Raw genomic sequence first — 58,924 nt, forward strand, 5'->3', positions numbered from 1 at the left:
TCTCTGTGCCCCTGTGAAGTTTATCTGACCAGTGTGCAGGGCTGCCGAGGTCCCTGGATGAGACAGGCATTGCGCAGGAAGCCCCGGGCTTGATGCTGGGTAGGGTGTGGGAAGGAGTGTGGGGGGCGGAAGGAAGCTGGACCTGGCCCTGCCTCCACTCTCACCCTCAGCCAGGCCCTGCCAAGGCTTCCTCCCCCAGGAAGACCTCCTCGGTTCCCCCTCTGCATTGAGGTATGGCTTGCTCCTTCTTCCTCCATCTCTTCTGGAGTTTAAGCTCCCTTCTGACTTTCCCCTCTGACAAAGGGGTTGGATAGAAAAGTGAGAAGTCTCAAATTCTGTAATCCCGAGAGCCCATTCCTCTCCAGACCCCGCTAATACACAGTGTGGACAGAACGTGTCCAGTCAGGTTCCAGGACAATTTCTGATACAGGATGTGTGGAGAAAATGGGTTACTTAAAGCGCAAAATGATGAGGATTTCTCCTGTGGGGTCCAGAGCTTAGCTGCAAGTCCTTCCAGTGTCTGGATCCCAAAGAGGGAGGCTTCATGCTGGGGACAAGGGCTGATGTCGGGGATCAGAGAGGCTTCTCTATGTTGAGGTCCAGAGTCGAGCATGCCACGGAGCAGCCACCCCTGGAAATGGGATCTTTCAACCCAAGAGACCCTCAAAAGCCTTGGGACAGAGAAGTCCTTTTTTGAGGTCCTGTTATTCACTGCCCCCCAGTCATGAGTGAATCTAAAGGGAGGCCTGTGGGGCTCAGCTAATGAGCTCCCTTTGTTCTGGCCAGAGTTTGGGAATCCCAGGGAGCGGGGAGGAGGTTCTACTCCCAGGTTCTCAAGGTAACCAGAACGACACGTGGGCCCCAGAGCTGGGGACAGCGCTCCCTGTCCAGGCACTTCATTGAGAGCTACTGGGGCTCTAGTGTGGTTTCTGGCTCCTCTGAGGGTGCCCCTGGCATAGGAAGTTGTCTAGGGGCACACTGAGCCCCGGGTGGAACAGGCATCCTGACCTTGGGATCCAGGTTTGTCCTTCAGTGTTCCAACAGCTGCCTGACACCATGGGTGGGCATTTGTGTGTTTTTCTGGGGAGAAGGCCCGCACCTTTAGTCTGTGCTTCAGTACCTCCCATGCCCCTAAAAAAGGCTCTATGCTGGGCTTACGCCTGTAATCTCAACACTTTGGGAGGCTGAGGCAGGCGGATCACAAGGTCAGGAGATCGAGACCGCCCTGGCCATGGTGAAACCCTGTCTCCACTAAAAATACAAAAATTAGCTGGGCGTGGTGGTGTGCGCCTGTATTCCCAGCTACTCAAGAGGCTGAGGCAGGAGAATGGCGTGAACCTGGGAGGTGAAGTTGCAGTGAGCCAAGATTGCGCCACTGCACTCTAGCGTGGCAACAAGCGAGACTCCGTCTCAAAAAAAAAAAAAAAAAAAAAGAAAAAGAAAAAGAAAAGAAAAGGAAAAAAAAAGGCTCTAGAAGCTCTGGCGCAGTACAAGGCGGCTCTGCCTGGAAGTGTGGTTTCATATTTTGTTGGTTTGCCAGGTTTAGCTGCAGAGAATGCAACTTCTCCCCACTTCGGAGACCGCGGCTTGGTGACCTGGGGTTTGTGCTTTGTGTCTTCATTGCTGAGCTCCTTGTGCAGTTGCTTGTTTTGCTAGAGATTATAGCATTTCTTTCGTCTTCCCAGCTCCTGCAGTGAGGTGAGGATGCCTCTGTTCTGAGGCGCCTCGGGTAGGGTGCTGGGGCTTGTTTGATTCATAGTTGGATCTGAACTGAATCCGTTATATAGAGAAGAAAGCTGAGTCCCCCCACAACGTCAAGTGACTGACACAGGCCCACATAGCTGGTCCAGACTTAAGGTTCTGGATCGCGGGTCCCTTCATCCTGTTATTCCCCAACCTTCCCTGTTGCTGTTGCAACAACAGAAGGGGCCAGAGAGGGTTAATTCTAGTACTTTTCATGCAGCAGCCGTGTAACCTACTGCACACTGCCACCCTACAAGCATGGGTTCTTGTCCATGCATTACAGCTGTGGCCCAGAGTGGATGGTTCTGTTGTCTGACCCCAGAGTCCCTGAGTGTCCCACAAAACTATCCTGTTCCTTTGGAGTTTCCTGATCTCTTTTTGAATCACCACAGGCTTCTTTGACTCCAGGAACAGCCCATTCATGTCAACCAAAATTCTAAATTCAGTACCTCAGAAGTATGACCAGCCGAACAGATCTGATACTAAGTCCCACTGGCACCCTACTTTTAGTGGACAAAAAGGCCTCACAGGCTTCGTCTCTCCCAGGAATTTGAGGAGTTCAGAGATGAGGAGAGGGGATTGGACACAGCAAAGCCTGGCCTGGCAGAGAGGGGGGGTGGGCGAGCCTCACCTTGGGAAGGTGTTTCTTTCTCCTTATGGCCGTGGTCCTTTTTGATGTTAGATGCTTTTGTTTCCCAGGTGTATGGGGACCTGGGACCTGTGGGTTTTGGAGTGCTTGTCATGACTAGGCCCAGCTTTGGGGACAGGGTGGGGACGACTACTCCCAGGTTCTCAAGAGGAAAAAACTTCTGTACATTTCAGAAATGCAATAGATGTGTTATCAGCTCTACGCACTGCAAAATGCAAGTTCCTTTCCTATTTGATCTGACAGTGAAAAAATTCACAGATGTTTTATTGGAAGGTTAGAAAATAAAAAAGAACCCTTTCTCAGTCCAAGTAGTCTGTCCCCCATCACCTTGGCATGTCTGCAGCTGTGCTGGGCTTGGGCTTGTGCGTGGATGGGGAGACAAGACTCAGAGTGGAGCAGGGGGAGGCTCGGAGGCCTTTGCTTTGCAGCCCCACCCGCAGGCTCAGCAGGGTGGGCCCCTGTGCTAACACTCACCCCCACCCTGCCCCTCAGTTCTTGTTTCCATCTACCTTCGTCCCTCTCACCAGTCCCAACGCAGAGGGCCAGGTTTTCTTTAGTTTTCTTAACTACCTCTTTTTTTCTGGTTAGGAAAAATAATACTTATTTACTACCTCTTGTACCGTTTGGAAATACATAAAATATGTAGAAAAAGAATTAAATCTGGCTGGACGTGGTGGTTTCTGCCTGTAATCCCAGCACTTTGGGAGGCCGAGGCAGGCAGTTCACCTGGCTGTTGGTCAGGAGTTCGAGACCAGCCTGGCCAACATAACGAAACCATGTCTCTCCTAAAAATACAAAAATTAGCTGGGCGTGGTGGCATGTGACTATAGTCCCAACTACTCAGGAGGCTGAGGCAGGAGAATTGCTTGAACCCAGGAGATGGAGGTTGCAGTGAGCCGAGATCACACCATTGCACTCCAGCCTGGGTGACAGAGCGAGACTCTGTCTCAAGAAAGAAAAAAAATTAAATCAGCTCAGAATCCCACAAGGCAGAGGTCTTCCCAGTAACCACCAGCTGCAGAGGCTGTGTGCCTCAGTTGTGTGCCAGCTGATGACCTCCTCAGCACAACCAGTTAAACCTTTATTTATTTCAGCTTTTCCCTATCTTTATAAAGCTTTTTCCCCCTTCACTGTGAAGATAGCATGCTCATTGGAGACAATTTGGAAAGCACAGAAAGATATTTTCATGCTTCTTTAAGCAAAGAGAGGAAATTTATTCCCATCTCCCCAAGGTGACTGCCATCAGCAGTTTGGAGTGGCTCCTGGTCTTTGTGGACTTTTGAAAAAGCACATGTTGTCCGGGCGCAGTGGCTCATGCCTGTAATCCCAGCACTTTGGGAGGCCGAGGCGGGCGGATCACAAGGTTAGGAGATCGAGACCATCTTGGCCAGCATGGTGAAACCCCGTCTCTACTAAAGACACAAAAATTAGCTGGTCGCAGTGGCATGCACCTGTAGTCCCAGCTACTCTGGAGGCTGAGGCAGGAGAATCACTTGAACCCGGGAGGCGGAGGCTGCAGTGAACCAAGATCACACCACTGCACTCCAGCCTGGGCAATAGAGCAAGACTCTGGCTCAAAAAAAAAAAAAAGTATATTTTTTCCAGTTGAGAGCATGTTCTATAGAGGATTCCGGGTCCTGGTTTGTCCCGCAACAACAGAGTAACATAAGCATTTCCCATGTTAATACAAACAGCAGCCCTCACGTATGTTCTGGGCTCATGTGCACAGACTCTGCCCAGCACTGTGCAGGCACCATCTTGCTCAGTTCTTGAGAAACCTTATGAAGCAGGTGTTGTTATTAATTTTGCAGACAAGGAAGCTGAGCTGACCTCATCTAAGGTCTGAGAGCCAGTGAGCAACAGGGGATTGGCGTCGAAGGCTCAGCCAGCTTAGATCGCTGCTCTTAATCACTAGGTTATCTCTCCTGTGAATTTTTAATGACCTTTCTAGTTTTGTATAAAACCAGAAAATGACCATTGTTAAAAATTCAGAAATTACTGAACAGCATAAAGAATATTCAGAATCCTATCAGCCAGTGATATTTATTCTGGCAATTGGCAGTTTCTTGTGCATAGTCTTCATATTTTTATAGTTGATGTTATCCTAACCATTCAGTTTCGAATGTGGTGTTTTTAAAATTTATTTTTGTAAGTATTTCCCAAGTCATTAGTTCCTCTTGGCAAAACATAATGTTTATTGATGGTTTGTCCGTCCATTGAGTGGTCGGTCTTGATGGGTGTAATCACTTCCCCGAGGCTGCGCTTTCAGGCTGTGGCTCTCTGAAATTATAAATAATTTAGGTATCAATACGTTTCTGCACAAAACAGTTTGTGTATTTCTGACAATTTCTTTTTTTTTTTTGAGATGGAGTCTTGCTGTGTTGCCCAGGCTGGAGTGCAGTGGCACGGTCTCAGCTCACTGCAAGCTCTGCCTCCCGGGTTCATGCCATTCTCCTGCCTCAGCCTCCCTGGTAGCTGGGACTACAGGCGCCCGCCACCACGCCCAGCTAATTTTTTTTTGTATTTTTAGTAGAGACGGGGTTTCACCATGTTGGCCAGGAAGGTCTCCATCTCCTGACCTCGTGATCCGCCCACCTCAGCCTCCCAAAGTGCTGGGATTACACGTGTGAGCTACCGCGCCCGGCATATTTCTGACAATTTCTTTAGGCTGCACATATTCCCAGGAACTGAATTGCTGGGTTGAGGGTTTTTACAGTTCTTAACTTATATTGCCAAATTATTTTCCACATGGTCCGTAACTCTTTACTCTTCAATTAGTAATACCCTGTTTACTCCTAACCAGATGAATATGTGACCTTGTTTTAGTTTGCATTCCTTTTATTTCTAATGAAGCTGAATTTCTAAATGTGTTTATTGGTCACTGGTGTGTCTAAAGCAGTGCTTTCCAATCAAGCTTTCTGAGATGATAGAAATGGCCTGTATCTTCCTGTTTAATAGGGTCCACGTGGCCTATATCTGCCTGTCCAGCAGCAACCAGCCAAATGCGTCCATTGAGTACTTGAAATATGGCTAGTTAACTGAGTAAAATTTAAATTTAATTTTATTTAAATTTAGACTTAATTTACCTAAGGTTTTAATTTAAACCTAAGATTTTAATTTAATTTACCTAAGATTTTAATTTAAATCCTAAATTAATTTAAATTTAAATAGCCACATGTGGCTAGTGGCTACTATATTGGATAGCACACTCCTAAGCCTTTCCCCAGTTAGGCATTTGGGTCTCAGTGGGTGATTTATATTGATTTGTGTGAGCTCTTTATTTATGATGGCTACTAATCTTTTTTACATTTGTTGCAAAGATTTTACCCCACTTGCTATTTGACCTTTTTCATTCAGGTTGTTTACAGGGTATCAAAACGTTAGGTAGCCAAATCTAGTGATCTTTTTTTTGTGGTTTCTCCCATAGCTTTAGGGTTAGAAAGTCCTCCCCCACACAGAGGTTTGATAAATACTGTCATCAACTTTTTTCAAGTCTTTCTGTGATTTTTTTTTCCTTTAGCTCTTTAATCCACCCAGAGTTAATTTTGCTCTGTGCTATGAGGTACGGTGTGTCTTAGTCACCTCTCTGCTTGGTGTAGAATATGTACCGAGTATATTTTATCTTAGATGGGACACTTAGGTGCTCTGCTGTTTGGGTTTGGGTGGGTGGTAGGTAAGCAGGATGAAATTAAATAGTAAGTAAAATACTACTACTTAAAATATTGATCTGTTTTTAAATTTTGTTGTTTATGAAGACTTTAACGACAAAAGAAAATGACTCTGATACAGTGTTGTTTTCAAAGAGAGATGCAAAATCACACCTACAATGTAATATGAACCATGTTTATAAATGCAATGAAAATATTGGAAGAAATATTCCAAAATATTAATGGTAATTGTCTCTGGGGGGTTGGTATTTTTTTTCCTGCTTCTTAACAATTCTGTACTTCCCCAGTTGACTACAGTAGTTTTGATGATCTGAAATATTATTAAATACAGCATTTGGAGAAACAATGCATGATCACTCGCTACTTCTAACTCCCCACAGCCGTCATCCACCAAGTCTGCAATTTGCACAGCCACGCTCTGTGCTTAGGGCAGGCGAGTTGGCAGGGAAGGGTCCTCCCTAGCTTTCAGTTCAGGCTGGGGCTGGAATTCCTTTGTAGTCACTCACAGCATGTGAGTTTCTTGGGCAAGTGATATAACTCAGGACTGTTTCCTCATTCCTAAAATAAACATTGTAACAGCTTTGCACAGGGCCAGTGAGGATATTTCCTTGTTAATTATATAGGGGTGCACACACACACACAGTATATGTATGTGCAAAACTGCAGATATCATCAAAACGCATTCAAAGAGCACCGATGTACATTTATTTTATTTTATCTTATTTCTTGCTTTTCCCATTATTGAAATATGTGAAGGATATATTTAATTTTTTTTCAATTTGACCAACATACATTTTTAAACAGCAATGTTCCATCTTCCTATCACTCCCACCGGCCCCACTCCTCAGCTGTAACCACCACTAAAAATTTGGTCTGAATCTTTATTTATTTATTTGTTTTACAAAATGGAAATGGGATAATATTATACTGATTACTATATAATTATTTCTTTTTTCCACTTTCCAATAAATTGTGTGTGACTTTCCATGTCGATACAGGCAGATTTATGTCATTCTCTTTAATATCTGCACAGCCATCCATAACATGAATGTGCAATAGTTTTTTTTTTTGAGATGGGGGTCTTGCTATGTTGCCCAAGCTGGGCTCAAACTCCTGGCCTCAAGCAATCCTCCCACTTCAGCCTCCCAAGTAGCTGGGACTACCATGATTTATTTTATCATTCTTTATCATTCATCAGCAATTTGTCTGCCTGTTACAAGGAGAGCATAGCAAACATGTCTTTAGGCACCTGTGTTTAGTATCTTATAGGATGGATTTCCAGACATGATGCTGCTGCATGGATATCAACGTTTAAAAATATTGAAAGATAATGCTCAAGTGGTTCTTTTAAGAAAGCTGAACCATTGACATTATTACTGTCAAGGAAGAAAAGCTTTGATTACCTTCTATGTCCTCAATTCTGAATGTTACCAATATTTTTTGACTTTTACTAATATGGTAGGTATAAAATACCATTTGAGTTTTAAATTTTTATTACTTTAATTAGTAGAGAGATTGAACACTTTTTAAATATGTTTTGCATCCACAAAACATTTGCGTTTCTTCATTGGTTATCTATTCATATTCTTTACCTGTTTTGGTGGGGGTTGTCAGTCCTTTCCTGGTTGATTTGTAGGTGCTCTTTATATATAATGGCTATTAATCCTTAGTCTGTTGCATGTGTTGAAAATATTTTCTCCCAGACTGTCATTTGTTTTCTACTATTTATTTTTATGATATCTTCCACTATTCACACGTTTTAAATTTTCACGGGGTCCAAATTCTTTCTCTTCATGATTTTTAGTCTTTATACCATGCGAGAAAGACATTTTCCACATTCAAGTTATAAAAAATTTTTCCCCTATATTTTCTTCTAGTGTCTTTTTTTTATTACACAGTAATCTTTAATCCAATTGTACTTTATTTTTGAGCAGGTGTGAGATGTGACTTGTTTTAATTATTTAAAATTACCTCTAAAGTTTTTTATTTTTCAGTTTGTTTTCCCCAAGAGAACAGCTGCTTCAACATCACTTTTTGAAAATTCCAGGTTTCCTTCCACGGCTTAGGATTAACACTACATCACTGAATTTTAAAATAAATGAGATGAATTTCCTTTTCTGAATTCTGTCTTCTTTTCCATTAATTAATCTGTTCCTAAAATGATATACCCAGTTTTAAATTGTGTAAATCTTTAGATTGAACTATAATCTTATTATGGGGAAGGACATTATTCGTCTGCTTCTAACACTTCTTAGCTATCTTTCTTCATTTTCAAATAAATTTGTCAGATCTCCCCAACTCCCCCCAATCCCATTAGATTTAAAGTTCAGTGAATTTCTGGATTGATTTGAAGGAGAATAAACATGTTTACAATATTGAGCCTTTCCACCAAGGATCTGATATTAGACTAAATACAGTTTATTCTCTTGGGTTAAATTTCCCCATTGGTAAAGAGAGGAGGTTGGATTCGATTTGAAGTTTCCTTCAGGCTCTATGATGAAAATCAACAATAACAGCAACAATGATGACAGCAGTCATTATCAGGCCTAAAGCCAGGCTGGACACGAGGGGAGAAAGCTATGGAAGACATAATCCCCATTCCCCAGGAGTTTTTCATCCAGACAGAAGATGTAGCATGTACAAGAAATTTTGACCCAAATGCTCAGTTAATGTGTTGCAGATTCATGGGCAGAAGTAGATTTTTTAAAAAGAAAAAACCATTAATAAACGGCTGGAGGAAGCTGCAGCTGTCAATCTGGCCAAAAACATTGTTGAGAATGCTTTGTACACGGAAACTTTTTTCACTATTTTTAGTGAAATAAAAATATGAAAAAAGGGAAATAAATTTAGTAAAAATAAAAATAACAATGGTGCCTGTATCTAAAAATTCCTAGCCCACCTCACATCTTATTTTAGTGGTTTTCTATTTTTATTTTGTATTTTTATTTTTCTATGAGACAGAATCTTGCTCTGTCACCCAGGCTGGAGTCCAGTAGCGCAATCATGGTTCACTGCAATCTCTGCTTCCTGGGTTCAAGTGATTCTCCTGCCTCAGCCTCCCGAGTAGCTGGGATTACGGGTATGCGCCACTACGCCTGGCTAATTTTTGTATTTTTAGTAGAGACGGGGTTTCACCATGTTGCACAGGCTGGTCTTAAACTCCTGGCCTCAAGTGAACCACCCTCCTCGGCCTCCCAAAGTGCTGGGATTACAGGCGTGACCCACTGCGCCCAGCCTGCCTTTCTATTTTTAGTAACCAGCTAGTTTGGCTGAGTGTTTGCCTCTGACACAGTAAGAATGTGTCCAGGCTTGGACTCAGAGCTTCTCAGGATCAGATGAAACCTTGGAGACCAAACTCTATCGTGCAGATCAGGAAAATGAGTCCCAGAGAGGGGAAGGGACTTCCCCAAGGTCACACAGCAAATTAGAGGCGGGAGGACTCCTAAAGACGCTGTGGGTGCCTTGTGGTTTATCCTGTTTCCCTCCTGGCCTCTGGAATTTGGGGCACTATTCTTCTCTGTCAGGGACAATTGCAACCCTGGCCGCCCCAACTCCCAGATGGGTAGCGTGAGGGTCAATGGAGGGTCTGGTGGGTGGGGGGTGGGGACTGTGCCCCAGTAGAGCAAGCTGCTACCACTTCCTGCTGATTCAGCCCTCTTGGGAAGCCCTGACTTTTATCACCAAAACTCCCCATGGTGCACCGTACATGAGGCCTGGGGCCCTGGCTTCGGATCTCGGATTGGATTCTGACCTGAGCCTGAGCAAGTCTCCTCTCTCTGGGCCTGCAGAAAGAGGACACCTGAGCATATGGCTTCCATGTCTTCCTACCAGGGTTCCCGCCCACTGGAGCCAGCTGAGCTGTTTTGTGGTGTCTGCCAGGGGTTGGGTCTGCAGCTCTGTGTGTCCATCCTGGTGGTCTGGGTGTGACCGCAGTCCGAGTGTGTGTGATGGAAGGTGATGGTTTGGCAGTGGTGACTGAAGTGGGCTCCAGGGTCACGGCAGAAGATCAGGGAGGAGGGGCACAATGGCCTCACACTCACGCTCACTGTGAAGCCGTCTTGATGCACCGAGAGGCCCATCTCCCAGAAGCTCCCAGCCCCCGGCATCTGGCCACATGCACAGGGGGCCAAGCTGTGCCCAAAGAGAGCTAAGTCTCCCAAGTGACTCAGTCTAACAGAAGTCCTTGACTGGTGTCCTCATCTGGCAGTTGGGGAGCTGGCTGAGAATGGGACTTGGGCCTTATGATCTGAACTCCTGTGGACTCGCCCTCACCCTCTAAAGGCAGGAGACTGAAGCCCAGCAATATTGTCATCACCTCCCTCTGGTGAGACTGCCCCAGGTGGACCCCACTTCTTCCCAGAAGCTGACTCCCCCTTCCTCTGCACGATGAGGAGGAGTCCTCTGGCTTGTCTAGTAACTAGGCCTCAGGCATTCCCGGCTCAGTCTTTCCCTCTTCTCTCTCTTTAAAGATAGCTTCTTTGTTCGGAACACAGCTGCACCTCCACCCGCTGAGAAGCCCAGCTCACAACGAAGACATTTCTTTCCAAAGTAGTAACGTAGGTCATCTTTGTGGATGGCTCGTTCATTCATTCATCCCTTCACTTAATAAGCGAGTACTAAGCACCTGGCCTGGGCTGGGCACCCTGAGTACAAAGTGGGTAGAACACAGTCCACCTCATGGATCTGGATTCTACCTGGAAGCATGGCTTTCCTTTGCTGGTGGCTGTAAGGGGTTTGGTAAGGGGTTTCCTCCAGGCTGTTGGGGACCTGCCCAAACGTTCCTTAAAGAGCAATGGGATCCTATCTGGAGGCCCTGCCATGGGTGTGGCCCTGGAGACCCGCAGGGGAATCCATGGGTCGAGGCCACCTGCTGGCTCTTGCTTCAGACCCTGTCCCCTAAAGCAGGACCAGCTCCATCCCCACAAGGCCCACTGGGCATGTCCCACCCACAGGCCTCTTCTGCCTGTGATCACCGGCTTTTGGTCAATGGCAGCGACAGTGCGGCTGAGCCCTGGTCACCGTGAGGGCCACACTGCCCTGTCAGTCAGGGTGGCCCCCTGAGTCACGTTCTCATTTGCTGAAGGAGCCTCTAGTCCTCACCTCGGGTGGGTGTCTCTCCTCCCCCAGAGCCGCCACCACCACCAGCTCTGCAGGAAGTGGTTCTTTTCTCTCTGTTTCTCCCCCCTCAGTCACACACAGAGGCTTGGCTGGAGGTGTCAGGCCCTTAGCTTCGGAGGCTTAGAGGCTGCCATCAATGGGCAGGTGCTAGATCTGGCTGGAGAGAGGGCCCTGGTGGGCCTGGCCCCTCGGGGAAGTCTTTGGAGCATTTAATTTGTTTTTCTAAAATGCATGCACCTTTACTATTTTATTTTCTAAAAATATTGATATATGCTAGTTGTAAAATTATTCATAGTGGAACAGGAATTAAAAGAGATTAAAAACTGTGTAATCAAAAACTCAGTTGTATGTAAGAAAACCCAGTTCTCCTTGGGAAGAGAAAGGGCTAGAGTCCTTTAAAATTAACTGCCTGTTTTTCTTTCTGTGGCTAGTGAGCCTTATCTCTCCCTTTCCCAGGCATTGTGAAGACGCTGTTTCTCTAGCTGTGCAGCTGCAAGGTCACTAGGCAGGTAAACTCAAGTCGTAGAACATGTTGTTCCTTAAAAAGTAAGAAATGATGTAATGCATGTCTCAACTGAATGACTGTCTTTGTTTCTCACTTCTGTAATATGCTTCCCTCTGCACAGATCCCCCCACTGCCACCCAACAAAATGCTTAAAAGGTAACCGGACTCTTTGTTTGGGGCTCAGTCCTTTGGATGTTAATTTGACTGGTTTGGTGCACCTAAATAATTACATAATTCTTCCTCAACCCCTCAGTCTCTCTGATTCCTTAATTATCCCACAGCAATAGAATACAGAAAAGAATGAAAAAGAGAGTGAGCTCCCTCTAGGCTCACTAGCAACAGCCACCATTACTGCATCTGATATACTTCCTCCTAGACACTTTTTTTTTCTTTGAGACAGAGCCTTGCTCTGTTGCCCAGGCTGGAGTGCAATGGTGCGATCTCAGCTCACTGCAAGCTCCGCCTCTCGGGTTCATGCCATTCTCCTGCCTCAGCCTCCCTAGTAGCTGGGACTACAGGTGCCCGCCACCACACCCAGGTAATTTTTTGTATTTTTTAGTAGAGACGGGATTTCACCGTGTTAGCCGGGATGGTCTCGATCTCCTGACCTTGTCATCCACCCACCTCGGCCTCCCAAAGTGCTGGGATTACAGGCGTGAGCCACCACGCCTGGCCCTAGACACTTTTCTTTGCAAACACGTACATTTTAAACACACACACACACACACACACACACACACACACACGAATGGGCCCGTACAACACAGAATTTTGGGCTCAATGTCATTGCCGGCTTTCCGAGTTAGGAAATGTAGGGGCACATTCATTGTTTTCAAGGGAGTCATGGCGTATAAATCCCATTCCCCTATCTGGGGACACTGAGAAGGTTTCCATTGTCCTCCTCTCACCAGCGCTGCTCTGCCAAGCACCCCATACAGTTAACCCTCACTGTTCTGTGTACACTCTTTCCCTGACGGCTTTGCATAAACCTCTAGGTGTAGGGCTATGGGGTCATGGGGATATGCACTTAAAAAGCTCAGGGTATTGCCTCCTGTGTTTTCAGCAGGATCTGCTTTAGGTTGGGTGAGGGGAACCCAAACAGAATCCCCTTCTGTCCTCCCAGGCCCCCTTGAACCCTTTAATCCCTTCTGCACCCCCTCCCCAGTCCCAGTCTTCTTGTTGCTGGTGGACTCATTTTCCCCTGTTGCAAGAGCCTCACTGGTTTTGTCTGTCCTCCGTCCAGCACCGTTATTGTCATCACGATGGGCTTGCAGTGCTGCTGGAGGAAGCAGGTGGTAGGGACAGGGTGAATCTGAGCAATGACCAAGCTTGCTGTCAGGATGGGTGTTCTCCTCCCTTCTAAGCTGTGTGTCTTTGGGCTGTCATCTGGATCTCCCAGCCTACGCAACAAGGATGCTGAAACCTTACAGGGCTTCAAAGCTATTTGTACATTGTCAAAGGCAGGGCAGATGTGAGGGAGACAGGTGATGAAGGAGGCAAGAGGCATCTTGAGGCATTGGAACTGATGGATCTCTTGTTCCCACCTCTAAGGGGACACAGGGACCTGCTGGAGACACACTGGGTACCTGGAGTTCTACCCTGAGGGGGGCACTGAGGGGCCAGAAGAAAGGGGGAGAGCTTTGCTGCCAAGCCTGTGGTTCCAGAGGGACGTCACTGATCCTGACTCATTCACTTATTCAATAACTTACTAGGTGCCTGCTATGCACCAGGCACTGTCCTTGGTGTTGGGAGATATGGCAAGAACAAAACAGACCCCAAACCTTCCTGCCCTCATGCTCCTTACAGTCTAACCTGGGGCAACTGACAATGAACAAAATAAATAAGTAAAAATATATGGTGTGTCCAGTGATGATAAATGCTATGGAAGAGACTAAAGCAGAAGACAAGGGGGAAGGGGGAGGGAGGGGTGGCAATTTAAATAGGGCTGTCAAGGAAGGCCCCACCCAAGGCGAGGAAGGGAGTTGAGGGCTCTCCAGGGGAAGAGCCTTCCAGCCCAGGACCAGCAAAGGCCCCGAGGCTGTCCAGTGTGTCCGATGGCCAGTGTGACACAAGTTGTGTGAGCAGGTAGAGCAGTAGGCTATGAGGTGGGAGACGTCATGGGGGCCTTTTATACGGGATCACTCCACATCCAGCGGGGAGAACACCAGGAAGGGAATGAGGGCAGGAAGCAGGAAGGCAGGCGAGGAGGCAGAGAGGATGGTGGCCGGGATCAGGGTGGTCGCAGTGGAGGTGGTGGGAAGTGGCCAGAGTCTGGCTACATCTCGAAGGCAGAACCCGTAGGATTTCTGGCTGGATCGCAGCTGGGATGTGAGAGAAAGAGGAGTCATAGGTGACACCAAAGTTTTTGGCCAGAGCACCTGGAAGGATGGAGAAGCCCTGTCTTGAGATAGGGATGGTCGGGAGTTTGCTTTTGGCCATATGACACTTGAGATGCTCTCGGACACCCAAGTGGAGATGCTGAGCAGACAGGGCTGGGTATGAGTCTGGGGCCCGAGGTGGGTAAGGAGAGAGATTGAGAGAGAGAGAGAGAGAGAGAGAGAGATCCAAGCTGGGAACATATTGGTGTTACCATGGTGGATTGGGAGGGATGTGGGGTGTTGGCAGCAGCACATGTGAAGTCACTGTCACTGCCTGGCCTTTCTCTGCCCCTCAGTCGTGCCTCAGAGAAGAGAGGCAGACATATCTGCCCCAGAGCCCACCCAACTTAGCCCGCCAGCCATTCCCCTCCCCACCTCCCCTCCTTTCTTCCTTTCTTAGTCACCTGTTGTCTAAGTGTGGGTTGGGGGAGGGCGTTGCTATTTTGGGTTCTTTCTGCCCCCCACTGAACAGATGAAAGTGCATGGGGGGTTGTCAACGCCAGCACCATCAATCTCGAAAACTAGGTCACGCTGGAGCCTGGGGCTTCCACGCTGGGCTCCAGCCGTGTCTGTCATTGACCTGAGACTCATGCATCCCTGCCCCTGGCAGGCACCATCTGTCACCCACAGCTCCTCTGTCGGAGCTCAGGATGCAGAATGGCCGACTCCTTTGCTGGTTCCAAGCACAGGCCATGGAAAGGGGCCTTGTGTTCATTGCATTTTTCACAGAGAGACTTGTTCCCCAGGCTGACTGTCCACTGTGATCACCAGGAAATTCAGTGGGTTTGGAAGGACCCCAGTCTCCTATTTCAAGCTATCCTCCTGCCTCGGCCTCCCAAAGTGTTGGGATTATAGGCATGAGCCACTGTGCCCAGCCACAATCAGTGTTTCATACCATCAGATCTGGTATGTGGATTGAAACCTGTTTGTTAACTCGGATCTACACAGAGTTAAAAAACTTGGTTGAGTTTTTTAATCTTTTATCCAGGTTTTATCCAGGTTTTAATCTAGATGCTCACTGGGTAGAATTTAAGAGCTCAGGGAAGATTCAGAACCTAGGCAAAACTGTTTCTGGCTGAAGCTTTTTGTCATTTGATCAAGCATATGTAAGGTTAGCTCTGAAAAAAGAAGCGTAAACACTGTTAGTGATTTTTTAAAATGTAAAACTTTTTTATGTATATTGCATGCACACACACACCCACACACCCACACACACATACACCGTGTAACCTCCACCCAGCTCAAGATCTAGAACATTTTCATCCCCCATTAAGGTTCCCTAGATCCTCTCCTATCAGCCGCCCCCTCCCACCAAGAGCTAAACACTATTCTGATGTCTCTCACTATGGGTCTGTTCTCCAGCTTTCCATAAGTAGTGTTTTGAACTGTAGCGTATGGATTCTTCTGTGCCTGGCCTCTTCAGCTCCTCATTATACCCATGAAATTAATCTGTGTTTGAGTGTAGCAGGAGTTCCTGCTTTTTAGTTGCTGTGTTGTGTTTTATTGTATGAATACCACATTTTGTTTAGTGCTAATGATTTTACTTAAGCAACCTGAAGACGTAGATGCTGTGTCTTTTTCAGGATTGTAGCCACAGAGCCTGGCACAGACTTTGTCGAATGAATGAATGAATGAATGAATGAATGAATGAATGAATTGCATTATTGCTCTTACTTTCAGTGGGCTTTAGCCGGGGCTGGGTTGTATCCTCACAGTGTGGCATTGTCACCATATTCATAGACTCCCTCTCGGTCATGCTGGGCTTCTCTATCAAGGGCCTAGTAGTTGCTCATGAAAAGCTCTGGGGAGGACCTCTGGTCTGCAGTCCCTGCCCCACCCCTGCTCTGGCCAGGGCCTGTCCTCTCTATCAGCCCCGTGGCATAGCACCACCTTGTTATACTCCTGGTTCTGGGGTTGCTTGAGCAACTAACTGATGTGAGCCCTTTCCTCACCTTGGGAAAGGGATGGAGACATTCCTATATCATGTAACCCGAAGTCATCAATGCTTGCTGCAGGGGGGAGGTGCCCAAACCAGAGAGAGGAACTGGACCTAGAGCCCCGCTGTGTGACAGTGGCCACACAACTGCCCTCTCTGGGCCTTGCTTCCCTCAGCACAGAGAGCCTGGCTTTGTCTCACTTCGAGTTCTCTCAGGGCTTTGGTTCACCTTTGCCACAGTTGGCTTGGGAGCCTGTAGGATGGGACAGGTGGGAGATGTTCCAGAATGTTCTGCCTCTGTTAGCTGTTGGGATGGGCCGATGGATCCCAAAGCTGCCATCCCAGAGCCACCTCTCCTGGCAGAAACCTGTTGCTCAGCCACGCATGTTGCCGATTGGGCCACATCCCCCAGCTCTGCCCCGGCCCTCGTCTTTGATGGTGAAATGTGAAATCAGGAAGCGGCGAGCTCTTGAGTGAAGTTGTATCGAAATGAATCCATCAAGGCAAATGGGATCTTGATTTTTCTTCTGTTCCGTGGTTGCTGTTTCCTGAGTTGGAAACGCGAAAGATGACAGGGTGCTTTCAATAGAAAACGGAGTGAGATGGATGATGGAGTGAATGTGGAGTGGGCATGCGAACATGAGGCCCTTGATGGGGAAACGGGTGCCTCCTACAGGCACTGCACCTTCCAGCTGCGTGCACTGAGGCTGGTCTACACGGGACAGACATCTGGGGGGGCCCAAGTGAAGAGAGGCAGAATGTCTAGGTCAAGTTTGTCCAACCCGCATCCCAGGACGGCTTTGAGTGCGGCCCAACACAAATTTGTAAACTTTCTTAAAACATTATGAGATTTTTGTGTGTGTGAATTTTTAGCTTATCAGCTATCGTTAGTGTCAGTGTGTTTCTTTTTTCTTTTCTTTTTGTTTTGTTTTGAGATGGAATCTCACTCTTGTCGCCAGACTGGAGTGCAGTGGCGTGATCTCAGCTCACTGCAACCTCTGCCTCCCGGGTTCAAGGGATTCTCCGGCCTCAGCCTCCCGAGTAGCTGGGATTACAGGCGCCAGCCATCACGCCCAGATACTTTTTGTATTTTTAGTTGAGACGGCCAGGCTCCATGTTGGCCAGGCTGGTGTTGAACTCCTGACCTCAGGTGATCCGCCTGCTTCGGCCTCCCAAAGTGCTGGGATTACAAGCATGAGCCACCGCGCCCTGCCGTGTCAGTGTATTTCATGCATGGCCCAAGACAATTCTTCCAGTGTGGCCCATGGAAGCCAAAAGCTTGGACAACCGTGGCCGAGGTGTTTTGTCTACACAGTAACAAATATGCAACACGCATATGACGGCTCTGTGTGCTCCTGACAGCGTCTCTACTCCATCATAGTACGCGTGTCTGCTGAGTTCAGACGCGGCTCAGACTGATTCTCTGCATAATCGGTGTTTCTTTTTCTTTTCTTTTCTTTGTCTTTTTTTTTCAAGACAAGGTCTCACTCTGTTGCTCAGGCTGGAGTGCAGTGGCACAATCATAGCTCACTGCAGTCTGAACCTTCCAGGCTCAAGTGATCTTCCCACCTCATCCTCCAGAGTAGTTGGTACCACAGGCACAAACCACCATGTCCAGCTAATTATTATTATTATTATTATTTGTAGAGACGGGGTCTCACTATGTTGCCCAGGTTGGTCTCAAACTCCTGGGCTCAAGCAGTTCTCCTGCCTTGGCCTCCCAAAGTACTGGGATTACAGGTATGAGCCACAGTGCCCAGCCATAATCAGTGTTTCATACCATCAGATCTGGTACGTGGATTGAAACCTGTTTGCTAATTCCAGTCTACACGGAGCCAGTACCACGGATCTGGTACGTGGATTGAAACCTGTTTGCTAATTCCAGTCTACACAGGTTTCCAGTATGAAAACCTGGAAACTTGGTTGGGTTTTTTAGCTTTTATTTTGGTCTTTGGCTTGATTTAATGCAGATGCTCATGGGGTAGAATCTGAGCGCTCAAGACACAACTACCCAGTGCCTCCTGAAATATCACTGTTAGTCACTCCTTAGGGTGCCCTTTCAAAGTAGGAAATGGGGGAATCTTTTTGAATAGCACCTTCGTGTGGATTTTATAGCCTGAGAAAGGGTCCTGGGACAGCATCAGAGCTGGGAAACTTTGGAAGGGAGGGAAGGAAAGGGGGAGGGCTTGACCGTCTCTGCAGACTTCCAGCCAGGGGACCAGCCCCGGATTGAAAAACAGGCAAGTGGCCAGGCACGGTGGCTCACACCTGTAATCCCAGCACTTTGGGAGGCTGAGGCAGGCAGATCACCTGAAGTCAGGAGTTTGAGGCCAGCCTAGCCAACATGGTAAAACCCCGTCTCTGCTAAAAATACAAAAATTAGCTGGATGTGGTGGCACATGCCTGTAGTCCCAACTACTCAGGAGGCTGAGGCTGGAGAATCGCTTGAACCCAGGAGGCGAATATTGCAGTGAGCAGAGATCACGCCACTGTACTCTAGCTTGGGCAATAGAATGAGACTCCGTCTCAAAAAAAAAAAAAAAAAAAGTAAAATAGGCAAGCAATGATGAAAAGGACACATGGCAACAGGGCCTCTCACATCCACAGGTCACTTCCCAGTGTACAAAGCACTCTCATTTTAAAGATGAGGAGACAGACACAGAGAAGCTCAGCCAGGCATCAGTGCCACACAGCAAACAGGCAGAATTGTCAAATGTGACCCTAACACCCAAGACCTTTCCACAGCTGAGTGAAGTGTTGTCATAGATCTCCTAGTTGTCGAATTACTTTCCTGCTTTTTTTTTTTTTTTTGGAGATGGAGTCTCGATCAGTTGCCCAGGCTAGAGTGCAGTGGTGCGATCTCGGCTCACTGCAACCTTCACCTCCCAGATTCAAGCAATTCTCCTGACTCAGCCTCCCGAGTAGCTGGGATTACAGGCGCCTGCCATCATGCCTGGCTAATTTTTTATTTTTGTAGAGACAGGGTTTCACCATGTTGGCCAGGTGGTCTTGAACTCCTGACCTCAGGTGACCTGCCTGCCTCGGCCTCCCAAAGTGCTGGGATTACAGGTGTGAGCCACCGCGCCCCACCCTTTTCCTGCTTCTTACCTGACCACACCATCAGCAGGTCTGTAACTGCTGCTTCTCCGCAGCGTCCCAGAACTAAGCACGTGAATGGCACACGTGAAATGGAAACATGATGTGTCTTTCTCACTCGTGGTCCATGGGGCTTGGCCCCATCTCCCCAACTGGAGGGAAGCTTCTCGTGGCACATGATCTCGGGCTGTACCCTCTGCCCACCCCCAGCCTTCCTAACAGCGCTCCATGGTTCAGTGTGGCTTCAAGTTGAAAACATGGTGGGCAGGAGAGGTTTTGGGGGCTGGGAGTAGAGTGAAGTGGTTGACCTGGCCCCTGTTTTTTAAGCCTCTGTGACTGGTTTGGTTTAATGCTCAAGTGGAATCTGTGTATTAAATGCTGTAATGCCTTAAAATTAACTCCCCCTAGAGCATCTGCCTAATTTTTCTTCTTTGGCTCTATGTAAGTTGCTTTGGCAGGGTCTCTGCGAATCTTAGTCTTCCATATGAAAAAGTACTGCTTGCTAAGTATAGCTTATATCCTGAGCCCCAGGGAGAAAATAGAGAAAAGATTTCTGGTAAAATCAACCTCCATAGAAGTTCAGTAGAGGGGCCTCTTCACACTTGCCCCGGTTCTGATCCTGCATGAACAGTACTTTATCCTCTTATCCTCTTCCCTACTGCAGTCTTACGCTCCATGCAGCTCCTCTTCCAGGGAGCTGCTGGACTCATCTCCACGCAGTAGGAATCTGGCGGCATCACCACTGCCCTCCTCTTACTGGAAACGCTTCAGTCCAAGTTCTGTAGCTCTGTGCCCTGACTCTGCCCTGTCATACACACACCAGGCAGGTCGTGTTGGTGGATTAATGGGACGGGATGAAGGGGACATCAGGCAGTGGAAGTGGCTGTAGGGAACCAGGGTGAAGGCTACACTCCATCTAAAGAGAACCAACCCAACTCTGATTATTGCCATGGAAGAACATGGCCTCCACGTTTCCAGATCCTGATTTTTCAACATAATTTTGGGAATCTGGGTTTTTATATGAAATAGCCTAATTTTCAAGCATTGGTTTATATATATATTTTAAAACACTATATGGGCCATCAACAAAGCGTGTCTGTGGGCCACACACCCACATGTTGGGACCACTTTTGCCCTTTGCTGTGTGGCCCCAAGATGTTGGCAGCTCTCCATAAATGCCATGCCCTTTCCTCCCTGTGACTTTCTCCATCCTGATCCCTACGCTGTCTTTGGCAGGTCAACTTGTCCTCATATAGTGCTTGTAACTGCTATGTGACTTTGGGCCAGTTACCCACCATCTTGATGCCTCAGTTTCCTCCCCTATAAAGTGGGAATAAGGGTGACTGGGAAGAATACGTGAGTTAACAAATGCAAAGTGTTAGAAAACGCTTGACATATTGTTCATCAGTGTCATCATCGTCATCATCCTTATTATTGTCCTCCATCTAGTCTTGGCTGTCACCTCTGAGATGCCTGCCTAGACTCCTTGAAAGCAGGCAGTCCCCACCCCACCCCAATTCTGTAACACCCCATCCCCACAGCCATCTCACTGCATTGATTATCTGTTGGCTTCTCAGTACCCCCTGGATTGTGGGCACCTTGAGAGGAGGAATATCTTTCTCTTCATACACAACTTCGAACAAACACTTGGCCTGGAAGAGGCCTCCATAGAAGTTTACTGAGTGGATGCACCTTGCATGAATGGTGGTCTGGAAGCCTGATACCACTTGATATTTCCGTCCAAATGTTATTGTTACCACCCAGGCCAAGAATGTGCTTCTCCTGAAGGCACAACAAGGTGGGGTTTGTGTGGCCCCACCACAGCATAATATCTATCCCTCCTCACAGCTCCCCCTCTCTGATGGAAGCAAGGAAACAGGAAGTGAAATTGACAGGCACTGACCAACTTGGTTTCACATCAGGGGTGAACGAAAAGGACGAGCCCCCCTCCCTGGGGTGGGGCGGGAGGGAGGTGGGAGTGGGGGTGGGGATGGGACATGAGTCATGGTGTGTCATTGAGATTTTTTTGGATGCATTTTTCAGTTTCAAAAGCATGAGGCGTTATTACTATGGGTTGAGAACCTGGAGTGCCAAATGACTGTGTCCCAAACAGGATGGCGCAATTGGTGTCTGGTAAAGTACCTGGGAGTTTTCTTTGTTCCAAGTGGGGTTTGTGGCTCAGCACAGGGGCCTTACAGTGATGTTATGGTCCCCATACAGTAGCGATCCGGAAGACCTGAGCCCTGACTAATTCTTCTGCCCTTGAGCTGGTGTTTAAAAGAAAAAAAAACCCTCTGTGGTCGCAACGAAGATGTAATGATAGACTTTTGAGCCCCGAGAGTCTCACCCAGCCTACTCCGGCACGTTTTGGGATGCTGTGAAACTGAATTGAGGTGCCTGTCATCATAAGAGAACTGAACGAGTGGGGGTAAGAATTAAGATCAGCAAGAGCTGTGTTTCTCGCTGGTTGTACAAACAGGCACTTGCCGGAAGCTGCCTCAGTGGGAACAAGGTAGAGCTTCGTGAGGGCCCTGTTGAGTCTTTGCTGGGAATGATGGAGGTTTTTTCCATTTTCTCATTTTCCATTACTCTAATATGGTTATGACCTGGGACTTTTTGTGTGTGGGGTCCTGGAAGGATGTTTGTGATATTCAGGAGTTCTGGTGGGAGTCGGGTAGGGTGTGGATAGGGTGAACCTGAAACTTGCCCCAAATTTGTCTTCCATTCATCAATACCAATTACCCACCACATCTTTTAACATTTATTCAAGAGATGCATGTTGTGACTGGATGAATATGGGATTTGGAGTCCACTGTGCCTGGTCTTTCCTGGACAACTGGGTTGGACAAATTCCTCTACCTCTCTGAGCCCTGTTTCTTCATCTTCAATAATGCGTTTGTGATGTAGAGTTTTTGGGAAATAATTAAGGGATGATGTGCAGACAGGTCCAGACAGACTGACTACAAGCCTGGAGAAGGTGTCAGTCTTAGGACCCTCCCAAGGCCATTTATCTTTTTTTCTTTTTTGAGACAGAGTCTAGCTCTGTCACCCAGACTGGAGTGCAATGGTGTGGTCTTGGCTCATTGCAACCTCTGCCTCCCGAGTTCAAGAGATTCTTGTGCCTCAGCCTCGTGAATAGCTGGGATTGTAGGCACCCGCCACCATGTCCAGCTTATTTTTGTATTTTTAGTAGAGACAGGGTTTTACCATGTTGGCCAGGCTGGTCTAAAACTCCTGACCTCAAGTGATTCACCCGCCTTGGCCTCCCAAAGTGCTAGGATTACGGATTACAGGTACCCTTTATCTAATTTTATTTGTGTATTATATTTTTTAAATAGGGACCCCCAAATTGTATAGGCTTCAGGCTCAACAGAACCTGGACCCAGCCTTGATCTTGTATCTGGAGTAACGAAGAACTGGCTCTGGGAGTGAGTGCTGGAATCCTGGCTTCATCTGTCAATAGGGTCCCGCTGTTGGCATGCTGTATTTGTTCATCTCATATGCAGTTGCTACGAAGAGCATTTACTTATTACCCCAAATGGGAATCACACCCCTGGGACCAGCTGCCCTGTGTAGATAATAACTATGGATAGTCCTTGCTAGAAAATAAAAAGGTCCAAGGTGATATATATACATATATATATAATTTTTTAATTTGCTTCAGTGGCAGAAACAGGAGTAGATGTGAAGGGCTTGGTCCTAGTTGAGAAGTTTCTCAACTGATAATGACAGTTAACATGTACATCAGCTGCTACAGGATCTCACAGGTGGGGTTATCAATGGATAGGATGAGGATCTGTGAGGTGGGCAGGGCAGAGGTCATCATGATCCCCTTTTAGCAGATGCACAAACAGACCCAGAAAGGTCAAGGAGGTCATTGGAGTTTGCACTGCCACGAAAGGCACAGCCAAGATTCAAATGCAAGTCATCAAAACTCCAAATGTAGTGCTCCTTCAATGCGTACTACGTTGCCTCTCCAAGAAGCTGAGCACAAGAAAGATGGCAGGGTGGAGCTGCTGACAAGTATTTGTTCTTTATGCAGAGTGACCCCATTTTAAGGCTGCCTACTGCAGTGGACGAGAGCAGAGTGGATGGTAGGGCTCTGTTTACTGAGCATTTCTACCTGCTGGACTCTGTGCCCGGTGGAGCTCACGAAGCCCTCTCAGTGCAGCCAGGTACACATCAGTCTCTCAGGTTTATGGAGGAGGAACCTGAGGCTCACACAGGTGGCAGAGGCTCTTTGCTTCCTCCACTCTCTTTCCTTAATTGTCAGGGTTCAAGGTTAATCTGATGAGGTTGGCAACCTCAACTTGTGGAAAACCAAAACCCCTACTGAGTGTCTTTTATTCTTTCTTTCTTTTTTTTTTTTTTTAGAAGAAAGGGTCTCACTATGTTGCCCAGGCTGGCCTCGAACTCCTTGGCTCAAGCAATCCTCCCGCCTGAGCCTCCCAAAGTGCTAGGATTGCAGGCATGAGCCACTGCACCCGGCTGTGAAAACCCTTTGATTCTGCGACTCTATTTTTCCTGATTGATTGTTGAATTAAAGCTTTGGTATTGCGCAGGAGGAGATTTTCTTGTGTTTTGATTAATGTTGAACGTTACTCATCTAAGAGGTTAATGTGGAACATTCGTTGCAACTAATCTACCTATACACCTTCAGTAGGGATATTTATCAGTGCTAGGAAGACTCCAAGGATGTCAGGATGAGAAGCGGCTTTCGAATGTGTCTATTCCAGGGGCTGCAAACCTAGGCACCTACAGGGGTCAGGCAGATGTCTGTACCCTGTGCATCAGGCCAGGCCAGGTACAAGCCGACAGGGTGTGGCAGGGCCGTGGCATTCAAATTCAAGAACTTCAACACTCTACTGACCAAACAAAACTTGTCATATAGGGAAAATGTGGCCCACCTGCTGTCAGTTTACAACTCGAATGCGGGCAGACCCCTTCATCACACCACCAGTTACTTTGCTGAGGTCCTGAGCATGAAAGTAACTTGCCTGGCTGGGCATGGTGGCTCACGCCTGTAATCCCAGCACTTTGGGAGGCCAAGGTGGGCAGATCACGAGGTCAGGAGATCGAGACCATCCTGGCTAACACGGTGAAACCCCGTATCTACTAAAAATGCAAAAAAAAATTAGCTGGGCGTGGTGGCACGCGCCTGTAGCCCCAGCTACTCGGGAGGCTGAGGCAGGAGAATGGCGTGAACCTGGGAGGCGGAGCTTGCAGTGAGCCGAGATCACGCCACTACACTCCAGCCTGGGTGACAGAGTGAGACTCCCATCTCAAAAAAAAAAAAAAAAAGAAACTAACTTGCCCAAGGTCAAGTTAGACCATGAATGAGTTCACCTAGTCTTGTTTGTTGTTGTAAATTAAAAAACAAAACAAAACACCTACATTTGGATGTAAGGTTTATAGTTTAGTGTGGTCTCACAAATTATTTTAGTGGGTGCTCATGATATCTTCACTTTAAATATAAGGAGATCGAGGTTCCGAGAGTTTAGCTAACTTCAACTCCATGTTGGGTGACCCCACATCCTGCTTGCCTGGGACAATCCTGACCAACACTGTCCTATCATCATTGTTAATAGCTTAAAAGCCTCTTTTACTCTTCAAAGTGTCCTGTTTGGGGAATAAATCACAGGCCACACTATGGGCCTCAGCCCAAGCCATAGGCAGGACTCAGCCGTTTTCCTGGCCTCCTGAGGCAACACGCCTAGTGCACGGCTGTGCAGCTCCGACTCCTGATCTGAGACTCTTTCCTCCTGTGTCTTCTTGTGAGAAGGACGGCAAGGTGGGTGGAGCAGTGTGGCTATAAACAGGAGCGTGGACTGTGGTGTCCGTCTGACTTGGGTTCGAATCCTGGCCCTGCCACTTACCCGCCTGAGTTACTTAACCTCTCTGAGCCTCATTTTCCATGCCTGTGAAATGGAGGTAGTAACAACAGCTGCTTCGTAGCCTTGGTTTGAGGATGCACTGAGAGAATGCACTCAGTGCTGATGAGTGCTTGGAATCGGTTAACCTTGGGCCCCTGGGGGAAACGTCACATTCTAAAACATTTGAGGCAATCTGCAGCCTCTACCAGCACTGACACCTCCCTGAGGATGAGCAATGGCCTGACCAGCTCCCAGGGCAGGAAGCTGGGCCTCGGCCCACATGCTTGAGATGCTGGTGCCAGGAACTGGGCCTGTGGAACTCAGAGGGGTGGCGCTAGGGGTGTTTGTGACTCCTCGCTTGTTTCATGGAGGAGGTGGCTTTGGAGGTGAGTTTCTAGAGTGGGAAGGTGACAGGTGGGCTGAGGCACACTCTGGGATCTGGGTAAGACCTGTTTCCCAGGAACTGCAGGGGCTGGTAAGGTACAGCCAGGGGGCTGGGGGCAAGTGAGGCTGGGGGCTAGTGAGGCTGCCAGGGCCACGGGGCGATGGGTGTTCTCCAGGTAATCCAGGGAGAAGCACCCAGACCCTAACCAAGCTGCGGCTCCATGGCAGAGGAGCCTGAAATCCAGCCTAGCTCCCTTTGGGGCTGTTCAGCATCCCCTGGGGAGCTTCAAATAAGAAATCCTTTTGTGGAGGCAGCACTCCAGGCTAAGTCAGGATTCTGGGGTAGGCACGGACCTCAGCAGTTTCTGCAGCTCCAGTAGAGTTGAGCACCAGGGTTCCAGGCAGTGCGCCAGAGCTCAGCCCCCAATCTGGGTCTGATCCTCATTTGCAGACCCATTTGTTACTGTGACGACTAATTATCATTGTGAGTAAATCAGGCAGTGCTGGAAAAGCCCTTTGTAAACCATTAAGGGCCCTGCAGGCATAAGGTCACAGTCATCAATCCATCCGGCTGGTCACTTGGGGCAGCACCTGCTGACAAATGAGTGTCACCGGGTGGCCCCTGGTTTGGGATTTATGCTTTGGTCATGGCTAGGTGCAGTGGAGCATTGACTAGATGAAGAAAAGCACCTTTCGGGGGGCTTCAGGATGGAGCTCTGAGGTCTGCATCGACCTGAACTTGCAGGCAATGGTGTAGTGACCAGCTTCATGTAGGCGGCTCTGGGCCTCCCCTTCTCCAGGCCTCAGTTTCTCCCTCTGTATATGGGGACAGGTGTGGGGGCCACCACGCTGCTGTGACAATTCAGTGTGAGGCTTTTGCTTATCAACACACTTTGAGGTCTCAAAATAAAAAATTCCCCATTTGTTCACAATGATAAATGCCAAAAGCCTTAGTGACAGGCTGGGGCCTTCTCATTTTTTGTGATTCTTTGACAGGGTAAACTGATGATCTCTTCTGATGGATCTTTTTCTATTTTTGCAGCTATTTTCCCACCTTATTTGGGGGCAGTTGTTCTCAAATTTCTTTTTTTGTTGTTTAAATAGAGATGGGGGGGGTTCTCACTATGTTGGCCAGGGTGGTCTCGAACTCTTGGGCTCAAGCTATCCACCTGCCTCGGCCTCCCAAAGTGCTGGGATTACAGGCATGAGCCACCGTGCCCGGCTTAAAATTGCTTAAGAATTACCGGGGGGACACTTAAAAAATGCAGGTTTCCTGTTTCTAGGCCAGAGGTTCCGTTCAGTTGGTTCGGAGTGGGGCCCAGGAATCTGCATTTTCACAAATGCCCTTGGAGGAAGTGTTATCTAGAGTGTGTGTGTTGAGGGGAGAGGTAAGCCCAGTGTATGTGTGGCGGGGGCAGAGGTAGAGCTGAGGCCCCATTCCCTCCCTCCCTCATTTATCCCCAGTCTCCTGCCCCACCTTAACATACCTCCTCTGGGCACCTGCACTTGGGCTTTGGCATAAATAGACCAGGTTTGACTGCTGCTTCTGACCCAGGAAAATATGTTCTGTGTCTTGGAGGCTGAGTTTTCTTGGCTCTAATGCAGGAGACGATATAGGGCTCAATGAGAGTGAACCAGCCTTCTTATGCTTCTTTGTACTGGGCGGCGGGGGCTCTGAGATGCTCAGCTGTGGCTTCTCCCTGACCTTGGAGCTGGCCCACCCCTTTCGCCCTGTCTTCCTGTCCCAGGGACCCCACTCTTCCTCACCTACGCCTTTGGGCTGACCTCACATTGTGGCCAGTGTTTGGGGAACAGGAAGCAGCCCCATGATGGGCGGAGCCCAGCTCTGGGCCTGTGGGGCCGTGAGGAGGTTCAGGACAGATGACCACATCTAATCCGAAGCCCAAGGAACTGTGATGAATGGCATGAACCTCAGAAGGGAAGCTGTGATGAACAGAACGTGTCTCCAGCCCTGCTCTTGGTCTTGGGGGCCCCCTCTGAGCTGCTGGGATAGAAGAGCGAGGATGAGGATGAGAACAAGAGCTGCCGTTTACTGAGTGCGTGACCATGTGCAAGGCCGTCCTCAGCGGCTTGCTCATGTTAACTCATTTAATCTTCACATCAGCCCCGTGAGGCTGAAACTGTTACCATCTCCATGGTAGAGATGAAAAGGCAGAGGCCCAGAGTCGTTAGGGAACTTGCCCACGGTCCCAGCTAGTAAGTTCTGGAGTTCCGTGTTGATTCCAGGTCTGGTAGTGCGGTCACACCCACTCTCCTCTATAGCCTTATGAATCACTAGCGCTGGCCTCTCCATAGCACATGACAATTTTCAAAAACACTCTCCTATATGGTAACTGAACTGATCCTTACACTATGTGCCAGGCACTTTTTAAAAACAGCTTTGTTGAAGTATTATTTATATACTGGAAAATTCACTTTTTAAAAAGAAATGGGGCCTCACTATGTTGCCCAGGCTGGACTCACTCAGACTTCTGATCTCGAGTGATCTTCTCACCTTAGCCTCCCAAGTAGATGGGACTGCAGGTGAATTCACTTGTTTTGGTTGAAACTAAAACTTTAATTCTGTTTAGTAACGTTATGAAGCTGTGCAATCACAGTCCAATTTTATAATTTTTTTTCTTGTTTTTTTGAGACAGAGTCTGGCTCTGTTGCCTGGGCTGGAGTGCAGTGGCACAATCTCGGCTCACTGCAACCTCTGTCTCCTGGGTTCAAGCAATTCTCGTGCCTCAGCCTCCCGAGTAGCTGGGATTACAGGCGAGTGCCACCATGACTGGCTGATTTTTGTATTTTTAGTAGAGATGGGGTTTCACTATGTTGGCCAGGCTGGTCTCGAACTCCTGACCTCAGGTGATCCACCCGCCTTAGCCTCCCAACGAGCTGGGATTACAGGTGTGAGCCACTTCTCCCTGCCCAATTTTATAATATTTCTATCACTGTAAAAAGATTCCCTGTTACCCATCTGCAGTCACTCTTCACTTCTACCCCAGACCAAGTTGACCACCAATCTACTTCATGTCTTTGTAGTTTTGCTTTCAGATAAATGGAATCACGCAATATGTGGTCTTTCGTGTGGGGCTTTTCTTACTTCGCGTACTGTCTTTGAGGTCCATCCATGCTGTAGCAGGTATGCATATGTGTTCTTTTCCCCTGCTGGGTATTATTTAATTGCACGGATATATTGTTTTTGTTTTTCCATTCACCAGTTGCTGGACATTTTGGTTGTTTTTAGTTTTGCCACCAGGTTCCCGTCCTGTTATTGTGCCATTTTGCAGCTGGACAAACTGAGTTCTGAGGATTATTACCATCCCCACTCGAAAGCTGAAATTCCTTGCTGTTTAACCTGCCACAAAGTTTCAGAGCCAGACTCAAACCCTGTCAACTCAATTCCAAACCCATCCATGGTCCCTGGTAACCCTTGGCTTCAGCTACAAGTCTGAGCACTCGTTTTTTTCCCATTTGCTTTTTTTTGGTTTGTTTGTTTTGTTTTTGTTTTGGTTTTGGTTGGAGAGAAGGTCTTGTTGCTCTGTTACCCAGGCTGGAGTGCAGTGGCACGATATCTGCTCACTGCAACCTCGGCCTCCCAGGCTCAAGTGATCCTCCCACCTCAGCCTCCCAGGTAGCTGGGACTACAGGTGCGCACCACCACACCTGGCTAATTTTTGTATTTTTAAAATACAGACGGGGTTTCATCATGTTGCTCAGGCTGATCTCGAACTCCTGGGCTCAAGCAATCCACCTGCCTTAGCCTCCCAAAGGGCTGGGATTATAGGCATGCACCACCACACCCGGCCCCATTTGCTTTTGAGAATCCCTATCCTTTTGCTACTGCAGCTTTCCCACAGAGGGGCAGCCACCAGCCACGAAGAACTTTGTGAGGCTGCTGAGGCCAGGAAATCCATTTAAATTGAATAGTGGCTCACTCTCTCTCAAGAGACAGGGGCTCACTTCCTGCAGTGGGAAGGAGGACCGTGATGTGTGGTTTGGGCTTGACCCGATTCCCCCAGGTAGGAGAGCCAGGAACACACTGAACACCACTCTTCAGCGTTAATTAAAGAAAGCCTCAGATGCTGAGACTAGACCCAGAAACAAGCCGCTCCCAGGCATATAGACTGTGTTTTCTGCTCTCCGTTTGCTCTTCCACAGTGTTGGGGAGACAGTGCAGGCTGTTCTGGGGACTGATTGCTCATAGCAGTGCTAGGACACCCATTTTCTCTACCTGCTGCCCCAGGTCTCCAGCCCCCAGGGCAGGACTGCTCCAGGGTGCAGAGTTCAGGCCATGGTTGGGAGATGGGGGCAAGGCGGGAGCCCCCATCTGTGGGTCCATGCTCACTGTGGTTGTGGCGGGATGGCGAGGTCAGAGCTTGCCTTGTCCCCCTTGGTTTGGAAGGCCTGCTCCAGAGAGGCAGGGCTGGGTGGGAACTGCAGACAAGGACCTGCCCGGAGCTACCCCAAGACGATGAACGGCCCAGTATGGGGTTCAGGTTGGCTTGTGCTAGTGTTGGGCTCTCTAGCCTCCGGGAGGGTCCCTGGTCAGGAAGGGAAGTGTGGGTGTGATGGAGAGTCCTGTACCCTTGACCTCCAGCCATCAGCTGCTCTGAGCTCCTGTCTCAGAAGGTTGCTCATCTTTCCTGGGAAGCAACATGGGTGGGGGAGGGCATTGGACAGGGACTCAGCCAGACCTGGAGGGACCCTGGCCCTGTCGCTGTCCATGTGGCACTGGCCCAGGCTCTCCTCTTTCTGAACTTGTGTGTCCAAACCTGTGGAATGGGGTGGGACACCTGCCCTCGTACCTGCTAAGTATGTTTCAAGTGCCCGAAGGAGAAGGGAAAGCTCCCTGGGATTTGAGCCCAGGCTCCAGGGATCTGGTGGTTTCAGTGTGACCTGCTCGGTTTATAAAAGCCTCTCACTTTTCTGGATTCCTTCCCAGGCCCCAGGAAATGGCAAGTGCAGGTGCCTGCAGGGCCTGGGAGAGAATGCAACAGTTCTGTCCAGGCACTTGGAGTTGAAATGCTCACTGTTTGATTCCTCCAGAGCCGGTTTGTTGGTGTTAGCTGGTGATTATAAATCAAAGGCCAAGTGCACAGGAAGCCACTTCTACAGAGGCGTTAATGAGGCCGGAGGGAGTGTGGGTTGGAGATGGCTTTTTTGGAACAGGGAATCTCAGTGATTCTCCTATCCTAGCCGTGCTGCTATGGCACCCAAATTAGCAGTTGGTCCTGTTCAAAATCAAAGACATTGTGAAATGAGGCCTGGGCAGCCATTAAAAGTGATGTAGCAGCTTGTCATGATGGGAAACGCTATTGATAGTGTATAAAGTGCAGCTAGCCAGCTGCCTGTGTAGATTTACAGTGTAATCATTGATACATCATATATTTTATTATTTTTTTCCTTTTCTTTTTTTTTTTTTTTTTTTGCTCAGGCTGGTCTCAAACTCCTAACTTCAAGCGATCCTCTCGCCTTGGCCTATATATTTTAATTTGTAATTATAACTTTACATTTTTAATATGTAAAGTGTTAAATATGTCATGTTTAAATATGTTATAATTCTGTTTTATAAAATATTGATTACTGATATTTCTGTACTAAAATGACAGTTTATATATAAGTAGTTACCACCCAGTGGGCACTGACCACATGCCAGATGTGTAGCCAGCCCTTGCTGTGTCTTAGAGTCCTCCAGCAACCTTGTGAGGCAGATCCTCATCTTCTCCCCATTTCACAGATGAAGAAACAAGGCTGAGGAAGGTTCAATGATTGCCCAAGGTTGCATGGCTCAGAGGTGAAGTAGCCAGGGTCTTTGCACCTCCAGGCCCCTGCTCTCTGTGCTGTTCTGTCAGCTCACACTTCCTCTGTGTCTGTGCAGAAGGGGGTGGGAGGCTAGAAGAAAAGGTGCCTCGATGGGAGCTTCATTTTCTCAGGGGTAGGTAGGTTATTTATGAGTGATTAAAGTTTTTCTTTAGACGTTTGTGGATTTTCTAAAATGTCACATACGACTATGTAGGAGAGATAAAATAACAACAAGAACAATGACTTTTCCTCTACCCTCTTAGGTTCAGTGACTTGGGCCTGAGAATCAAACTGATAAAAGACGAATGAACAGGAGAAAATATTTCACATGCAAGTGAGGGTTTCACAGGCAAGAACTGAAAACCCAAAGAAGGGGTTATATACCATTTTAACAAAAGGCAGTAAATCTTGGAGAAGCAACTAGACTAAGAATAAAGGAGGTTATGACTTCTAAGGGCAGGAAATTGTTGGAAGGTAAATATATGGCGGGAACTAATGGAAGGTTAGGGTTATTTAATAAGGGTTGCTTAGTAAGATTTGTTATGCAAACTCAAGCTGCCTAATAAAAGTGGTCCACATCACCTGTGATTAAGAGTTGTCCTCCTCTTCTTGGTATGAGAAAGAGATACTTTCGCAAATGGAATTTTATGTTACTTTTACAAAGAAAACTTTTCTTTTTTTTTTAGACAAGGTCTCGCTCCATCGCCCAGGCTGGAGTGCAGGGTGTGACCACAGCTCACTCAGCCTCCACCTCTCCACCTCCTGGGCTCAAACGATCCTCCCACTTCAACCTCTTGAGTAGCTGGGACCACAGGCATGCACCATCAGGCTCGGTTAATTTTTTTAACTTTTTGTATAGATGGGGTCTCCCTGTGTTGCCTGGGCTAGTGTTGAACTCCTAGACTTAAGTGATCCTCTCGCCTCAGCCTCCCAAAGTGCTGGGACTACAGGCATGAGTCACAGATCCCTGCTTTCAGAAAGGGGGAGGGCAGAGAGCTTATCGATTTCAGCTCAAATTAATCTTTATGCCAAAGTGGCATATTTGCGTATAGCATATTCCAATCTCCTTTCATTGTATATTACATTTAAACCAGGAAAAAAAATGTGATTACATTTCTTGTTTTAAATGTCCTAACTTTAAGGACACAATTTAAAGGGGAAAGAGTTGTGCGCTTAAAATGTCTACCGTGAACTTATCTGTTGGGTAGAAAACCCATATGCCATTGAAAGCATAACTAAGGAAAGGACTGAAAAGCCACTCAGATTAAACAGCCATTAAAAATGACAGACTTTGGGGAGCAGGGGTTGATGGAGCAGCCCAGAAAAGACGGGTGAGCTGGCACGAGACACAACCCTGTGAGGCCACAGGGGAAACGGGAAGGGGAAGGAAATGGGAGGGGAACAGAGTCACTTGGAGCCAGAGCAGAGGGAGCCAGGGCCAGGACACAGTGGTTTGTGGCAGACAAAGAGTGGGGCTGTAGGCTGTGGACTTCTGTGGTGGATGTTGTTTCATTCATGCCATTTTAAAATGAGGAGGAGCCAAGGGGGAAATAATCGATCAATTCATTTACTTTAACAAGGAAAACAGGCCTGGTGCAGTGGCTCACACCTGTAATCCCAGCACTTTGGGAGGCCGAGGCAGGCAGATTGCTTGAGCCCTGGAGTTCGAGATCAGCCTGGGCAACATGACAAAACCCCACTTATACAAAAAAATACAAAAAACAGCCAGGCATGGTGGTGCGTGCCTGTAGTTCCAGCTCCTCGGGAAGCTGAGGATGGCAGGATCACCTTAACCCAGGAGGCAGAGGTTGTAGTGAGCCATGATCACGCCACTAGACTCCAGCCTGGCAGACAGAGTGATGCCCTGTTTCAAAATTAAATTAAATTAAATTAAATTAAATTTTAAAAAGGAAAACAAAGAAAAGCAAACTAAACTTATGATGTGCCACCCAAATCATTGTTTCATTACAAAATAAGAAAAGTGTCCTCTTCCCACAGTGGTGAAACTGTGTAGTTGTACAAAGAACACAGAATTCAGTTGAACGTGCTATGTCCGTGTGTGAAAAATACATGTAAAGGGCTTTGAAATCTTAGAAGTTAGTAAGGAGCACACAGCATCAGCAGCTAGGGTTTATCATGATAAAGTGCCTGCTGAATGCCAGGCACTGTGCTAAGATTATCACAATGATTTGATAATTGTATCACTATTAGTCCCCGGCATTTGAAAATTGCTGGCCGCATTCTAAGCACTTTTCATGCCTTAGCTCACGTAAACTCACAGCAACCCAGTGAGATGAGGAAACTGCAACACAGAGCAGGGAAATAAACAACTACTTAGTAATGTGAGCTGGGCACCGTGATTACCTACATTCCACTGGATAAGAAATTGACAGGAGACGAGGTAACTAACTCAAGATCGGGGGGATACAAACAGTAAACTTTGACACACATTGTATGGAGGGGAGTTTCTTTTGAACTGTTGTTTTGTGATGCTGGGCTGGGTGTTGGGGTTTATCCTAATTTGAACCATTTACAAGATGCTGCAGCGTGGGGAATTTACCATCACTTCTTGCCTAAGGTCAGGTCTTAATAACAGCTTTGGCTAAACTTTAGTTAAAAAGGAAATGCCCTGTGTAGCCAAGCAGGTAGCTTTCTGTGATCTCATTTGAAACCGGGCTGGTGTTTCAAGAACAGGCATCCATGTGGCTTTAGCTGAGGGCAGCAGCCAGGAGGGAGGGGTGGGGGGACAGGGCAGGATTGGAAGCAGTTACCTGCTGAACTGTGCTGAGCTAGCAATAGGTGGAAACAGAATGGAGGCCTGAATGGATGGGTCAGGGAAGGCTTCCTGGAGGAGGCAGGGTTCACAGCAGCACCAGAGTGGATGGACCAGGAGGGAGGGTGGGCCAGGCAGCAAGGCGACGATCACCGAAGCTTAATGACCAGAAGGAAGGTGATGGTTGTGCATTTTGGTGCAGACGTGCACTTGATGCAAACTTCTTGCCTGTGCTTTGCAGCAGTGTGGGGGCTTTAGGTGGTAGAGGGCGTTTTGGGTTTTGGTTTTAAATTCAGGCTTCCTTTCAGTCACCTTGGAACCTGAGAGGCTACTAATTCAGAGTTCTGGATCCATAGGAGATGGCCCTTCAAGGGTGATTTTGAGTTACTGACTTTGTCACTTTTACCTGGTGGGCTGGGAAGAGATCAGATCTGTTTTGATGGGTAAGAACAAAAGGTGAGGTGGTTGAAGAAGATGTGGAAAGGGCCCATGGTGCACTTTGTTCTGAAGTTGCAGTGACTGGGGGTGACTCGGATCAGCCCATCAAAGTGACTCCCCTCCTCAGGTGGCCCAATCATCAAAGGTGGGGGAAAGGCCTGGGAGCTAGGAGACCAGTCTTTTGTCCTGTCTCTGACTTGTAACATTTGTTTCCCTTCCCATTCACCATGAGTATGAGGCAACAGTACACAAAACGGAGCAGGATGAAAAATAACCCAGAGAACTCTGGGTGATAGGAAAGCATGGGTGAAAAGATGAATTGATGCGAAAGTTATTCACATGATACATCACATCAAGAGGTCTGTTCATGTTATAGGTGGTGGGACACTGGTTTGATTCTGAGCTTCCTGGTGGCCAAGGCAAAGAGGCAAACCCAGAGGCTTGAGGACCCTCTCTACTGTCTCAAAAGACATTCTCATCATCTCTATGAGCAACAAACAGCAAGTTTCATCATGCTGTTTCCTACAAAATCCCTTAATTCCTGAAGGTCTGCCCCAAAGCACAAGTCAGTAAAAGCAGCTCTTCAGGGCCAAAGCAAGTGAAGCTTGTGAAAGATACAAGCTGCTAGGTGCGATTACTGTTGTAGCAGGGATTTATGCATCAGAGGACTGGCTTTTCTAAACCTGGTTTCTAGAGTCAGAGGCACTTTTTAAAGCTGGAATTCTCAACAAGGGTTTTCCCTAACTGCCTTCAGAAACTGGCCAGTCTTCAGAAATGAAGTGATGTACAATAGTGAAGTGTGCCTGGCACATAGTAGGTGCCCAGTTAAGGTTTGTTGTTGCTGTGGTTGGATAAAGCCAGTCTGCCTGGTTGAATCTCACTCTCGTGCTTGCTGTGCAACATCAAAAGCTCTTTGCTGGGAAGAGGCCCATTAGGAGCATTTGTCAGGGGCGTGATGCTGAGAGCAGGTGGATTATTGAGAGATTTGCTGCAGAGCAAACACGGAGCTCAGGGCATCCTAATATGTATGTATGTTTGAGGTTCAAGGAACAGCGCAGGTAAAGAAAACGGGCAGAAATCTGAAAGCAGTCTATAGAAAAAGAGAACTCGACCACTGGGAGAAAGGCAGATGGCTGCGCAGTTGTGCTTCTTTGAATGCTACTGGCCTGACTGAAGACAGAGCTGCATTCCAGCATGGTTGTAGCCCAAGTTGGCATCACAAGCGACCTTCCAGTCACCCTGCAGATCGGGAAATACGTACTGTTGAAGTCTGGTGGTAATTTGAGGGCTTCCACAGTATCATTTTAGAAAGGATCACTATTCTTAGCTGTGCAGATTGCTCTAAATTACACTGGGCACTTCACGTTCTTGAGAAACCAGCTGCCATTCAGGAAATCAGAGAATACTACAGCTGGAGGCACCTCAGGAATCGCCATGTCCTTGTCTTACAAAGGACGAAACTGACGCCCTGACCTGAATAGTGAATTCACAGTAGAATATTAACACTACAGCAGAGGCTGACCCCCGCAGTCCAGATCATTTATTGGTATGTTAATGACTAAGTGAAATGTTGCAAACAACTTCGAGGTGCATCAATAGAGCATTGGTTAAATAAATAATGGTACGTCCATACGACAAGATGTATGGGTGGAAATATTTTAACATGGACCATTGAGAAAGAATGAGGTCGATGGACTTTTATTGCTGTGGAAGGATGTCCATGACATATTGATGAGGAAAAGAAGCAATTTGCAAATAACATGCATGTGTCTCTGTATGTGTGTCTACATATAGGTATGTGTATGTATAGAAGTGGTTATCTCCAGGTGATAGGATTCCAGATTATTTTTACCATCTTCTTTAGAGATTTTGTGCAGTGTTTAGCATTTTTTTCTTTTTTCCTTTCTGTGAGTGTGGATTTGTTGTAATAAAAAGTCATATTAATTTTTTTTTTTTTTGAGACGGAGTCTCGCTCTGTCACCCAGGCTGGAGTGCAGTGGTGCCATCTCGGCTCACTGCAAGCTCCGCCTCCCAGGTTCACACCATTCTCCTGCCTCAGGCTCCCGAGTAGCTGCAACTACAGGCGCCTGCCACCATGCCCGACCAATTTTTTTTTTGTATTTTTAGTAGAGATGGGGTTTCACCATGTTAGCCAGGATGGTCTCGATCTCCTGACCTCGTGATCCTCCCGCTTCAGCCTCCCAAAGTGCTGGGATTACAGGCGTGAGCCACCACACCTGGCCTATATTAATTTTTAAACATGTTAATTGCTCATTTAAAATAGGTTTCAAAAAAATTATCAAGGAAATACATGTTTATGGCACAAAACTTGGAAAACTATTTTAAAAACTAGAAAGAAAAAAGAATCCCATCCAAATCTACCATCCAGAGCATCGTGGGCAGCCCTAGGTTTGTTTGCTGTATATCTTGCTGGGATTTTGTAAGAAGAATCACTTCTAAAAACTGCATGAAATTCTCTTAGATCTATATACCGGAATTTACCAGATGGGTTTCCTAGATGTTAAACATCTCATTCTAGTTTTTCCTTATATAGTAGAGGACATCTTTGTGCGTATATGTTTGTCCACACTGTTTTCTTGGCGGTTTCTAGATGTGGGTCTCCTGGTCAAAAGCACAGGCACTGTTAAAGCCCTCAGTATGCATTTTCCACTTGCTTTTAAAAGCTGTCTCTCAATTTACATTCCAACCTGAAGCGCAAGAGAGTGCCTATTTGACCCCAATCTCATGGACGTGGTGACTGTCTTTTAAAAATACTAATTAATGAATCATCTTTGAGCACGCCTGGCAAGCTGGAGTCTGGTGCAGCGCTCTGGGGTGCTACGGCCATCATATCATATTGGCTTCCTGACCTTGGCATCCCTTCCAACTGACTCCAACAAAGATCCCAGGGACATGAGGGACAGAGGCCCCAAGTATCGTAACTTACAGGTTGAAGGCAGTTCTCCCTAAACCCAAATGGTATTTGTATGTGTGTGGTGGGGGGATTTAAGTAATTTTAAAGTTTACCTAAAGGATAAGCTGGAGACAATTACTGAGAATTTTTTGAAAAATGGGAGTGATGAAACAGAGTTTGCCCTTCCAGATAATAAGATTTAAGTATTTTATAAAAATAGAATGAGAAGATAATATAGGCCAAAGTTTATCTGATTTAAGAATGAGGGAAAGACTTACCAGACATAGAACATAAAGGAGCTACGGAAGAAAAATAGAAATAGCATTTTAAATTCTATTTTAAATAAAAAAAAAAGCATGAGCAAAATTTTAAGCTATTTATTTGCTAAGAACACATATTTGCAACATATAGAAAAAATGATTACTATCCCTTGTATATATTCCTTCATTTAACATTTCTTAAGTGCTTATAATGGTTGATGCACTGTTATAAATGCTGGGAATTCAAAAAATATATTAAACACTTTTATATTTCCATAAGAAAAAGATTGAACCTAATGAAAAAATAGATTAAAATGGAAGCAGTTTACAAAAGGAAAGATAGAAATTGCCAATAAGCATATGAAAAAAAATGCTAGCTCCGTAATAATCATGAGCATGTCAATTAGTTCAACAATGAGACATGATTATTCACTCTAAAAGTTAAAAAATTTTAGAACAGTTGAACTGAATTTTGACCAGTTGAAGGGTAAATTGGTTAAAATGTTTTGGACACAATTTGATAACAGTTGTTTAAGATTATTAATATGATATATAATTTGATCTAGAAATTCTAGCTCTAGGACTCTATCCTAAGCATCGAATAGAGATGTGGCCAAATTTTATGACCAAAAATGCTTATCACAGTATTACTACACACACATACACAAACACACACAAATAGACTCGACCAAGAGCTTTAACATTTGAGTAATAGTTTAATAAATTAAGGCACACTTATACAATGGAATAGTACGTAGATATTCAAAACTTTTTTCTAAGAATATTTAATGCCTGTTACTAGTTAAAAATATGATATGAAATGATATAAATTTTAAAATATATGTGTTCAAAAACATATCTTTTATACATGTTTTTATAATGCAATGTTATATAAAATGTTTTATAATGCAATGCTCATACACATATATACATATAAAGGACTGAACCCATGTAAAAAATGTCTAGAAGGATGCAGAGCAGATTGTTAACTTTGGGTAGGAGGCTCTTATTTCAATTTTTAATTTTAAATTATTAATATTTTGTTTTTAAAATTTTGCTATGAGGGAGTACTGCTTTTGTAAATAAGGAGATATTTTAGGAAGTTAACATGAGATAAAAAATATGATTAATATTAAATACACACAAGCACCTAGCAAAACACATAGGAGAAAATAGCATTATGATGAATAGGAACTACGTTTTTATTCTTATTTGTATTTTCTAAATCTTCTACAACAAATAAATGTAGCTTTTATAGCTGGCAAGTAAACCACAACTATCATTATAACATGCGTAACATATTGAGATGACCCTCCTGTTCGTTTTTCCAGGCTCAGGGTGGCCCAAAATTCAGGAAACATAGGATACACTTATTTTAAAACATTATATTTGTTATACCTCCAAATTCTGGGCTCAATATGTTTTTCTTTAACTGCCAGACACTTTTTCAGTCGTAGTACCTCTACATTTGAAGCAATGGGTCCAACTGTTAACCTGAACAAAGTACAATAAATAATCACTATTTGACCCTTGTTTCCAGAATTTCTGGATACTCTGAAATGGGTTTGTTGCACTGGAAGTTGCAGAAAAACATATTGCACCTAGTATTCAAAAATGTCCTGTGCTGTTTATCTAAACATGGTCCAAACATTTTGGAAAATAGTTTGGCAGTTTCTTAGGCAATTAAACATACACCTACCATACAACACGATAATTGCATCCTCCTAGGTATTTGCCCAAGAGAAGTGAAAGCATATGTTGCTACACAGCTTGTACACAAAAGCTCACACCAGCACTGCTCGTTAACAGCCCCAAACTGGAAACCACCCCGATGTCCACTAATGGAGAAAGAGACAAATGGTGATGTACGTACATCTACATGTATATCCACATTTCTCTGCAATACGAAAGGAGCAAACCACTGCTAACACAGTGTGGACTCCCAGACCATGACCATGAGGGAAGAAGGCGGAAACGAGTGCACAGCGTGCAATTTCATTTTTATCGTATTCTGGAAATGACAACGGTAAGCTATAGGGACAGTGTCGGTGACAGTGGTTGTGTGGGGTTGGGGCAGGGAGTGTGCTCACATGGGGCGGGAGGCACTTAATGGGGTGAGGAGAGGTTCTATATCTTAATTTAGGTCGTTGCATGGGTATTCGTCAAAACTCATCCAACTGTCCACTTAAAATGGGTGTATTTTATTGTACGTAAATTATCTCTCATCAAAGTTGATTTTTTTTTTTTTAAGTGAGCTTGTTCCATGCAGGGCCAGCTACAGAATTACATATTAAGATGGTGGCAGCAGAGTGTTAAACCAAGCTTGGGGCCCTGCACATGAAGCTGGCCCTGATACTGTTTCCTGACTTTTCCGATACCGGGGGGGGTGTGTGTGTGTGTGTGTGAGAGAGAGAGAGAGAGAGAGAGTACTTTACATAAATGGGATCTTACTATCAATGCCGTTTTTAAATTTTTTTTAATTCAATAATAATGTGCTGGGGTCACCTCTCCAAGCCAATAAATTGAGCTCTGCGTCATTCTCTGCAGAGCATCCCGCTGTGGGTGTGTCTAACCGACGAACCCATCTCCCTTTGATAGCCTTTGAGGATGTTTTCCATTTCTCACACTCAGCATCACTCAGCCTCATGCAGTGCAGGGTTCTCTCTGTACAGCAGCCGTTTCTGAGCCCTCTGGCAGCAGCCTGGGCCCCTCCTCCCCATGCGCGGTCTCCGGGTGCTGCTCAGAGGTTGTTTGCCTTGAGCATTTCCCTTCCCGCCTTCTCTTTGTCTTGAGCTTTAAATAGAATGGTTAGAGCTCTAGAGTGATCGACTTTCTTAGCTCAGAGGCTGCTGCCACCACACCCCATCCAGGGCCCCCGGAGCCTGAGCCCTGGCACCTGAATTATGTATGGCCTGTCACTCCAGAGGCCTGGAAGCAGTTGCAGGAGGCACAGCCAGGGCTCCTTAGGGGCCAAGAGTCCATGTCCCCAGCATTGTCATCCAACATTCCCTGCATTCCCCTCAGCCCTGCCATCCTCTGTGAAGGGTTCTGAGCCTTGGGATTTCCAGAATCTGCCACAAGACAGCTTTAGATCCCCATGGGCGAGGGGCACTTCTCTGTTTCAAAAGAGCCTCAACCTGTATTTTCACCATATACAGCTTCACGTTGACTTCCCATGTCCAGAACTATTTTTGGGCTGCTGGCTCTTAGGGTCTGCCCAGGCGAACTGATCGGTGCTGTCAGGGGACTTGGGGTCGCCCTCTGCTGGCCACGTGTCAGGCCACTCAGTGTTTATAGCCATCAGGGCTGTTTGAAGTGGGAGAGGGACAGTGGCCTCTAGCTTCAGTGGCCTTGGGAAAGTCTGCTGCCCCGTCCCCTTCCACTTTTGCTAAATAATGTGATCTGTGTCTTAGGTGGGCCTTATGGAGAAAACTTAACAGTCCAAAATGTCAAGGTCTTGTTTCTTTTTCTTTTTCAAAAAAATTTTTATTTTGTTTTATTTTTGAGACAGAGTCTTCCCCTGTTGCCAAAGCTGGAGTGCAGTGGCAGGATCTCAGCTCACTGCAACCTCTGCCTCCCAGGTTCAAGCGATTCTCCTGCCTCAGCCTCTTGAGTAGCTGAACTACAGTCACCCACCACCACGCTGGGCTAACTTTTATATTTTTGGTAGAGACAGGGTTTCACCATGTTGGCCAGGCTGATCTTGAACTCCTGGCCTCAAGTGACCCACCCGCCTCAGCCTCCCAAAGTGCTGGGATTACAGACATGAGCCACTGGGCCCAGCCAAGGTCTTGTTCCTTTTCTTCCACAACAGGAGGCACTTCCCTCAGTTTAGAAGGAATTTAGTCTGTCCTGCCAGGGCATCTGACCTGGGCTCCCCACAGCACCGGCAAATAAATCCTCAGTGAAGAGTGCACTGAGGAAGGGGAGAGGCTCCGGTGGGAGGGGGCTCTCGTGGGAGCAGTGGCAGCTTCTGTTTTATCTTCTCTGGATGGGCAGACCTCTTGGTCTGGTGGCCTCTGTGATCGGTGTAGCAATCACCATGAGAAAGGATCCTCCAGCCCCATCTGGATTGAAGGTCCCACTGTAATTGATCATCGATCTGCCAGGGAGAGGATATTACATGATCAAAGATAAACAAAATCAGCCCTCATTAAAGGTGGTAAACACAGATTCTATTCAGCGATAGCTTCTATAGTAGGGAAGAGGCTCTAGTGTAAGCTGAGCTCAACGTTGATTTGTGCAGAGGTAACTGGGTGATTTGTTTTTCCTTTTGGTTTTTGAGACAGGGTCTTGCTCTCTCACCCAGGCTGGAGTGCAGTGGTGCAGTCACAGCTTACTGCAGCATCAACCTCCTAGGGCCAAACAGTCCTCTTGCCTCAGCCTCCCAAGTAGCTGGGACCGTAGGTGCACACCACCACACCTAGCTAATTAAAAAAAAATTGTAGAGATGGAAGTCTCCCTGTGTTGCCAGGCTGGTCTTGAACTCCTGAGCTCAAGGGATCCTCCCGCCTTGGCCTCCCAAAGTGTCCGGATTATAGGTGTGAGCCACCGCACCTGTCTTGGGTGCCCTCTGACTGGGTTCCCTTGGTGCCCTCTGTTTTTAAGGGAGAATGAGGGAGTAGAGAGGAGTGAACTGGGGCTCAAACAATCAGAGAAGTGAAAAATTACGCGTCAGCATGATGAGGCCAGCTGTGTAGACTAAACTGGCCTTTATCAAAGTTAGGCTCCTGCCCTCCCTCAGAGGCTGGGACAGGCCCTATCCTCGCTGATGATATCATTTCGAAGAAATGGTTCTCAAGTCTTGAGAAAGACACTTCTGGGCTTTAGGAGGCACACATAGGACCCAAATGGAGAGAGAAAGGGTTTACAACTGGAAGTTTTTAAATAAATGTCCATCCTCACGTGTTGGCTGGAATAAATGGTGAATTCTTTCGGCAGCCCTGAGCTTTTCCACACAGGAGTCCAAAGCGGCGGTGGGTTGTCTCAGGGGTGTGGCCTGAGGCTGCCAGAAGCTTTGCTAGAGCTTGGTTGAGTGTCGTAGGGCAGGGTTTGGATGGAGTTGTTCTTGCAGAGAGCTTTTGCAATTTCCAACACAGAGTATCTGTCTTTCTTCAGCTCTGTTCTAGGCTGGTGATCTTCAGATAGAAAAGGGTATGGGTAGTCTTAAGGGGAGTCTTAAGGGGAGTGGATTTCCAAGTCAGCTTCCTCCTGGACTTCCTTCCTCCTCACCAATGCGTCCCATCAGTTTGTCTTTCCCAGCTGCCTTTCTTAATTGCTGTTCTGCTTGACTTAAAATGATGCAGACCTAACCCATCCTGGATCCTAGTGGGTAAAAAACTTCTGGGCACCAATAAAGGGACAGTTTGAGGTGTCGGCATTGGAACCAAGACAGGTAATAAATCGTTTTGCAGGTCAGATGGCTTTTAATATTTATCTTTAACATCATTTTATTATTTTCATTATTTTTATGTATTTATTTATTTTGAGACAGAATCTTGGTCTGTTGCCCAGGCTGGAGTGCAGTGACACAGTCTCGGCTCACTGCAACCTCCGCCTCCCGGGTTCAAGCGATTCTTCTGCCTCAGCCTCCCAAGTAGCTGGGATTACAGGCACACATCACCACACCCAGCTAATTTTTATATTTTTAGTAGAGACAGTGTTTCACCATGTTGGCCAGCTGGTCTCGAACTCCTGACCTCAGGTAATCCACCCACCTCGGCCTTCCAAAGTGCTTGAATTACATACGTGAGCCACCCCACCTGGACTTCAACATCATTTTAAAAAGTAAAAAATAATTTGACTCTAGATTACATTGTGACATTTTTGGACTCCAACTTGGACAGAGTTGGAAAAATTCACTATAACAAATTCCTTCTAGTTCCATGGACTCAGTGGTCATATCTATAAAAATGCAAACAGGATGCTAATTCCTGTCTTGTTCTAGAAACAAATAATATCCATCTCTGGGTATGTTAACTAAGTGAGAGGGAAAAACCTAAACACCCATTCGGATACCTTTCCAAAAATATTTAGCTTTCTCTGGCTAATCATCATTTATATTGATATAATAAATAGCATCAAAATTTCTAGTGACCATATTATTTTGCTTTGTGTGTGAATAATAATCATAATGACAACATAATCTAGAGGAAAATTTTGTCAGAGCCTTATGATCCCAGGAAATGATAAAGTTTTAGCATTTTAATTTATATACATTTTGTTTCAAAGAATCAAAGGGCATCGGGCACGGTGGCTCATGCCTGTAATCCCAGCACTTTGGAAGGCTGAGGCAGGCGGATCACCTGAGGTCAGGAGTTCAAGACCAGCCTGACCAACATGGTGAAACCCCGTCTCTACTAAAAATACAAAAAAAGTAGCCAGACGTGGTGGTGTGCGCCTGTAATCCCAGCTACTCTGGAGGCTGAGGCAGGAGAATCGCGTGAACCTGGGAGGCGGAGTTTGCAGTGAGCCGAGATTGCACCGTTGCACTCCAGCCTGGTAGACAGAGCAAGACTGTCTCAAAAAAAAGAATCAAAGGATGATTACTGTAGGACTTCAAAGCATGAAAACATATTAGGATAAGAATATGTGAGGCCGGGTGCGATGGCTCACACCTGTAATCCCAGCACATTGGGAGGCCGAGGTGGGTGGATCACCTGAGGTCAGGAGTTCGAGATCAGCCTGACCAACATGGAGAAACCCTGTCTCTACTAATAATAAAAAATTAGTCGGGTGTGGTGGTGCATGCCTGTAATCCTAAGTACTCGGGAGGCTGAGGCAGGAGAACTGCTTGAACCCGGGAGGCAGAGGTTGTGGTGAGCCGAGACTGTGCTGTTGCACTCCAGCCTGGGCAACAAGAGAGAAACTCTTTCTCAAAAAAAAAAAAAAAAAAAGAAAGAAAAAGAAAAAGAAAAAAAGATTATGTGGAAAGGGTGGAATAAGAATCCAAGGAGAAAAAGGGATAGTGTAATGGCACTAGCTGCTCAAGAAAGGCGTACTCATATATTTTTAAAATGGATGATGGTGGGTATCAACATTGTATTCCACTAGGTTTATTTAAAAGGATGACATAAGTTTTAAAATGTCAGTTTTGAAAGTATGACATTGGATATGATATATGAATCACATCCTGCTTCCTCCAAATTAATGCAAACCATTTTAGAAAACAGCTTTGAAATGTGTGAGAGCCTGCAGTGCAGCTTTCTTGAAATCATTCCACTAGACCAGAGGTAAGCTAACTATGGCCCTTGAGCCAGAGCTGGCCCGATGCCTGGTTTTGTCCTGCCCACGAGGCAAGTGTGGCTTTCACATGTTTAAATGGTTGGAAAAAAGGAAAGAGAATAATATTTTGTGACACATACAAATTATATGAAATGCAAATCTTAGCATCCATGGGTAGTTTGATGGGAACCCAGCCGCATTCATTCCTTTTTGTGCTGTCTCTGGCTGCTTTTAAGAGAGTTAATAGCAGAATTGAGCAGTTGCGACAGAGACTGTGTGGCCAGCGAATCCTGACATATTTATTATCTGACCATTTACTGGAAGAGTTTGCCACCCACTGCCCTAGACCACAGACTCAGAAGAGGCTCCTTGCGGCTTCTGCTCTGCTCCCGACTGTGGATTAATTAGAAAAAAAATGTGCTGTTTGGACTAAGTGATCTCTGAGTTTTCTGAAAATTTAAGTCTGGGAAAGCAATTTGTACTTGGGTATTAACGGCTGATACTTCCCAGGAGTGCCTGCCTTTAAAAATGAGCCCTGAGAAGACAACCCCTTTTAATGCAAAGGGGTGAGGTGCTAACGGCAGGATTTCGTGCACCTGCTTGGGTTGTCAGTGGTGATTTCGAACGGGCTTTTCTCAGCATCGGTTGATGGCAGTGTTTGTGATGAACAGACAAAGGTTTGTACGGACCAATCTGTCCATTTACAGATATCCACCAACGTCCCTAGAGGCCAATTCTGGCCCATTCCAAGCCCACAAACTTCCCAGACCCCACAGAAGCCTCAGGGAAGGCCAGGCACAGAGGAACTGGAAGCAGTGCTGTGCTCAGCCAGGCTCACCCGGTGCCAAGCTTGGGGCAGGATCGGGCCAGCGCGTCGGCCTTTCACGCCCTCCGTCCTTGTCTATGAGAAGCTCATCTCGGCCGGGCGCGGAGGCTCATGCCTGTAATCCCAGTACTTTGGGAGGTCGAAACGGGCGGATCACCTGAGGTAGGGAATACGAGACCAGCCTGACCAACATGGAGAAACCCCATCTTTAGCCGGGCGTGGTGGTGCATGCCGTAATCCCAGCTACTAGGGAGGCTGAGGCAGGAGAATCGCTTGAACCCGGGAGGCGGAGGTTGCGGTGAGCCGAGATCGCACCACTACACTCCAGCCTGGGTGACACAGCGAGACCTTGTGTAGGCCTTGTAGGGTGCAGTGGGCAGTGCCAGGTGAGTTACAGGCCAACCAGGGACAGGCCACACCTGCAGGCCCTGGCACTCCAGATGCCTGGGAGGACACTGTGCAGCACCCCCAACCCACTCCAATGGGCTGTGCAGTGTGGTCTTTGCCAGGGGGAGAGCTGGGCATTCAAGGTCTCCCCCAGCATAGTCGGCCAGGATACTAGCTGGGCTCTGCCTCCTCAAGGGCTAAGTATCCCTGAGCTGGCTTTTGGGGAGGGAGAGGCCATGAGCAGTGGAGTAGGGGTGACTAACTCAGTACCAACAGGATCCCAAACCCATCTGGGAGGGCAGCCTCTCCTGGCTCCAGTCCAGCTGATTATAGCTTACTGTTAAGATTTCAGGTCCAGGGTGACCAGAATCTCCAATTTTTCAAAAGAAATCAAAAATCTGGAATTCTATATGAAATCTCCTGAATTTCAAATGTTCGCAATTCATTCCAAAGGAAATTCTAAAACACTGAGCTGGCCTCAAAAAGCACATCCGTAGGTTAAATTGGGTCCCCAGGCTGCCTGTCTGAGACCTAAACTTTGAGCTCAAGAGGTGGGACTCGTGTCTCAGCTCTGGCACTGGCCGTGTGGCCTGTGGGCTTATGGCTGAAGCCCTGTGAGCATCAGTTTCCTCCTCTCCAAAGGAGGATCCTGTACTTTGCAGGCATATGCTGAGGCTCACCTCTGCCTCCAGCGAGAGGATCGTAGGTGGGTGCATGGAACAGGCCTCACTAATGTTGCTCTTTTCCTGGCTTGGAAACTTGGCAGTGATTTCTGATGACAAGAGAGGTCAAGTTGGGGCCTGTTACCTGGGGGACTTGAGGCTCTGCCCACCGAGGCATTTCTCAGTTGTTCTGGAAGGTAGGGCTAGATTACGTGGGTAATGGGCCAATTGGCGACCTCATTTAGCTCTTGTAGGCTCTGCCAAAGGGCCACCTTGCAGTCCCACCACCCACCCAAGGAAGCCTCTCAGACTGGAGGCGCGCTGTGTCCTATTGATTGAGACCCTGGGGAGGGGGTGGCTGGCGAGATGGCGCCGATAAACTTATCACATGACACTCAAGGCTGCCTTCCGGTTTTCGTGTGGGTGTCTTCCTCTTAGAGAAAAATCGGTTGTCCTTGAATTGATGTATGAGAGGGATCCATTCTCTCCTCCCTCCTCTGGGGGCCAAGGGCAGTGTGAGAACATCCCCAGAGAAAAGCCTGCAGCCGCTGGTGCCCAGCCCAGCCTAGGCCCGGGGGACCACAGTGTGTAGTGGCAGAGCCCAGGCCTCCGACTCCTCGGATCTGGGTGTGAGTTCTGGTTCTGCTGCTAGCCGTTTGTTGCCTAAGCTATGGGGATAATAACAGTAACGACCACAGACGGTTGCTAGGATTCAGTGCAATGATGTATGGAAAATGCCTGGCACAGTGCAAGTGTGTGGAAGGGGAGGAAGAGGCGCCTTTGGAGTAGGAACGGAATAAATGTTTGCAAATTGAATGAAAACAGAAACGAGAGAAGGAGTAACATTCGTTCTAAACAGATCATACAGAAATGGTTTCTTTCTGCCTTTGGAATAACATATTATGATTCCCACTGCCGTGCCCCAAAGGCTTGCTTTCTAATTATGTCTCGTCTTTTCATCTTACTTAATTAAAAAGCGACGTACCAAGGGAGTTTGGGGTTCAGAGCTGTCACTCACAGCTCAGGCAGGGTTTTACACTGGAGAGTGGGGTCTCCCACCTCCACAGGCAAGGCCTGGGCTCCTACGGCCTAGACTCACTGACTGGAGAAGGACAACCCAGGGTCATGTCTGGGACCTTCAGAAAACCTGTGTCTGACTCAGGGCGTGATGCCTGGGTGGGGGTGGGGTAGAGGGAGCTGATGCTGGGGGCAGAGGGCCCGAGAGGGGCAAGGCTGAGCTCTTTCAGTGTTCAGACTGGGGCAGAAATGAGGGATGACAGTGACATTCACTTACAACTTTGTTGTTGTTGTTATTGAGACAGGGTCTTGCTGTGTCACCCACGCTGGAGTGCAGTGGTATGAACATGGCTCACTGCAGCCTCGACCTCCCGGGCTCAAGTGATCCTCCCAGCTCAGACCCCTAAGCAGCTGGGATTACAGGCATGTGCCACCATGCCAGGCTAGGTTTTACAGATTTGTTGTAGAGATGGAGTCTCTTGCTTTGTTGCCCAGGCTGGTCTCAAACTCCTGGGTTCAAGTGATGCTCCTGCCTTAGCCTCCCAAAGTGCTGGGATTACTAGCATGAGCCACCATGCCCAGCCCATTTACAACTTTTTAAAACCTTTTTGGGACACAGATGTGCTGGTTGCAGCATAACCTATTTATAGAAACATACGTCAAAGGAACAGCAAGCCTACTTCTTAAACAAAGAGAGACAATTAACTGGAGACCCTCCTATGCTGTGTAAAAGCTGTGGAATCAATTTCTTGAAGGGCGCCTACGCCTGCTGGACCTGACGCGAAGCCAATCAGGGCCTCTTCATGTCATCCTTCCCCGCAACAGGGGAAAATCATGTGACAGGGTGGCAAAGCAGACAGTTTCAGGGATTTTCCCAAGAGTTTCCCAGAGTGAGTGGGCCAGATGTTTCTACTTTGCCCTAACAGTATTAGATTAATGAGGTCTAATCCTCTCGCTGGAATTGGCCCTTTATGTCTCCATGTTCCATTCATCTTTGTAGAGTAACACTTTACCAGGTGTCAAAATAACTGCACAAGCAAAGGCATCTAGGAGGGTGGGTGCAGGCAGTGGTAGCCCTAGCACTCATTCACCTGCAGACGTGGGTGGTTCAGATTCCGCATAGATGGGGACATTTAGGGGAGTTTATGTCTGAGGAACAAAACTGCAAGGGGTCTGAAAGGCACTGATGCAAAAATAGAGACCTGCTACTCGCCTTCCTCAAGCATTTATTAAGCATGTATTATGTGCCAGGCCCTCTTCTGGGTGCTGGGGATACATCAGTGACCACAGCAAGCACACATCCCTGCTTGCGCAGCGCTGGCATTCCAGTCTGCCTCTCCTTCCTTGTGGTTCTCTGTGGGGGATGTACATGACTTGTCATTCCATTGCATTCAGTGTTCAACAAATATTTGTTGGCACTGGGATCCACCAGGCAACTAGCGCCACGTCTTACCCACCTTTGCACCCCTAGAGATGAGCAGAGTGTCTACCCATGTAGAAACTCATAAAATATTAAGTCTATTGTTTTAAAGACATTCTGCTGGATGTTAGGTTGCAGGAGTAGGGGCAGAAAGAACAAAACCAAGCCCGGGCCTTGCCTTTGATCAGCTTGTAATCTTGGGGAGAAAGCAGGAAACGTAAGATAGAAAAATGACATATGGAATTAAACAATTAAGGAAATGGTTGGCAAGTAATGGGAGTCAGTTTCTCACTCTTGGAGTGAGAGGTTATGGATCAACAAGAAAAATCTAGAATGATCCATGTGTAATGGTTTAGATTTGGTGGCATTAGTATGAGCTCATTTTACCTTTTTTTTTTTTTTTTTTTTTTTTGAGACAGGATCTTACTCTGTTGCCCAGGCTAGCATGCAGTAGTGTGATCATAGCTCACTGTGACCTCAAACTCTTGGGCTCCAGTGATCCTCCCACTTTGGTTCCCAAGCACCTAGAACTACAGGTGTGTGCCACCATGCCCAGTTAATTTATTTATTATTCTGTAGAGACAGGGGTCTTGCTATGTTGCCCAGGCTGGTCTCGAACTCCTGGGCTCAAGTGATCCTCCTCTCTTGGCCTCTCAAAGTGTTGGGATTACAGGTATGAGCCACCATGCCTGGCCCATCGTAACCATTTTTAAGTATACTATTCAGTGGTATTAAATACATACATAATGTTGCACAACCATCACCACCCTCCATCTCCAGAACTCTTCTCATCTGGTAAAACTGAAACTGTATTCATTAAACACGAACACCCTAAGCCTTGCTCTTCAGCCCCTTGCAACCACCCTTCTACTTTCTGTCTCTATGAATTTAATTATTGTAAGCACCTCCTATAAGTGGAGCCATATAGTATTTGTCTTTTTGGGACTGGCTTATTTCACCTTGCACGATGTCTTCAAGGTTCATCCACATTGTAGCATGTGTCAGAATTTCCTTTCTTTTTAAAGCCTGGAGCATCTTGTAGTGCCAGAAAATCAAGACATGATCAATGGAACCCACAATGATAGGGGTCTGTGAAACTGTCACAGGAGCCCGCGGAACGAACTCCCAATGGCCAAACCTGGAATAGCTTGAGTCACAAAGTAGTACTGGACTCTAATCCAAAGTAAATATCTGTGAGCCCATACTGATATAAATAGAAGATAGAATAAATAAAGGAAAGTAGGCTGGGTGCAGTGGCTCACGCCTGTAATCCCAGCACTTTGGGAGGCCGAGGCAGGTGGATCATTTGAGGCCAGGAGTTCAAGACCAGCCTGGCCAATGTGGTGAAACCCCGTCTGTACTAAAAATACAAAAATTAGCTGGGCATGGTGGCATGGGCCTGTAGTCCCAGCTACTAGGGAAGCTGAGGCAGGAGAATCACTTGGACCCAGGAGGAGGAGGTTGCAGTGAGCTGAGATGGTGCCACTGCACTCCAGCCTGGGTGACAGAGTAAATAAATAAATGAATGAAAGTAGACAAATATGAAGAAAACTTGCAAATAATTTATGTAGCTGCTCTGCCCTTAAAGAGGTTGGGCATAATTCCTCATTTCTTTCTTTTTTGCTTTCTCCCTCCTCCCCAACCCCCCATTCCTTAAGTGTGTGAGCTGTGCATAGTGACCTCCTTCCAGAGGGGACAGTGTGGAAAAGAGTATCTGCACAGTGGAGAAAGCTGACCAACACAGCCTCAGCCAGGCCATCAGGGCCGATGTCCACAGTGACAAGTCATGTTGATGGCAGGTCCCTTGAAATGCTGTGATGAGAACAGCACTTGACTTCTGCAGTCTTTCTCCGTCAAACCTGCCACCCAGATCTAAGCATGAGAAAAACAGACAAATTGCAGTGGAGGATCATTTTACAAAACACCTGAGCAAACACTTCTCAAAACTGTCGTGGTTATCAAAAACAGAGTCTGAGAAACTGTCACAACCAAAAGGAGCTTAGGGAGACATGATGATTAAATGGGATATGGTATGTTGGGTTGGATCCTGGAAACAAAAAGGATATTAGATAAAAACTAAAGCAATCTGGGCTGGCTGGGCACAGTGGCTCATGCCTGTAATCCCAACACTTTGGGAGGCTGAGGTGGGAGGGCTGCTAGAGCCCAGGAGTTCAAGACCAGCCTGGGCAACATAGGAAGACCCCATCTCTACAAAACATAAAAAATTAGCTGGGTGTAGTGGTGCGTGCCTGTAGTCCCACTACTTGGGAGGCTGAGGTGGGAGGAGTTCTTGAACCTGGGAAGTAGGGGCTGCAGTGAGCTATGATTGTGCCACTGCACTCCAGCCTGGGGATCAGAGCGAGACTTTGTCTCTTAAACAAAACAAAACAAAACAACCAACCAACCAGCCGGGTGTGGTGGCTCATGCCTGTAATCCCAGCACTTTGGGAGGCCGAGGCAGCAGATCACCTGAGGTTAGGAGTTCGAGACCAGCCTGGCCAACGTGGTGAAACCCCATCTCTACTAAAAATACAAAAATTAGCCAGGCATGGTGGTGCATGCCTGTAATCCCAGCTACTTGGGAGGCTGAGGCAGGAGAATTGCTTGAAGCTGGGAAGCGGAGGTTGCGGTGAGCCGAGATTATGCCACTGCACTCCAGCCTGGGCGACAAGAGTGAAACTCCATCTCAAACAAACAAACAAACAAAAAACAATAACAACAACCACCAACCAACCAAACCAAACCAAGCCAAACAAAAACCCTGAAGCAATCCAAATAATGTGTGGACTTCAGTGAATAATCATGTATCAATATGGGTTCATTAATTGTGATGAATTTACCATGCTAATGTAAGATGTTAACAATAGGAGAAACTGAGTATGGGGTGTACAAAATGACTCAGCAATTTTTCTGTAAGTCTAAAATGGTTCTAAAATAAAAAGTTAATTAAGAAAATGAAATATGCCCTAAAGAAAGATCGAGAGAAAGGCGCCTTGGAGGTCAGAAGGAAGCAGAATGGGAAGCGGGTAGCAGGAAGAATCAGAACAAACACTAAATGGATGCGGGCATTAGGCTGCCCCGTGAAAGGCTGTGGGCCCGGTTCCTGCCACCTCACTTCTCGCACACTGATGATGTTCTTTTGTCTTTGCCAGTTCTGAGCCAGTACTGCTGGGTGTCTGCTCCTGGGGTACCTGCTGGCCCTGAATCACCCCTCTGGATTCCTGGGACTCCAGGAACTCTGGGATCCAAAGAAGCGAGCTCTTCCATCCCAGGACCCATGACTGCCCACGCTGTTGAGCTTCCTGAGGGCAGGGACCGTGTTTTCTCTCTCAGAGCCAGGGCTGCATGTTGGAACTGGCCCTGACAGTGTCTGTTAAACTTTCACGAAATGAATGTTCCTGAACTTGAAGTCATAGGACAGGACTCTGAAGATCACCAAATCACACAGTGAGAAAATGATGCCCTTTTCAGCTCTGCACCAGTCCTTCTCATGACAACAAGGAGAGTGTCTCGGGTTGGTTCGAGAATGTCTTTAACCCCTCTCATCCTTGCCTGTCTTGACACAGAACCAAGAACAGGCGGGTCCTAGACTCAGACTCTAGTGGACGAATGTGTCCAGCAAAAGTAACAACATTACTTTATTTTAGAATTATCTTCAACGTATACCAAGTGATACTGGTTTTCCATTTATAATGGCAATGTAGCTTCCCTTAAGTTTGTTTTAAATTTTAATTCAATTTCAGACATACAGAAAAGTTGAGAGCATAATAGAATTCCTGGATACCTTTCACCCAGATTTCCTTAGTGTTAATATTTTCTCCCTCTCTCTCTCTGTTTCTCCCCCCTACCTTCCCCACCAACCTACCTACCTACCTACACACACACACACACACACACTTTTTTCTGAAGTATTTAAAAGCATGCTGTTCTTTCACTGCCTGTCCTGGTAAAGTTCTTTATGGCAAAAGAAAACCCCAGGCCACGCCTTGCATTCAGTCGGGATCCCTCTTTTTTTTTTTCTTTTTTGCGACAGAGTTTCATTCTTGTCATCCAGGCTGGAGCACAATGACATGGTCTCGGCTCACTGCAACCTCCGCCTCCCGGGTTCAAGCGATTCTCGTTTCTCAGCCTCCCGAAGTGCTGGGATTACAGGCGCCCGCCACCACGCCCGGCTAATTTTTGTATTTTTATAGAGATGGGGTTTCACCATGTTGGCCAGGCTGGTCTTGAACTCCTGACCTCAGGTGATCCACCTGCCTTGGCCTCCCAAAGTGCTGGGATTACAAGCGTGAGCCACTGCACCCGGCCTCTTTTACCTCTAAATCTGTCAGTACTCCAGTGTGTATTTCCTAAAAGCAAGACTATTTTGTTACATAAGTATAGTACACTTTTCAAAATAAGGGAACTAATACTGATATAACCCTGTAATCACTAGACCTCCTTCCTGTTTCACTGCCCGTCCCCATAATGTCCTTTATGGCAAAAGAAAACGTCACGTCATGCCTTGCCTTCACTCGGGATGCCTCTTTGACTCTTTTCATCTGAAACAGTTCTTGAGTCTTTGTATTCTATGACATTGGCATTTTTGAAAAGTACCTGCCAGATATTTTTTAAGATGTCTAAAGATTCCTTTTTAAATAAATTTAAGCTTTAAATAAGTCATTCCACTTAAAGAAAAACTATCAAGTGACCCAGAGAACAAATGGTCTACAGATAAAGCAAAAACTGTGAAGATGTACATGGATTACAGTTTTGAGAAATGTTGCCTTAAATCAACTTCCTTCTGCCCCTGGGGCTTCATCCCACTGGGATGGTAAGGCCTTGGGTCACTGAGTTAAGAACAGTCAATAAAGTGGTGACACAAAGCTGTCCCAGCCTGTGTGCAGGGAGCTCACTCTCGGGGGCAGAGTCAGGGTTCTGGGCTCTCTACCAGATACTAGTGAGGGGCTGGGAGGAAAGCGTGCTTTTGGGTGGGTGCAAAGTGCATGCAAATCTCAAACGTGTCTCAGTGAAAGAGCAGGCAGGCCGGGCACAGTGACTCATGCCTGTAATCCCAGCACTATGGGAGGCTGAGGTGGGAGGATCGCTTGTGCCCAGGCGTTTGAGAGTAGCCTGGGCAACATGGTGAGACCTCGTGTCAAAAGAAAGAAAAAGAGAGAGAGAGAGAAAGAGAGAGAGGAGAGGAAGGAAGGAAGGAGAAAGAGAAAAAGAAAGAGAGAAAGAGAGAGAGACAAAGGAAGAAAAGAAAGAATGGAAAGAAAGAAAGAAAGAATCAGCCAGGAGTGGTGGCATGTGCCTATAGTCCCAGTACTTAGGAGGCTGGGGTAGGAGGATTGATTGAGCTTGGGAGGTCAAGGCTGCAGTGAGCTATGATCATATCACTGCACTCCAGTCTGGGCAACAGAGCAAGACCCTGGCTCAGAAAAAAAAAGAAAAAGAAAGAAAGAACAAGCCATAAAATCAGGAAAGGAGAAGAGAGCTTGACAAAGCAGTAGGAAGACTTGAGTATGGGCAGAAGAGGTGAGTTTCCTGGAACAGGAAGGGAGGGAGGGGATCTTGGGGTTTTTACTGGGCAGAGCTCCAGGGTTAATGCTACTGCCATCACCCATGTACTTTAGAGGGGTCCCCACAGCCGGAGGGGCTTTGACATTATTAGCAGGAGGACTTGGCTACTTCCAGCCCTACACTATCTATCCCCAGGGTAGGTGGCCTGGGGACAGAAGGCCGCCGTGGGTGGCCTTGCCTCGCCCTGGGCCACAGACGGGCTCTCTTACAGGATGGGTTGTTCTTGGCAGAGGGTGAGCGTGGGCATGAGCTGAGGGGGTCCTGCAGGGACAGACATGTGTCTGGGGCTGTGCATCTCTAGCATGTACCGAGTCTCTCCTGCTGCACACAGAATGCACCCACCTACTCTTCAGGTTGCCAAGAAGGCGGGAGGGATGCAGGTGAGGGCAGCAAACGCAGAGCAGACTGCAGGAAGTCACGGCACCGGCCACAGAAGGGGGAAAAGAGAGTGACTATCGGAGTGATGCGATGAAGGGTATTGCTGTGTCTTGGCTATGCAGAAAAGTTGAGGGGGACTACTGACCCCAGTTATTTTAGTATCTCATCCTCAGATAAGAAACAGCCTTCACGTGCCTTGAAACCAGGGCAGAGAGTGAGGCCTGGAGGGAGGGACGGTCACCCCAGCCGGGAGGCCATTGGAAGGAAGCGGAGCCCCATGGACCCTGTGCTGGTGTTTCTAGGGAGAGCTGTGTGTGTGACCTGGAGGCCACGGAGGGGAATGTGTCTGTGAGTGTCTGGATGAGGATCATTTTATCTCCCCACTGTGTGGAAGAACGGAGAGGAGGCAGCGAGTGTGGGCCTGGTCGGGCTCAGCGTAAGGAGGGGAGGCAGGAGACCCCGCAGGTAGAGGGACTCTTTGTGAGCAGGGGGTTTGAAGGAAAATGAATCTCAGCCAGAGTCCATGGCTCTGGGGACCACTCCCTCCCCTCCCCGTCCTCCTGCACTTGGTGGGTGGCTGGGCAGGTGGGAGGAGCTGGGGGAAGGGAGCCAGGGAGGGGGCACCTGCCCTCAGCCAGGATAGGGCCCAGGTCCTCTGCGGAGAGGGTGGGGGATCCTTCCCCAAGACAGAACGTGTCATGGTCTCCTGGCCTCCCACCCACCCTCTCCCGCTCCAGCCTATCACCTTTCCATCTTCTCTCCTCTCCTCTTTCCATCTTCTCTCCTCTCCTCTTTCCATCTTCTCTCCTCTCCTCCCTCCTGCTTGCCCCGTGGTAGCTGCACTGACTGGCTGTGAACCTGGCTCCCCTGGCCCTAGCTGGGTGACCTTGAACTAGTCCCATGACTTTTCTGGGCTTCACTTTTCTCACGGGGAAGGCAACGGACATTAGGAGACCTTAAGGCTCTGGGAGGTTTTGAGAGTTAAGTGAGGCTACAATGTAAGGGGTCCAGCAAGTGCGGGGTTCGGGGCCAGGGAAGACAAAGGCTTTGTCTGGCTGCTCCTGCCTTCCACTGTCTGCTCAGACACACCGCTCCCTCCCTCTGTCTTCCTCTTTTCCTCTCTGTCTCATGACTCTCTCTCCCCACCCCCCGCCCCCCTCCTTTGTCTCCCTTTGTTGCTATTTCGGTCCTTCCTCGATGATGTTGGTGAGAGGTGAGCCTCTTTTCATGTCAGGATGCCAGAACTCTGTCAAACTGGTAAACAGCTGAAGGATGTGGTGGGAGATGAACTTTCCACTGAAGCTTCTTTCAACCCATCCCTTCCCTGGGGCTCCCCTGCACCTCCCCGCTCTGGAGACTCCATCCCATCCTCACGAAGCGAGGATGGGGGGCCAGGGACGGCGGCCAAGAGAGGTCCACACCAGGTGGCCACACGGGCTCCAGCCGCTCTGTCCGTTCACCAGAACCGTCAAGAGGGTCTTTGAGAGGGGCGGAAGTGGAAATCGCAGATGGGGCGATAGGGAGGGGTGGGGGATGGACAGGTGTACGTCGGAGGTGAGGTTTCCAGGGGATGAGGTTAGGGACCAGCAGGTGATGCCCTGCCAAGGAAGGAAAGCCCATACCTGTGCTCCCTGGGAGCAGCCTCGGAGCCTCACAGCCACATCCATGTGGGCCCTGGTGGGATAATCCTGCCAGAGTGTGCTCCTGACCTGGTCCCCTTGGGCTCTCTCAGATGTCTGGGGGATGCCAATTAATTGTGGGGCCTGAAGAAGAGTGTGTGGCTCCAGCCTGGCATTGGGAGGCACAGAAGTGAGCCTTTGGTGTGGATTGTACCTTCACATGGAAAGGAGGAGGGCAGGGGCAATGGCAGCCAGGGCCCGGCCACACCACGTCCAGCTGATAGCCCTGGGAAAAACTCTGAACATTCTTGAGCCTGTTTCCTCAGTCATAAGATGGGGATGATGCTGGTTCTTCATGGGGCTGTTGAGAGCATAAATGAGTCAGTACCTGCAGTGTGCTCAGAACAGTGCCCGACACACAGGTTCTGAGTGTGCCCTCAGGAATCGAAGCTATCATTAATGTCACCGTCATATTGTCATCATGGCTGGAGGCCGCTGTGTTGGAAAATCATCTCCCGTGTCTGTGATCACTCTCCAAGTCCCGAATCCTTCTCCAACTCGTTCCCTCTTCTCCATCTCCCAATGCTGACCACCCCCCAGCTGACCTCCCTTCCTCCAGGCACCAGCCCCATCAAACCTCCCTCCACTTCATAGCGGCAACCTTTCTAGAGCATCCATCTCATCGGATCACTTCCCTGCCTTAGAAACTGCTCGCAACTCCCAGCACTTCTAAGACAATGACAAGGGTCAAGTTACACAAGACCCTTGGAGATGCTCCCCATGGTCTTTCCCACCTGTGCACCCCCTTTTCCCCTGGCCTTCAGGCGGCATGCACCATACTTGCACATGTTGCTACTGTGAACATCCTTCACTCTTCCATCCATCAAACTCCTACACATCCTTCAATGGCCGACTTGATTGTTCCCTCTTTTGTCATGCTTTTCCCAGTAAACCCTGGCAGAGTTAGTGGCTTCTTCCTCTCTGTCCACACAGCCTCTGTAGCGGTGTGGTGGAGCCCTACATGAGGCAAAAGTTATCTGCTTGGACAGCATGTGGGAGAAACTCAAATATGGGTAGCATCACTCTTCCCTTAGGAACGTTCTCTGGGATACCAGAGAAGTAAAAAGAAGCAAGGAGCCCAAGAAGGTGCCTGGACGTCATTTCTATATAAGAAGGGGTAGGCAGCAAGAGGGGTTCACATCTGCTTCTTTCTGCATCAGAGACACAATTGTGTTCACCTGGGGTGGGCCGGGTGGGGAGGAAGGTGCAGGGTGGAGGGGGCAAGGTTTTAATGGTATGAATTCATGTTGTTGGAGTTTTAATAATGTTAAGGTATTTCCCATTTTAAAAAAAGAAAGGGCCGGGCCTGGTGGCTCATGCCTGTAATCCCAGCACTTTGGGAGGCTAAGGCAGGACAACCATTGAGGTCAGGAGTTCAAGACCAGCCTGGCCAACATGAAGAAACCCCATCTCCACTAACAATACAAAAATTAGCCGGGCATGGTGATGTGTGCCTGTAATCCCAGCTACTTGGGAGGCTGAGGCAGGAGAATTGCTTGAACCTGGGAGGCGGAGGTTGCAGTGAGATGAGACTCTGCCACTGCACTCCAGCCTGGGTGACAGAGCAAGACTCCATCCCCCCCCAAAAAAAAAAGAAAAGAAAAGAGAGAGAAAGAGAAGGAAGGGAGGAAGGAAAGAAGAAGGAAGGAAGGGATGGAGGGAGGGAGGGTAGGGAAGGAGGGAGGGAGATAAGGAGGGAAGGAGGGAGAAAGAGAGGGAGGAGGGCAGACAGGGAGGGAGGGAGTGAGGGAAAGGAAAGAACACTCCCTTAGGAAGACGCCTGTATGTGAGTCTGCCCTGCTCTGGCTCCAAACCAGGTGTTTTCCCTGCAGCATTAGAGCAGCTTGTTGAAATGGTGGGCTTTGTTTCAGGCCCACCATGTATGAAAAATGAATCCCCAACAGCTAAAATCTCACCCAGCATGGCAAGGTACCCACAGGATGAACGGCTTCCAGGATCTGAGGGAACGGAGGCTCCACAGCTCCTGTCTGTCTCCTCCTGGGTGTTTGTTCAACCAAGGGAAATAGTGGACTGGGTTGCCCCTTGCCTTTCTTTTTGCTGCTGAGCACACACTTAAGTTCATGTGCGTTAAACACGCTTATCATGAGCCCTCGCTGTGCGGCGTGGTGTTTTCACACTGAGGCTTTGGAGTGAGGTGGAAAAGTTGTGCTACCTGCCAAGCTGTGTGGCTTCTGGCTAGTCACCTAACTTCTCTGGGCTTCT

General features: G+C 47.5%; 1 long non-coding RNA gene across 1 annotated transcript; it reads right to left on the reverse strand.

Annotated features, from left to right (window-relative positions):
- Positions 1 to 15,016: 15,016 nt before the first annotated feature.
- LOC134762113 (uncharacterized) lies at positions 15,017 to 27,239 on the reverse strand. The gene is made up of 4 exons (XR_010141772.1): positions 27,118 to 27,239; positions 26,838 to 26,946; positions 20,786 to 20,951; positions 15,017 to 15,179 (listed from the first exon to the last, which is right to left on the reverse strand). It is a non-coding gene; the product is annotated as an uncharacterized LOC134762113 (long non-coding RNA).
- Positions 27,240 to 58,924: the final 31,685 nt, after the last annotated feature.

This window comes from Pongo abelii, chromosome 9 (genome assembly GCF_028885655.2).
Source record: "Pongo abelii isolate AG06213 chromosome 9, NHGRI_mPonAbe1-v2.0_pri, whole genome shotgun sequence".
In the NCBI taxonomy this organism is placed as follows: Eukaryota; Metazoa; Chordata; class Mammalia; order Primates; family Hominidae; genus Pongo; species Pongo abelii.